General features: G+C 38.5%; 1 protein-coding gene and 1 pseudogene across 1 annotated transcript; both read right to left on the bottom strand.

Annotated features, from left to right (window-relative positions):
- Positions 1-9932: 9932 nt before the first annotated feature.
- Positions 9933-40021, bottom strand: LOC137834263 (uncharacterized). Its single transcript, XM_090302918.1, is given in 6 exon segments — positions 9933-10789; positions 11686-12371; positions 12530-13411; positions 31917-33075; positions 39148-39544; positions 39880-40021. Coding segments are annotated over 5 exon segments (3213 nt in total). The 3' UTR covers positions 9933-10789; positions 11686-11738.
- A 21052-nt stretch (positions 40022-61073) lies between these two features.
- On the bottom strand, positions 61074-61849 carry LOC137834265 (toll/interleukin-1 receptor-like protein pseudogene; annotated as a pseudogene).
- Positions 61850-72089: the final 10240 nt, after the last annotated feature.

A 72089-nucleotide genomic window follows, 5' to 3' on the forward strand; every position in this document is an offset into this window, starting at 1 on the left:
AAATACAAGATGTTGTAGAATTATATGAGTATACTTCTTTGTAAAAATTGGTTCACCTAGCCATCAAGGTTGAATCACAAGTTTTGAAGAAAAAATCTTTTTTTATATATAAAAGTTTTCATGTTAGGCATCACTATGCAACTTGACATCTCAGCTAGGATGACACCTCAAGTAACAACAATCATCTGCCATCACATAATCATAATGTTGGCTTTTACAAATCATCTTGGAAGGACAAAACCAAATTTGAAAACCAAGATTCTCCTTCCAATTTCTCAAAAGAAACCTCCCCACATCATAAAGAGTCTAGAGATAAACCTTCTACTCCTAAATCATCCACCAACACCTCAATAAAAAATGCTTTAAATGTCTAGGTTTTGGGCACATTGCTGCTAATTGCTCAAGTAAAAGAACAATGATGGTTAAAGGGGGGATAGTCGTGAGTGACCACAGTTCCCAATCATCTAGAGCTAGCTCCCCTTCCTCTTCAAAAACCCCAAGTGAGGACGAGTGTGAAATACCATCTGAAGGTGATTTGTTAGTAGTAAGGTGCATGTTGGGGCAACTTCAAAAACCTTTTGATGAAAGTCAAAGGGAAAATATTTTCCGCACCCGATGCCTTATTAATGACAAATTATGTTCCTTGATAATTGATGGGGGTAGTTGTACAAATGTGGCAAGTACAAGAGTGGTGGAGAAACTTGGATTATCCACCATTTCTCATACACATCCCTACAAGTTGCAATGGCTAAGTGAAGAGGGTCAAATACTTGTTAATAAACAAGTCCTCATATCTTTCTCGATTGGCAATTATAAAGATGAGGTGTTATGTGATGTTGTATCCATGGAAGCAACCCATATTCACTTTCAATTCCATAAGATCATATTGAAACATCTATCTTCAACAAAGGTAAATAAAGACCAAATAAAAATGAAACAAAAAAGAAAATCTGAAAAGGATGATGAAAATAACAAAACGGAGCTCATCACCTTACCAAACGTGGTGAAAGTTGTAATGTTGATTCGTCCAAAATAAATATTGTTGGCTCACTTCGGTACTCTCCTTCCTTCTCTTGTTTATCTATTCATAGATCTAATTACATGCAACATTTGTTAGATAAATGTAGGAACTTTTTCAAAATCCTTAAGATTTACACCTTATAAGAAGCTTTTTCACACCAAATTCTCTTTGATCCTACACGTTCTCTACAAACATTACATGTAACTAGAACCATTCCACCCAAACTCCTAAAATTCAATGAACATAGATTTGCTTCACAAATTACATATATAAATCAAGTGAACAAACTAATTATGTTATTTGCAGGAGTTCTAAATTCGATATCGAATTCTTTCCAACTTGGGGGCATGATACAAACCATCTCGACAAATGGATGACTAAGGACACAACAAACACTTCACTATTAAGTCAGTCATCTCAACATCCAAGACAAGGTCCCACAAAACTTCAGAAGGACCTCACCAGAAGAAGAATTGGACATAGGTCAGGGCATCAAATGTTCTTTCTTCTAATCTTTTTAAAAGACAAGTTTATGTAAATAAATTAGGTCCACTTTGAGGGTCTAAATAGAACAATAAGCTAGAGTAGGGTGTGCTTAGTAATTTGATAGGGTATGCTTAGTAATTTGGGTTTGTGCCAAGCCCACCTTTCATGACATGTGCACCTAGGTTTAGGGTTTCTTCGACCTACCTTCTAGAATGTTTCTCACAAATGACACCCCTACCCCTCTATCTTGCTCTCCAAGACACTCTCTCATATAAATAGAGTGTCTTGCCTCATGTATTACACAATTGAAATTGAATAAAAAAGAAACTTTGTTTGAGTGATTAATGAGTTTTGTCTTCTAAAGTTCTTGGGTTATCTTGAGTGTAATCTGTTAAAATTTCAGGGCTAAAACAATAGGGGGTGAATTGTTTATGCAAGATTTTCGAAAACGTTGAAGGTTTAATGAAAGTCACAAGCAGAATCAAAGATACAGAACAAGATCAGTCAAAATCAAATTTGTTTTTAACTTGATTCCAGAAAATCAATCAGTTGTTTCTTTGATTCAACTATTGTTTTTATCAGCGGTATATAAAAACTATATTTAAACATATTTAAATGAGATAAGGGGAAGAGAAATCAACACAGTTGGTTTATACTGGTTCACTCTTAACTAAGAGTTACATCCAATCCCCAGAAACCATTGGTATTCCACTAAGTAATCAACCATAGATTACAAACCATACACACCAAAGAAGTGATCTTGAACCTCTCAAGAACACACACTTCCTTTGGCAATTACAACACACCACATATCAGAACACCCTCTGAGTCTGTGCAACACAGTTCTTTACAAAAATACAAAGATTAAAAGAAGAGGAAAGAGTCCACCTGGATCAATTCACATAATTGAAAAAATGACTTATCACACAACAGTCTTATTCCTCTTGATGAAAAGTCCAAAGCCTTAAGCAATCTTGGAAAACTGATTTCAAAAATGCAATCAAACTCTCTTGTCAATTTTTTTTACAGCTAGGCATAGAAAACCCTTTTTATAGACTCCAAATAACTGTTAGAATCATTAAAAACAAAAGCCAAAGTAGTTTGAAAACCAGCCAAAACAGATTTAACAGACTTAACAAAACTCTATTAAGAAATTTCAAAAACAATCGGTTGATTTACGAAACAACCGATTGAATTGGTTAGACAGCAAAGTCAACCAAAGCCAAATTGTTGCAAACTCTTTCAAAAGCTTCTAAGTGTAAAACAACCGATTGAAACGATAAAACAACTTGTTTTTTTTCCATGTTTCTTTGAAAACATATCTTTCTAAAATGTTTCAAGATTAAATGGCCTTGGATCATTTCTTAAAGTGGATGACAAATTCAAACACTACAAAATACTCAACTAAACAAGCAGTAGTAGGACTTCACACAATTCTTCAAGATTTGGAATCATCAAAGCCTTTGTTCAACATAGTCCACCTCAAGCGGTGTCTCCTCACCATCTATCTTGGAACCGTCCACCATTCCAAGTGGTGTGATAATTTGCTCTATTTTCCATAAGCTTTCTTCATCTCTTCATATTTTTCCTTTCTTATTTGCACCATTTCCATTCCTTTTTATGTCCTTAGGTTCTTCCATCTTTTTTCTTTCCATTATATGTTTTTACTTTCGCACCTCATCATCATCAACACCATATAATTTTGTTTTTCTCTTTGCACTCTAGAAGTGAACCTTCACACTTACTTAACCACTTGTTAAGTTCGTGTCCTATGGGAATCTTCTTTGGGTTTCTCACCCTATTCTGCTTCAAAATCAAAAACCATAAACAAAGTGCAACCCATAAAATGTGCAATCTTAAAATCAACTCTCATAAAAAAACAAAAAGGATGGAAAATAAAGAGAGAAGTGAGATGACTTTTTACAGCAAGTGCACCGCATTGTCAGAAGTAATAATTTGTCCCTAAGGACACATATCAATCCCACAAGGAACAATTGAATTATCAAATACAATACTCACTAATTATAAAACAGAACAATTAAAAGTGTGTTGAAAGTGGTTGTGTTGGCGATGATTAATAAGAAAACAAACAAAGAATTAGTTCCTTCAAGTTGGAAAAATAGGGATTAGGTTTCATCTTTCTCACTCTCATGTATTTTGATTAACATGTTAACATTAACTTCTTTGATTGAATATTGATGCCCGTATAAAATTCATTTATATCGATTTCTTTCATATAAAATTATTAAGAATGTTTCCTAAATATCGATTTCTCGCATATTTATAAAAACAACTTAAAGTCGCGCTCAGACGTTGATAACAATTAACATTTCAAGTCTATTTCTAGCACTCAAATATGTTAAGTATTGTTGTTTAGGTCAAAACCCTAAAAATAATTTTCAGTCAGATTTAAGATTCTAGATCAAGAGTTAGAAACAAAATAACTATACCAATAATCAATCAAGAACATAATATTATATCATATTTAAATATCACCTTAATACATAAGAGTTCAAATAGATTACTCTCAATCCCAAATGGTAGAATTAGCCACGCATCTTCTAGTACCTTTTATTCTCCTATTTGGGTTACAAGTCACTCAATGATGTTTCCTTTAAATCTAGCACCTAGGGTTGAGCCTCTAGCCCCCTATTTAACCTAATTTACTAGGTTTGGGTGACTTCCAGCGTCGCGCTGATGGGCTTAATGATAAAAACATAAAATGGCCCAATTTGTCTGACGCATTCTCGCTCAAGCGAGATGTAGCTTGCTCAAGCGAGAATGAGTTTGCTTGAGCGAGAAACTTCGTTGTTGAGTTGGACTTTTTTGCTCTTTTTGTGTGCTTCGGGCCTTCCAGCTTTCTCCTTTTAGCTTATCTTATTTTCTTTAGCCCAGTTATCTCCATTCTTCCTTAAAAACCTGAAATTAACACCAAATTTGAGAATAAAATGCTCTTATTCAAATAAAGATCATAAAACAAGTAAAAAAAAGTATAAATTCATAAATTAGGGATTATTTTATATGTAATTTAGCAATTAATGCTCATAAGTGCTTACATTTTAATGTGAAATATTACTTAAATTAGGCACTTATCAAAGTGCTCCCATAGTGAATATGCCTTATCCTCATGCCCCTTCAAGAAAAGATAAGGAAAGACAATTTGCTAGATTTCAATATATTTTTAAAAGGCTGCAAATTACTATTCCATTTGTAGAGGCTTTAGAGCAAATGTCGACATATGAAAAATTCATGAAGGAGTTTCTGACAAAGAATAGGAGATTCATAGAGGAAAAGAGTATAGAGCTAAAGGCCAATTGTAGTGCTATTATTTAGAAATCCTTGCTCTTAAAATCCAAGAATCCAAGAAGTTTTACTATCCCAGTAACCATAAGTGTTTTAACAATGGACAAGGCATTACTGGATTTGGGGGCTAGCATCAACTTCATGCCTTTGGCGTTTTTGAAAAGAGTAGGAGATTTGGAGTTTAAACCCACCAGAATGACACTACAATTAGCTGATAAATCAATTAAATATTCATATGGTGTGGTTGAAGATGTTTGTTGTGATGGACATATAAGAAGACAAGAAAACTGCTAGAGTTAATATTGATGTAGATGAGGGAAAACTTAAAGTGAGAGCTCAAGATGATGAGGTGACTTTTAATGTTATTGAGGTATTGCAACATTCTAATACATGGAAAAATTGTTTAAGAATAGATGCATCAAATGAAGCCTTTCCTATAACCAAAAAGTAGCTGCACACTTCGAATATATTAGAGAAATCTCTAAATTGTTTTATTCCACAAAGAGTTAAAAAAGAGAAAGAGTATGTGCTTGAATATTTGGAAAAGAAACTCACTGCCACTAAGTTATCTACATCATGCTTGAAGGAGGAAGATAAGGTTTACCAGGACACAAGTATAATGAAATATGAGTTTAAACTTGGTCAACCAATTATGTTTCATAACTCTAAGATAAAACTCTTTCATAGAAGGTTAAAGACAAAATGGTCAAGTTTGTGGGTTGTCCAGGAAATCAGGACTAATGGAAATATTGAAATTGAAAATCCATACTCCAAAAGAGTTAAAGTTGTAACCATGAAAATGTTGCAATAAAGATCTCATCCGCCATGATTGAAACAGGTATCAAGCTATATGACGTTAATAAGCATTTTTTGGAAGGTTGCCTAGTGTTTTTTTATATTTAGTTATGTTTAATTTTTTTTTATTTTTGTTTTGCTTTTGTTTTATTATGTTTACATTAAGTGTTCTTGCCTTAATCTTTTGGTTTAATTCTTATTTTGAGTTGGTTCATCTCATTCCCACGTGGATGAAACCAGAATAGTTTTGATCGTAAGTTGCATGACTTGGCAATGGGTATTCTTTTCCTAGGCGACAGGTCCAACAGATGATGCTGATACAAATATAAATGAAGAATTTGACACAAAGACAGATGAACTTAGAGGAGATTCACAAGCGCTAAAATGAAAATGGTTTTATCATTCTGATTTTTATTTTTATTTGTCCTATTTTTATTGTTATTTTTATTTTTATTATTATTCTAGTTCACTTATTTTGCTACTTTTTCTAGTTACTTAATTTTTTTCTAATTTCTAGGTGTTTAACTTTTCTAGTATTTAAAATTTTTTTTTATGTATTTTGTTTGGTTAATTATAAATTAGACATTGGGTTTTAAGATTAGAACAGTTAGGGATTTGGACAAGGGTGAAAAAAACATTGTGTTGGATGTATATACAAATTTAGTTTAGATTTTGTTGTATGAAAATTGAACAAGATGATTAGTTGGAACAGTGAATGGCGAGTAAGTAAGGAATTAAACTAATTAAACCAAGTTAGTGTATAAACCTTAAACAAATTAAGAGTTTCATGAATGAATTGACAGTTATTGCCTGATATTTAGTATTTGTGTTGAATCATAAAAGAATATGGAAACTATTAAGGCATTTGAATTAATTAGAATTAGAAAAATCAGAGTCATACTAAACTTTATTCATATTGATAACATTTTATTATGATACCCCTTAAGCCAAAAAAAAAATATTTGCATCCTAAACCCTAAATGTTATATTTTTCTACATGTTGGCATACTTAGGGAAAGAGAACATAGATGCAATTTATATAAGGGAATGGTTGGTTCTTATAAATGAAAAGAAAAAAGATTAAGAGTTTGTTTCTATTAGTAATTATTTTAGGAATAATCTGTTTTTATTTTCATATTAGTTAAAAAAAAAAGGCAAAGGGGTGAAGATGAGAGAATTATTAATTGGGGATTAGATAACATAAATTGTATTTGAAATGTAGGTATGTTCTTCATCTTTTAAGTATGAATTTTGTTATATGGAAAACCAATATTTTTTGGAAACTCAGCCTCATTATAACCTTGCAACTATGATTTGTTAAAATTTAGTAAAAATTGAAAGATATCAAAATGAAAACATAAAATTGTCAAAAACAAACATATCATCATGTGCGGTAAAAAACTAATTCATGTATTGAATAAAACCTTGCGCTCCATAACCAAATCATGAACTTCACTTGCATGTCCCTTCATTATATCCTGCAAAAAAAAAAAAGAAAAACATGAATTTAAAAAGAATACGTGAAAACAAATATAACCAACTTCATATATGAAAGATCATCAAAACCAATAAACCAACTACAAATATGAAAGATCACAATGTTTGAGGAAAAACCCAAAAAACAAATTAATATATGTTATGTGTACTTTATTTTGTTTCTCACAATGAAGAAAACTGAGATCAACTCATACTACTACCACACTACTATCATGTTGATATTAGACCACATTCAAATTAACAACTACTATAATTGGGACCTACAGTAATAACCATAGGCTAAACAAGACCTAATACCAAGGTCAGTGCAACAACCACTAACAAGGGCAACACCCACATAAATTAGGATCACCAGTGCTAATATTAAACACTGTTGTCAGTAAAGAATAGGGTGCTTTTACATGGAATTATGTGTTATGTTAAGTGAAACGTGCGTGTAAACTCACCCTTTCTTATCTTGAATTTATTTTAGTTGTACTTATAATAGTAATATTGGTACCAATTATTTTTTTGAGACAATGATGAATTCATTAATAGTAATGCCCCTATGTTGTTACAGATGCTTTCAATCTCTATGAACTGTCAACAACACCCTTGTTTGATGACCACTTCTACAACCTGTGAGGAATAGCCTATGGAGTTTCAATAGAAAGTACTTTTAAAAAAAGAGTCAAATTATTTAAGTTTCCATCAATATGTGTGTACAATTTGCAATACAAAAATATAGCATTGTTAGAAATAATTTATTTACTTGTCTTACTTACAAGTCAGAATAAAATTCAAAAGTTGTTAATGACATAAAAGCATGTTTGAGATGCCTTTCTAAAATAATACTTTGTCAACAAGTTCAGTAATATTTTATTTCCTTTTAAATGTCAGTAAACATAGGTGGTAAGGCAAATGACACAACAAAACATAATTATGTTATTCATCACAATGTCCTGTAATTATTGTGCTAATTGTCTATCATATATGGTAGTTTATATGGCCTCATCATATGGATGGTGATTCAGACAATACTACAACAACAAAAATACCCTAAGTTTTGAAGAAATAAAATAAGAGATATTGTATTCGGGGTGAAGTGATCTTGTGAACTAGAGAAACAAGAGAAATTTATAAATCTATGTGGATGTTAATTATGTTAATTTTATAAACGTAATTTTATATTATTGAAAGAACCAAATAAATTCAACTATCACTTTGTTTATTTGGGTGTGTAAAATGAGAATTATTAACACAAATGAGTGGAAACTACTCACTACCCCCAACAAAAACCACCAACTTAGGCAACAAAAAACATTTACTTTTTAAGTCTTCAATAATAGGTATTGCAACTCCAAAACTTTTTTCCTACAAATTTAAGATGTATACATCACAATGTATTACAATTTACAAACATGACACTACACAATTTCACAATACAAAAACTTAATTCAATTCAAAATGAGTACTATTGCAAACTTAGTTGAATGAAGGAACAACACATATCATTCTACAAATTTTACCATACAAAACAATTTCACCCAATAACTAAAAATAATCAATCTTCCCTCACTACAATCCCTCACACTAGCCCCCACACTCCACCTACATGCTCCGCCAACAATTCCTCCTCCCACAAAATGCTCAACCAAAAAAAATTAACTTCCAAAAACAAACCAATAGGAGAAAGTGGCATTTCCTTTGTTGGAAGCAAATACATTAATGATCACCAACAATGAACAACGAACCACGTCCAACATGATCAACAATCTATCAAATCACATATGCAACAATATATTATATAACTTAAATTGTAGAATAAAATTAGTTCTCTTCTTAATTTTCCTTGTGATAAGCAAACAATAATGAAATAAAGAGAGGAAGCGAAAATATTCAAGTAACTTCTATATCATTTTACGTTAAACCTAATCATCAACTTCCATAAAAAGAGTTCAAAACCATAAAACTATCAAGTATCATCAAACCCTAACCCCTCCATAATTTCTTTTAAGTGAAGAGTAAAAGGAGGGAACTTACTCACAAACAAAAACTTTTTTAGTGCTCTAAAGTATGTCTTAGCTATATAGTAGGTTGAGATCAAGAAGGAAGTTTAGGTGTCTTTGAAAATGGAGATGGGGAAGAAATGAGGGAGAAAAACATTGATGCTTTCTTTAGATTAAGGAGTGAATTTGAGGGGAAAGTGTGAAGAAAGTAAAGTTGTTTGAATTAAGGTATATAAAATAAAAATTTAAGGAAAGTTTGTGAGTGATATAATAGGTGTGATAGAAATTATACTTGATTTTAATGGACAAAAATATAACATTACAAATTTGCCTTTGTATTTAAAAATAATTAAAAAAGAAATATGATTTATATATTTGTAGATTTTTTGTTTGTAATTAAAATATTATTCTCGCTTTTTAGTAAGAATTGATTTTGAAAAAAAAAAATGAATTATGCAATATTGTAGGAACATGAAAACTTAGCAGAAAAAATATTTATTTAAATTAAAAATACAATTTTAATTGCATAATTGTAAAAGATGTCCACGAAAATTTGGAAATGCAGTAAAAAATTATTCATTAGTGCATTTATTATCAAATTTGAATTAATAAAATAAATGATTTATTTATTTAAAAATAAAAATTAAAAAAATAATGACAATTTAAAAAAAAAAATAATAATTTTAGTTCAGTTTTATTCATGATTTGTAAATTTTATTTTTAAATAAGTGGTGATAAAAAATGTGGAATATTATTTATAAAATTAAAAAGGCAATAATGTAAAATTTATATTATCCAGATTGTTTTTCACCCTTTCATCGTGTATACGAGGAAGAATAAAATAACTTTCCAATCATTTTCATGCTCGTATTTCGATTTAATTTGCTGGATACAAATATGAATGATCCGCACCTTTCTTTATTCCTATACAAACTAGGTCAAAACAAACAAAGTGTGAAAAAGGATAAGAGGATGACAAATTTGTCTCTTACACATGTAAATATAACTTAACTTTCTATCGGCACCCTCCTTTTGACTGAGTCATCCCCTTTTCCTTAATTAAATATCTTTTTTATAGACAAGCCCAAATTTAAAGGCCCAAACTCTTCTCTCAATCTAAACTTGGGCAGTTTCTTCCTGCACCCCTACGTTTTTCTTCCTGCATCCCTACAATGTTATGCAAAGACTAAACTGTCCTTATTTTTTTTAAAAACCCTTAAATGCCCCTAATTCCTAAAAACCCTAAAACTCTCACTTTCATTTTCTTCCTCCCAGCGCAGCCGCAACTCCCAATCCAGATCTTCATTCCGTGCGACGCCATTCCAGAACTCCACATCTCTTTATGCTTTAGGGTGATATTGTCAACTTGAAAGTAAATAAAATTTATGGTTTTTGGATCTCTACTTCTATCTTTTTTTTTGGATTTTTGTTTCTACACTTCATCTTTAATATTTCAGATAATGCACTTCGGTAATTTTACGGAATAAAGAATCCTTATATGTTTGTTCACATTCTGAATTATGGAATCCGTAGAAATTTTGGATTAATGTTTCTGGTAAAATTTCGGATTTCTATTTCCGATAATATTCTGGATTGATAAATCCGTAGCACATTATTCAATTCTGGATTCATCAATCCGTAGCACATTACTCAATCCTGATCCTACTTCTCTACCTTGCTCCGCACAACTACAAAGACCCTGCATGCACCAACACTTGAGATGAATAAAGAAGATGAACAGTAGCAAAGAAAATCCAGGGCCCCTTTTCAAATAATAGATCAAGGTCAGTTTTGGAATTTTAAAAATTGTGGGGTGCAGGAAGAAAAACGTAGGGGTGCAGGAAGAAGAAGCCCTAAACTTGTTATTCTCACTCTTTTTTCTAACTACAACAAATTGTTACAACTTATGTTCTTATTTATAAATGTGTGAATTAGTCTAAAAAAATGTAATTAAATATAGTTTATGTTTATTTTTTAATTTAATTGTTATGGGATTGTTTTAGTTTTTACATAAAGGAAAATGAACTTATTATTTTTTATTTAGATGGTATAGAATTGGTTTAAGAGACTTACACTATATTTGTTGGTAGCTAATGGTTTTTTTTTTTTTTTTTTTTATAGTGAGTGTACTATTAATTTTAGATTTAATTACTTATTTAGTCTCTATATTAAAGACCGAAATTCAATTAGTCCCAAGATTCTTAAAAAGAAACTCTATCATTTTAATTTTTTAAAAATAATTTAATGTGATTTATTTTGTTAGATTGTGCTTATTAAAACATATTGTGAACATTGAATTGAACGTGTTGCTATCAATTAAATCGTTCTAAAAAAAGTTGAAACCACTATTTTGAATTGTTTTTAAAAAGTTGGGATATTGAAGTCTTTAAATAACATTGGGACTAAATTAAACTTCTTAAGAAAATTGGGATGATATTGAACTTTTAAAATGTTGAGATGAAATTGATTTTTGTTGCTTAATGTAAAGATTAAAAGGGTAATTAAGTCTCAATAACCATTAATGAATAAAAAAATACTGAATCAAATAAAAAAATACTGAATCAATAATTAATTTGGAGAAAAGATTATTGTTACCTGGGTCCCAAAAGATGTATGTTTGTGAGCCTGTGATATCTTTGGTAGTGCATTTAAAACCCCGCATAAGACAAATTGTTTTCCTTGACTTCTGCATCATTTTTCTCTACTTCATCTTCCTTTGTGCGTAACCAATTGTAAGGAAGCTGGAATATAGGACCGAAGTTAATGTTGCTTTTTTGTACAAAAACAAAGTTCACAGGGTGTACTTCATCACGAGGGAATGGAAGATGTTGTCCCTGTTGCATCCTTTTAAAGTCATGTACATCTTTTTTGAATATACTCCTCATCCCCCATCTATGGATCTTAACACTTGGCTTGGCTTTAAATGAGATATGTGCTCCTGTTTTCACAAAATGACAGTGCTCTCTCGAGATATAAATGATCCAAAGATGATTTGATACAACAGAATACTGCACTTCCAAATCATGTTGCATATCAAAGTATTCTTCTGTATGCTTACTTACGAAAGAAAGATAAAATGAGTGCCATGAAGAATGACCAACCGCGGAACCATTGTTTCGCCCATATATAACACAAAAGGCAAAGCCCATCCAGTCTTCATCCACATTAAATTCCACTATACTTATAACCGAATCCCCTTCAAATCTTTTGGAAAACCACCGTGGAATTTCCAAACCCCAAGGAACAACAATGTCAAAGCCACATCGAAAATGATAAGATTCCTGACGTAACCACAAGGAAAAATCACACAAGTTTTATTATAATCAGTTCTACGAAAATAACCTATGTCCCTTTGACAAATAATCTCTAAAGACACTCATAATAATAAATTAAGCAAATATGTCATCCAAAGACAAAGAGAAGGTAGTAAAATGTGAACCTTAATTAGTCTGAAAATCCATGCAAGTTCCAAACTCCAACAATCCCAAGGTTTGGACAATATATTAGCCATCTCGGGACAATTGAAAAGATATAAGCTTGACCTACGATCACGAGAACCGGATACTGTTTTAAAATACCTCCCCCCTGATGTAGCTCCACCAATTGGAAGGTCAAGCAAAACTCCGAGTTGATAACAATCAGACAAGTTTAAATATGCTAGACACTGAAGCCTTCTAATGGAATCAGGTACTGAAACAAATTTGTTTCCGCGTAGATTCAATCTTTCCAGACACCTTAACTCTCCAATAGCATCAGGTACTTCTTCTAGATAGCAAAAACTTAGATCCAGAAGAATCAAACATTCCAAACGGGGGTTAGAAGCTTGTCTTGGGAGAAACTTCGTAAGTTTAGAACAGCCGCATAAATCTAGAGTTTGAAGAGATACCAAGGAATATATACGATCTGATACACTGACAAGGTTTCTGCAGTATCTCAAACTCAAGAATGTAAGATTTGAAAGGACTTCAATAGATTCATGAATAGTGGATAAATTTGAACAGTTATCCATGTCAAGGTACTCAATATGTGTTGCCCTTGTAAAATCTGGAGTGCTTTTAAGTTCTCTACAACCCGAGAGATGTATAACTCTCAGAGAACTCATGTTACCTACACGACCAAAGTCAATCATAACAAGATTGCAACAATTTCGTAAATTCAAGAAAGCAAGCTTCTTAAGAAGTCCAATTGATGAATGGACATATGATAAACTCCTACATCCAGAAAGATCTAGTCTTTCAAGTTTTATGATTCTGGAAAAATCCGGAGTCTCAACCAGGTCCTTGGAGTTGCTTAAATCAATCCTTTTCAAGTTAGGACAGGTCTGTGAAAAGAGAATAAACAATCATCTATTAGCATCTAATCTTAAAACTTCAATTTCATTATTTCTCTTGTAATTCATACTAAAGAGCTGAAGAAAATAATTTCATTTTGATCCGTTTGGTGAAAAAAAAATATTGTAATAATGTCATCCAAAAGGATGGACTATGATGACAATTACTTAAAATTAATAATACTTTTATAACAACCAACAATTAAATAATTAAATGGTAGACAAAAATACACTGAAAAAGATACTAAAAATAATATTTAAAATATTTTCACTAAGTAAATGTTTAGATAATCAAAATAATACTTAAAATGATTCCACTATTAAGTAACTTACTGATGTGAATGTAACTACAAGAATACATGATTCTTTGACATTCTTAGGAGCAACTTGAGCTGGTCATAAATGACACCTTACTTTAGAATTGGATCAATGTTCTAATTCAAGAACTCACAAAGACTTAGCACCAACCAAGACTCATATGGAAGTTCATATATTGTCAAATGGAATCAAAACACAAGGAATGAAGAACAAGAATTGAAAACTGGACAGAATTGAGAAACTAAGCTACTGAACCGAACCAAAATAAAGAAACAAAGCTGGAAAAAACAGAATTAAACGGTGCAAATGAAAGGAAAGACTAGGAAATTAAAAACTGCCGAATGAAATTGAAAGAACATGAAGGAAGAAGAACACTTATAGAAGAAGCTTGCTGGATTTTAAGAATTGGAAGACACTTCACGCCACTTGGTTCCTTGACCCAAGATAAGTGATGGAATGCCGCCACTTGAAGCTCACCATAGCTCACAAGATAAGGCAAAGGAAGAAGAAGACTCAAGACTCACAATTTCTCTCCAAATTTGAGTATAGTCTCTCTACTATAAAATTCCAATCTCAATTGTGAACGACCTAAGCCCTCCTTTTATAGGAGTAAGGGCTGGTCATTTACATAGCTTATTCCCTAAGCTACCCAAAAAGCTCCTAAGATCACACCCCCCTTACTAAGCTCACTCCCCAAGCTTCTAGAATTTGCTAAACTAAAGCCTAAAGATGCTTTTACAAAAGAGGTGTCTCATGTTTCCCTCTAAGCACCTTTCTAAACATTATTCTATATTATTTACAATTTAAAAGAAACTATAAAGAGAGATATTTAATATGAAGCCTATTATTTGAGAGTTTGTAGACTTCTTTATCTTTAGGCTTGATCTTCTCTTTGACTTCTTTTAATTTGTGAGAAGACTAGAAGGAAGAACTTCAAATGTGTAGGTGAAAATCCTCTTCATTAATAAAATCCTCTCCTAGTGGATATCCATCATACTCCCCGAGTTGGAGAGAATTCGTCCACGAATTCAGTACTCCTGCATAAAACAAAGTCAGTTTGCTATTATATAAGAGAAGACAAGAAGAAATGGGCAAACATGACTTATCACTTTGAAATTTTGGGAGTTCAGAAAAAGATGGTCTATACACAGACCATGTTGGAAAAGATTGTTTAGGAATGATATTATTTGGTAAAATAGGAGATATGAAAAAATCATCCTTAACATTCTTTATCCAATATGGTTTTGCCCCCAAGATCTTCTCCGCCGTTTTCTCAGGCACTTTGAGCCTGGCAGCTATGTTTGGGATGGCGATCAAATCAGCCAAACCCATCACAAACTCATACCTTGGGGGGCGATTACTCTCCCTGGGGCGCCCTGGTCCCTTGCTTTTATTTTTCTTAGGGTCTTAAGGATGACGGGTCCTTTGATCCCTCTTTCCCGCCGCCGCCTCCATTACCCTCTGAGGATGTACCCTTGCTTGGGTGCGCGGTTTAGCTGGGGCCACATTTCCTCTCTTCTCGGTGACCTCGCTCTCGGCGGCGATATGAGCCACAGCACGTCGCCGGATTTCGGCGAACGTGGCGGGGTGGCTCCTGATGAGCGACTCACTAACATCTCTTCGTCCTTTCCTGGCAAACGGACTATCCGAGCTCCGAATCTGTTCAGGAAATCCTTCAAGGACTCCCCTTGGTACTGCCTTATATCAAACAAGTCGTAAGACACCAACGGTGGCGCCTTGTTCACTATGTACTGCTCAACAAACATCTTGGAAAGCTGCTGGAACGTGGTAATGTGGCCAGTGGGTATACTGACGAACCAGTCCAACGCCGTTCCGCTCAAGGTGCTCATGAACACCTTACAATACACCGCGTCTGAGCCCCCTGAGAGCATCATCTGAGTATGAAACGCCGTGAGATCGGCTTCAAGGTCCTCCACCCCAGTGAAAGACGCTTTCACTGCCACAGTGCTAGCCGGGACCACCGAGTCCATGATCTCTTGGGAAAATGGCATAGGAAAGCTGCGTGGTGGGGATGGGGGTGCAGACCTGTCCCCTGTCGCACGCTCCTCCCGCTCCTGAAGGGCTTTGCGCAGCTCTTCGTTGATCCTGTTGAGCTCCTCGTTCCTTGCTTGCGAGGCCACCAGCGCCTCGTGCATCCTTTCCTGCTCAGAACGTGATGCAACCACGTTCTCCTGCAGCGTCCTCATCATGTCCATCACTTGCGTCATGGACATAGCATCTTCGTCGGTTGATGGCGCAACTGAACTGGAGCGCGTTGTCCTCCTCCTTCCTCAGCAAACTCAGCAGCTCAAAGAACTCCAAACAAAACTCCAGGAGTCAACTGCGATAGCAAGCAGCTGAACGGAAAACACTCGAAGCACCACAAACACAAACTATGGTTGGGAATCACGTTTTATACGTGCCCCACGGTGGGCGCCAAATGATCCTGCCGACAACTCGAGCGCGGAGGAATCGCTTCGTAGCTCTCTCCCTACCCCGTCTACGCGATTGTGTTATCTGCAAAATCACCCTCAGAACCTTCTCTAGGATCTCCAAACGCGACCTGCAAAACACACAGACGGCGCCTCTAGCGGCCGTTTGCACTCCGACGATCAAGTTAGATCACAGAACCACCAATAAGAAAAACTGTGTAGTAACGTGTGTAGAAAAAACCTCCGTTGAATCTCACTCTGATTCTCTTTTATGCCTCCTTCTGTATCTGCGCCTAACAGAATTCTGTTATGCCTCTCTAGCATGTGTCAGAACCCTGTTGCGCTTTTCTGTGGCAACGTACCTCCAGAATCAGTAAAACGTGAGTGTCCGCGCGTGTCTGCGCTTGTCTGTACCTTTAACGGCACGGAGTGCACCTTTGTCTGGACCGCGCCCCTCTCAGATGATGACACGTGGAGGCATGCAACTAACCACACACGTGTCACTACTTGAAGGGCTCTAGCGCTTCTCTCTGTGTGTCTAAGTTATTCCCTTGCGGAGTAACTTAGCGCATTCCTTTTATCTGGGTAAATCGCATACTCTCAGGAGAACGCCAGGTGTGGCTGGTCTAGGCACACTCACCAAGCATTGCTCTCTGCGCAAACGATTTCCCCTTCACGATGTCATGCACGTAATGGGTTGAGGGAGTCGCCAATCACTGATCGGTTTGCTAGCTCCCTCAGGCCACTCTCATGCACGATTCTCTGAGACATGTTCATGCGAGGTCCGTGCGTAACGCTCTCGCTGGGAACCTCAGTCCCAGCTTAACTGCGTGTAACATGAGACCCCGATGACCATGCACTCGATGACTGATCGGTGCTCTATTGCTTCTCGCGTTCTGCCCCCAGGTGTTCATCTGGGAACTGATCTGTCGGTGACCGCTTGGTTACTGACCACCGATCACCGTTCTGGGTGATCTGTCCCCTGACTTCTCTGCCGACTGATCTGTCGGTGGCCACTTGGCTACTGACCGCCGATCACCTCTTTGGATGACCTCCGATCACCGTTCTAGGTGATCTGCTCCCTGATCTCTCTGTCAACCGGTCCACGTGTCACCCTACGAGTGGCCCACGTGATTATCTTCTGTTGACGTCATCAACTACCGATGACCGACCGGATCACAAGCCCCTCAGTCTCGAGCTGTGAACTCGTTCTCAGCGAAGAGACTAAGTGGTCGCGCCCTCGGTTCACGTGGCAAGTGGGGCCACATCACGTGCTACCTCACGTGCTGCCCTTTAACGTTACGACTACCTCCCTTAATCTCGCGAAACGTGGGCGCATCAACGGTCAGCGTGGAGTGTCGCTAGCGCTTCCCTTCTTTTCAAATAGGCGCGCGCCTTTACTGTTTCTTCATCTTCTTCAATCAACTCCCAAACTCTCTGCGAATCCCCTCTCTGCGCTTCCACCTTTCTTCCAGCTTTCTACCTTCAGAACTTTCGCGATCATTCATAGGTATGGTTTTTCTTCTTTCTTGGTCCATTCAGGTTCTTTTCATCGATTGCATTCGTCCCTTTCACCATCATGCATCCATCTTCTCCATTTTTCCTCTTCTCGACCCACGCTAGGGTTTTCGCATTCTTCACTCCGCTCTCTGCTTCTCCCTCTTCCTCTTCCCACCTGGACCTTTCTTTCTCCTTCCCCTCCTCTGTTTTTCACCGAACTATTCATCATTCCCTCTCCTTCCATTCATTCTGACTTTTCACTTTTCCTCCACTGCAGCTATCTATCAATGGCTCGCTTGAAACAAACCGCTCGAATCATCGCCTCGTCTTCTGGTGAACAGCCTTCCGCAAGTGCTCCAGCTCCACCACCACCCGTTGCAACCTCCTACCACGACAACGCCAGGGTCTATGACTGGGCTCCCCTGGCGTTGCTCGCCGAAACCTCTACCTTATTGCCATAGGGGCACCTAAAATCCTTCCTGAGCAGCGACCCGGATGAGCCCTCTTGCGCCATCGATCGGGAAAATGACTTCAACATCCGCGTCTGCATTCCTCCTCGAGGGATGCCCATCTGCGCGGACGATAGGGCCACCAATGGGGTGCCCTTCACCTTCGTCTACTCCGCCATCTTCAAGAGGTTGAAGTTGCGCCTGCCCTTCACCTTTTTCGAGAAGGAGGTGATGATGGAGCTGAACGTCGCACCCTGCCAACTCCATCCAAATGCCTGGGCTTTCATCCGGGCATTTGAAATTCTCTGGAATTACTTCGGGCATAACGCCTCCGTGGATGTGTTCCTCTACTTCTTCGAGGCGAAGAACCCTGGGGACAGGTCCTGGGTTAGTCTGAATGGGGTTGCTGGACGGGTACTCTTGGGCCTGTATCAGTAATCCTTCAAAGATTGGAAAGGCAGGTTCTACATGATATCTGCCACCCCACAAAGTCCAACCTTGCTCGAGGGGTACCCCCTCTACTGGGTTCCTGGGGTTGAGTTCAAGAAACCCCGGGACCTCGAAGCCATGGCCCTCTACGAGCGCGAGTTATGTGGGATGTTCCTTGGGGCCAAGTACAACTCTGCTCTTCTCATCAAACATGAGTTTGATGTGTTGGCTTTGAAAAAATACATAGGTAGGCTCTTCTTCTTTCACCTCCTAGGATACCTGCACATCCTCATGCATGCTTGCATACATTTTGACTCACTTGCATAACTATGCCATCTAACTCTTCTTTTTCCCTTCGATGTAGATACGATGTCAGGGAAGGAAAGGAGGAAAGCTTTGCTGGAGCTTGCCAGACTCCAGGGGGCCAAAGGGACTGGCTCCTCTTCTTCCACCACCGATCCTATCGCAGCTCCTCCTCTCTCGGTCGCGCCAGCTGAAGGCCCCGAGCCAGGAAGGAAAAGAAGGAAGCTGGTGAAGGCCTTTCCTTCATCTGCTGCTCCTGCTCCTTCAACCGAAGAGGAGAGCTCTGGCTCTCCTCTCGTACACCGCAAGAGGAAGCTTCCAGCGGTTGGGGGGGCTTCATCTCTTCAGCCTGGGGAGATTGAGGTAGTGGAGATAGAGGAAGATTCGCCCTCGCCCCCCTCTATTCAACCTGCCCCAGTGCCAACATTCTTTCCCTCTCCCCAACAACTGCCATCCCCAATTCCTCGATCGCCATCTCCTCCCCCAGCAGGCCAACCACTTGGTCAATCCACTCCACCTGCTGGGGGCGATTCTACTCGCTCGGGGGATCTCGCGGGACCTCTCGTGTCGCCACCACCACTGCCAACCTCCGCCGCTACCGCTAAAGATGGCGGGGCTAGCTCTCGACCAAGCGGCTCTGGAGCAACCAATGAGAACTTCAGCCGAGTCATTGCTCTGGTTCGACAGCTCATTCGCAGCCGGGAGCTCATTGAGTGGAACAGGGAGGAGGTGGACATGCACCTGGCGAAGCAGATAGTGCTTTCCCTGGAGTTTTCCACCCAGCACCGCAAGCAGCTAATCATGGAGAAAAGGATCAAGGAGCTCGAGCATGACAAGGAGTCACTGCAAAGTGACTTTGAGGCTGCCCAAGGATCCGTAGAGCTGATGAGGGGTATGGTGGAGAAAACCAGGGGAGAGTACCTAGCGCAGGTCCAAGAGACCATCAAGACTGAGATCTTGATGGGGGCAAGCCATCAATGTCTTGGACTGCGAGGTGGTGGAGTTGCGGGGCAAGGTGACCCACCTGGAGGCCGAGACTTCCTCCCTACGCAAACTGAACTCACAACTGGCGGGGGATCTCGAGTCTGCCAGGGAAACGGCCACTACTGGGGAGAAGAAGCTTGAGGAGGCGGTGAGCAAGCTGTCTGAGGCAAAGGGCCAATTGGAAGAAGCTGCTTCTTCCATTGCTTCCCTTACCACCGAGAAGAATGCTGCGGAGGCCTCCAAGCAAAAGCTCGAAGTGGAGAACGCTGACCTTATGGGCGTGGGCGCTGAAGCCCTTGCTGATGGGTTCGAGCTGGCACTCGAGCAGATCAAATGCGTTCTTCCGGATCTGGACCTCTCCCAGTTCAGCATCTATCACGAAGTGGTAGATGGAAAACTCATCCCTCCTCCTTGAGCTCTTTCTCTTTTTTGTAATTTTACACTTCTGCACAATTTGTTGCACTTGGAACTTGTATAAACTTTGTTGCGTAATATACACTAGTTTCAGCCGCATATCTTTCTCTTCGCATTTTCTTAAGCTTTGTCTTTCTCTTTGCACACGACTAACTGTTAGCTAACTTAGGTTTAGCGCGATCTTGTACTCTTTGATCTTGGCCTCTACTTGATCACGACTAGCTACTCCCTTAGCTTTGTATTTAACGGTTCTTGTGCATAGCTTTGTACTGGACGACTGACTAGGCGTAGTCTGTCTGCCTCAGCTTGTTGTGTAAGAATTTGTTTGGAAAAGTTTCCTCCGACAAGGCAAGACTGATCGGTCGTCGTTCTTCAAGCAGCGTACCCACCAACGACTCATCAGTCATCGTTCTTCGGGCAGCGTACCCACCGACAACTCATCAATCATCGTTCTTCATACTTCACTTTGCTTCTTTGTCGCTCTAGCGCTAAGTGCATAGAGGACATCGATCGTCAGAGGTGATACCTTGTTTGGCGAAATTTGCTCAACTGCGTGAACTCAACAATACTGGAACTTGACCCTCCATGTACCGCTTTTAACTCGAGCAAACTGTTTAACCTTATAACAAACTTGGCAAACTGTTAACTCAAAGTAAACTTGAGCAACTATCAACTCTTCGGCGATGACGTTCAATAAAACTTGTGAACTTAAGGCAACAAATCTTAACATAAAATCACTTACTAGGCAGCAGGTTCTGACTCAAACTAGTATTAAAATACAGTTTACCTGATCTGCCAAGTGAAATCCTCCCTACTTCTGTCATCGCCCGGGACTCTTCGGATCTGGTACCCACCGCACAACCCCTTCACTGTTTCAACTTTCACGCCATAAGGTTCTGGCGATGTTACCTTTCTTCTTTTCATGACCTGATCATTGTTCCCTCATCTGGGGGTAGAGGCGCCTTTCGGATCCTCCTCTACCTCCCTGAGTTTCGGACCAATGATCTGGTCTTACTGGGTCAATATTGATGTTTCACTTAAAGGGGGAAAGGCATTTTCTTTCCCTTCCCACCGCTTAAGGTCACAAACACCCCTGACTTTTCAGCTCATCTTGCCTGAACTCACTCGGTGAGAAGGACTTTTTCTTGCCTGAACTCACTCTAAGGTGAGAAGGACTTTATCTTGCTTGAACTCACTCTAAAGTGAGAAGAAATTTTTCTTGCCTGAACTCACTCTAAGGTGAGAAGGACTTTATCTGGTGCCTCAACTTGCCCAGGGTGTACATCTCCACCCCCCTGGATGCACTGAGGACTTTTAATCTTGCCTCTATCTGCTGGTGCAGAGAGGTCCTTTAATCTGTTCTCGCCTGCACTCGCACAAAGTCGAGGAGGACATTATCTCTTTCTCGCCTCAAGACGTGCGAGGGCGTTGAGGTCTTTAATCATTGTTGGTGCCTCCGATCGCCGAAAAACGATGGGGACTTTAAAACTTTTAACTGAGAGCATGCAATACGATTTTACTGTTGCCCTAGATCACATACGAGTAATAAGGCCTTTTTTCTAAAACTCTCGAAGCCATAAGCATGCAAACATAGAAGCTTTAAACTTTGAAAAACTCTTCTTTATTGGGTGGCCTCATTAAAAACCCTCCTTAGGGAAAAAAGAGTGCCCCCTTGAAATTGTTTTAACAGAAACTATTCAGATCTCTTCATATTCGTCTTTACTTACAAGGCTTTAACTGTAATACGACTTGAGATGTGTGGCGTTCCAAGTGCGAGGAATCGCCCCTCCTTCTAACGTCTCCAAGCGGTAGGCGCCATTCCCGAGCGCCTCGGTTATTCTGAACGGTCCCGTCCACTTGGGCGATAACTTGTTATGCATCTCATACTGATGGGCCTTCCTCATCACCAGATCGCTGCTTCTAAACTGTCTTGACATTACCTTAGAGTTGTACCTTCGCTCAACTCTTCTCTTTAATGCTTCGGCTTTCACTCTCGCCTCCTCCCTGACCTCATCCAGCAAATCCAGATTCATTCTTCTTTCTTCGTTCGAGTCTTCCGCCACGAAGTTCTGGAATCTCAGCGAGCTTTCCTGGATTTCGACTGGAATCATCGCATCACATCCATAAACCAAGCTAAAGGGGGTCTCGTGGGTTCCTGACTGCTCAGTGGTATGGTATGCCCAAACTATGCGGGGTACCTCTTCAGCCCACGATCCTTTAGCTTTCTCTAATCTTCTCTTTAAACCTCTCAGCAACACCCGATTGGCAGACTCCACTTGGCCATTCGTCTGTGGGTGCTCGACGGATGCAAACACCTGTTGTATCCCCACCTCTTCGCACAGCTTTTTCAAGAGGTGACTTGCAAACTGAGTCCCATTGTCTGACACCAGGCGTTTAGGCACACCAAACCGGCACACTATGTTCTTCCATACAAAGCTCTCGATCTTGTGTGCGGTGATCTGGGCCACTGGCTCCGCTTCGATCCACTTGGTGAAGTACTCAATCGCCACCACCAAGTACTTCATCTGCCTGATCGCCAATGGGAAGGGTCCCAGAATGTCAATTCCCCAAGTATGGAACGACCAGGGGCTGTAAATCGACTTCAGCTCTTCTAGGGGTGCCTTGTGCCAATCGGCGTGCTGCTGGCATTGCTTGCAACGCTGGGCGTATCTCTTGCAATCTTCTCTCATCGTGGGCCAGTAATAGCCTGCACGGATAGTCCTTGTCGCCAGCGATCGACCTCCAATGTGGCTCCCGCAAATTCCCTCATGGAGCTCAGCCATAATCCTCGTGCACTTCTCTCCGTGTATACATACAAGAAGGGGGTGTGTGAATCCAAACCTGTACAGCTCGCCGTCAATAAGGGTAAACTTGCTGGAGCTCTTCTTTACTTTTCTGGCCTCAGTTGAGTCAACTGGAAGCACACCATCCGCTAAATAACGTTGGTAAGGCGTTATCCACGTGTCTGGCTCGTGGACAGCGCAAATCTGCATCGGTCTTGCCCCTTCCGCTGGGCGCGCTCTGACCCTCGGCGCCCTCAGATTTTCCTGCGTTAGGGATCTATGACTTCTCGCCGGTCTTCCCATTGATCTACCAACATGGAGAACTTGGTGGTCTGCCACGAATGCTCGAGGCGCTTTCAAAGTTTCTTGAATGACAGTCCTCTGCCTACCCCCCTTGCCCGAACTGGCGAGCTTGGCTAGCAAGTCAGCTCGGGCATTTTGTTCTCTTGGCATGTGCACCACTTCAAGTGAAGCGAAAGATCTTCTTAGCTCTTGCACGTACTCCAAGTAGGCTGCCATCTGCGGGTCCTTGGCTTGGAACTCGCCAGTCACTTGTCCCGTGACCAACAGCACTCTCGCCCCCATTTCCTTAGCCAGCAAGATTCCAGCGATCAAAGCCTCATACTCTGCTTGGTTGTTGCTTGCTTTGAAACCGAACCTCAATGACCGCTCTATCAACACTCCGTTGGGCCCTTCCAAGATGACCCCAGCCCCACTGCCCAGCTGGTTGGACGACCCATCAACAGAGAGTACCCAACGAAAGTCACCCTCGGCGTTTTGTGTCACCTCGGAGGACAACTCGACCACGAAATCGGCGAAGACTTGCCCTTTGATCGATCCCCGGGGTTCATACTTGATGTCGAGCTCCGAAAGCTTGACCGCCCACTTCACCATCCTTCCAGCCACATCGGGCTTCTTCAAAACCTTCTGGATCGGCAGATCAGTCATCACCAGTACCGTGAAGCTCTGGAAGTAATGGCGCAATCTCCTTGCCGAGAATACAACCGCTAATGCTGCCTTTTCTAGGGCCTGGTACCTTACCTCCGGGCCTTGCAGCACCTTGCTAACGAAATATATAGGCCTTTGGGTCTGGTCCTGATCCTGCACTAGCACTGCGCTGATCGCCCTCTCAGTTATGGCAAAGTACAGCTCGAGGGGTGTTATGTCTTGGGGCTTGCACAGAATTGGGGGGCTCGCCAAATATTCCTCGAGCTTTACGAAGGCCTCCTCACACTCCTTTGTCCAAACAAATCTGTTGTTTCTCTTCAAACATTGGAAGTATGGGTGGCCCTTCTCTCCGCTTGCCGATACGAATCGAGACAGGGCGGTCATCCGCCCCATGAGTTGCTGCACCTCCTTCACATTGGCGGGGCTCCTCATTGCCAAAATGGTGGCGCACTTCTCGGGGTTAGCCTCAATTCCCCTCTCTGACAGAAGAAACCCCAGAAATTTCCCTGCTTCTACACCAAAAACGCACTTTTCAGGATTCAGTTTTAGCTTGTACCTGGCTATTGTGGTGAACAACTCTTCCAAGTCTGCGACGTGCTTGTCTTTCTCTAGGGACGTCACGACCATGTCGTCGACGTATGCCTGCACATTCCTTTCGAGCATGGGCGCGAGCACCTTGTCCATCAGCCTTTGGTACGTGGCCCCTGCATTCTTCAACCCGAAGGGCATCACCGTGTAGCAATAACATGACCTTTCCGTCATGAAGGCGGTCTTCTCTTCGTCCATGGGGTGAATTTTGATTTGGTTGTACCCCGAGAAGGCTTCCAGGAAACTGAGCAGCTTGCACCCTGATGCACTGTCTACTAGGGCGTCAATGCTTGGCAAAGGGTAAGAGTCCTTCGGGAAGGCCATGTTCAAGTCTGTAAAGTCAACGCACATCCGCCATTTTCCGGTGCTCTTCTTGACCAGGAGGACGTTAGCGAGCCATTCTGGATATTGGATTTCCCTGATGTGGCCCGTTGCAAGTAGTTTCCGTGTCTCTTCTTTGATCGCCTGTCTCTTCTCCTCATTGAATTTTCTTCTTCTTTGGCGGATGGGCCTGACTTGGGGGTCCATTGCCAAACGATGGCACAAGAAATCGGGGTCGATCCCCGGCATATCTGAAGCAGCCCACGCAAACGCATCCAAGTGTCTACTAATTACTTCGGCGATCTGGTCTTGCGTCTTGCTATCTAGGGTTCTTCCCAACTTAAACACCTTACCACTGATCTCCTTCTCGAGCCATTCCTCTACTGGCTGAGGTTTCCTCTCGCTGGCGATCAGCGCCCTCGCGATACCGGTTTCTCTGGCGGTCTCCGAGCAGTTTCTCTCCGATCTTGCCTCTACATTCCCCATTGGCACATCGCCCTCGGCGACCACCTCTAACGCCGCATCCGAAACTCGCCGGGGTTCACGCTCCGGCTCCACGCCAGGGGGAGGCGTTGTGGTTACATGACACACCGACCTCTTGTTCTTGAGGCTGTTTTCGTAACACTTCTTCGCCTCCTTCTGGTCGGAGCAAATAGTGATGATCATACCCTCAATAGACGGCAGCTTGACCTTCATGTGCCTTGTCAAAGGCACAACTCCTGTTCTGTTGAGCGTTGGCCTCCCCAGCAGTATGTTGTACGTTGACGGGGCGTTTACAACAAGGTACCTGACCTTCTCCGTTCGTGAGGCCAAGCCGTTAGTGAAGGTCGTCCTCAGCTCGATATACCCCCTCACCTCCACTTGGTCGCCGGCAAAACCGTACAAGCAGCCCCCGTATGGTCTTAGCTGATCGGAGGACAGCTGCAACTTCTCAAAGGTTGGCCAAAACATCATGTATGCTGAGATTCCTTGGTCGACCAGCACCCGGTAGACGGTCCTTCCTGCCGTGACAAGCGAGATCACAATAGGGTCGTTGTCGTGAGGCACCACGTCCCTGCGGTCCTCCTTGGTGAACGTGATGTCCACGTCGGGCGAGTGGTCTTCAAAGACTTCTACTGACATTATCGACCTCGCATACCTCTTTCGTTGCGACGTTGTGCACCCCCTGCCGAAGAATCCGCCAGCTATGGTGTGGATCTCGCCATGAATAGGCACCTCGTGCTGTTGCCCTCCGCTGCTCGCCGGTTGAGACCCCGATGCTTGGTCCGCTTGCTTCTCTAGCAAGTAATCCTTCAGGAAACTACATTTGACCAGCTCGGCGAGCTGGTGCCCCAGGGCCAAACACGAATTGATAGAGTGGCCAAAACTCTTGTGGAACTCGCACCATGCGTCTGATTTTGCCCCCAAGATCTTCTCCGCCGTTTTCTCAGGCACTTTGAGCCTGGCAGCTATGTTTGGGATGGCGATCAAATCAGCCAAACCCATCACAAACTCATACCTGGGGGGGCGATAACTCTCCCTGGGGCGCCCTGGTCCCTTGCTTTTATTTTTCTTAGGGTCGTAAGGATGACGCGTCCTTTGATCCCTCTTTCCCGCCGCCGCCTCCATTACCCTCTAAGGATGTACCCTTGCTTGGGTGCGCGGTTTAGCTGGGGCCACATATCCTCTCTTCTCGGTGACCTCGCTCTCGGCGGCGATATGAGCCACAGCACGTCGCCGGATTTCGGCGAAACGTGGCGAGGTGGCTCCTGATGAGCGACTCACTAAAAGGCCCAGGCAACACGCCCTTTTTGAAGGCGTGCTCGAACATCTCTTCGTCCTTTCCTGGCAAACAGACTATCCGAGCTCCGAATCTGTTCAGGAAATCCTTCAAGGAATCCCCTTGGTACTGCCTTATATAAAATAAGTCGTAAGACACCAACGGTGGCGCCTTGTTCACTATGTACTGCTCAACAAACATCTTGGAAAACTGCTGGAACGTGGTAATGTGGCCAGTGGGTATACTGACGAACCAGTCCAACGCCGTTCCGCTCAAGGTGCTCATGAACACCTTACAATACACCGCGTCTGAGCCCCCTGAGAGCATCATCTGAGTATGAAACGCCGTGAGATGGGCTTCAGGGTCCTCCACCCTAGTGAAAGACGCTTTCACTGCCACAGTGCTAGCCGGGACCACCGAGTCCATGATCTCTTGGGAAAATGGCATAGGAAAGCTGCGTGGTGGGGATGGGGGTGCAGACCTGTCCCCTGCCGCACGCTCCTCCTGCTCCTGAAGGGCTTTGCGCAGCTCTTCGTTGATCCTGTTGAGCTCCTCGTTCCTTGCTTGCGAGGCCACCAGCGCCTCGTGCATCCTTTCCTACTCAAAACGTGATGCAGCCACGTTCTCCTGCAGCGTCCTCATCATGTCCATCACTTGCGTCATGGACACAACATCTTCGTCGGTTGATGGCGCAACTGAACTGGAGCGCGTTGTCCTCCTCCTTCCTCAGCAAACTCAGCAGCTCAAAGAACTCCAAACAAAACTCCAGGAGTCACCTGCGATAGCGAGCAGCTGAACGGAAAACACTCGAAGCACCACAAACACAAACTATGGTTGGGAATCACGTTTTATACGTGCCCCACGGTGGGCGCCAAATGATCCTGCCGACAACTCGAGCGCGGAGGAATCGCTTCGTAGCTCTCTCCCTACCCCGTCTACGCGACTGTGTTATCTGCAAAATCACCCTCAGAACCTTTTCTAAGATCTCGAAACACGACCTGCAAAACACTCAGACGGCGCCTCTAGCGGCCGTTTGCACTCCGACGATCAAGTTAGATCACAGAACCACCAATAAGAAAAACTGTGTAGTAACGTGTGTAGAAAAAACCTCCGTTGAATCTCACTCTAATTCTCTTTTATGCCTCCTCCTGTATCTACGCCTAACAGAATTCTGTTATGCCTCTCTAGCATGTGTCAGAACCCTGTTGCGCTTTTCTGTGGCAACGTACCTCCAGAATCAGTAAAACGTGAGTGTCCGCGCGTGTCTGTACCTTTAACGGCACGGAGTGCACCTTTGTCTGGACCGCGCCCCTCTCAGATGATGACACGTGGAGGCATGCAACTAACCACACACGTGTCACTACTTGAAGGGCTCTAGCCTTCTCTCTGTGTGTCTAAGTTATTCCCTTGCGGAGTAACTTAGCGCATTCCTTTTATCTGGGTAAATCGCATACTCTCAGGAGAACGCCAGGTGTGGCTGGTCTAGGCACACTCACCAAGCATTGCTCTCTGCGCAAACGATTTCCCCTTCACGATGTCATGCACGTAATGGGTTGAGGGAGTCGCCAATCACTGACCGGTTTGCTAGCTCCCTCAGGCCACTCTCATGCACGATTCTCTGAGACATGTTCATGCGAGGTCCGTGCGTAACGCTCTCGCTGGGAACCTCAGCCCCAGCTTAACTGCGTGTAACATGAGACCCCGATGACCATGCACTCGATGACTGATCGGTGCTCTATTGCTTCTCGCGTTCTGCCCCCAGGTGTTCATCTGGGAACTGATCTGTCGGTGACCGCTTGGTTACTGACCACCGATCACCGTTCTGGGTGATCTGTCCCCTGACTTCTCTGCCGACTGATCTGTCGGTGGCCACTTGGCTACTGACCGCCGATCACCTCTTTGGATGACCTCCGATCACCGTTCTAGGTGATCTGCTCCCTGATCTCTCTGTCAACCGATCCACGTGTCAACCTACGAGTGGCCCACGTGATTATCTTCTGCTGACGTCATCAACTACCTATGACCGACCGAATCACGCATTATATTCAGATTGCATTGCTTTAAACCAGTTTGAATCAGATAAAGCTTGTTTATAACCAAGGGGTTCAGCAGATGATAGAGTAGAGATGAGTTGCAGTGGTGGAATCCCTAGAAAAACAAAAATATAGAGAAACTTTCTCACTAGACGTGCCTAAAGTGGGATCTATCGCATACTTTTTTCATTAGGTACAGTAGGAAATTTATCATGATGCCATGGCTATTAAAGTAATTTTTTTATATCTTTAAAAAACAAAATTCTTTAACTAGTTTAATTATATGAATGTTTAGCCATCCAAATTCTCAAAGCAATTACGAAATTTTGGTTAGATTTTTCTGGAGGAAATCACCTCTCCCCGACTTTATTTATGTGCTGGTTTCCCTAATGTTTTATTCTCTTTTATATTAAATGAATATAAATAAAAATTAGTTTATTTACTCAATAAAAAATATATGTAAAATGTAGGTATATAAAATAAATATAAGTATTTAAAATATTTAAGGTTATTACTAATCATTATTAAAACTTAATTTAAATTTTTAGTATTGTTAAAAATGTTATGATTTATGATTAGTAATAGTAATAGATAGTAATTATTTTAACATTTTCCTAAAATAAAAATAATTAAATTTTTAATATTCATAAGTAATGTGAATATAAAATATGAATATTAAATTAACATTAAAAACTTAAATTATTGATAAGGAATTAATAATTTTATTATTAAAGTATATAAAAATAATAATTTAATAAAACAATTATTATTAATGGAAAAATGTAATTGACTATTGTTATTAATTTGAATTTATTATTGTTAATAAATTTATAAATGTATAGATTTAGTGTTAATTAGAAATGTACTATTTAAAAAATATTATTTGTGATAAAAAAAAATTATATTATAGTATTTAAAATGATTATTTATGAAAAATAAAATATTTAAAATAATATTTGATGATGAAACATATAAAGGCAAAGGTTTTTAAAATATTTTAAAAAAATATTAAAGAAATTTATAAATAATAAATTTAACTAAAAATATTTGAAAAAAGAAAACTTATTTAAGAAATTAATAAAACAATATTTAATTATGAAACATTTAAATAATTACATAATGGTAATTAAAGCTATGGAAGGAAAGTAGATGGAATTTGATAGCATTGAGCTCTTCTCTTTTGTGATTTTTGGGGGTTTGCGGAAGCTTAGTGGTTTGTTGATGGATCAAGGCCCTCCTAGGAGGTGTGGTTGCCTTGGAGGTGAATGAGAGTAGGGAAATTGAGGGAGGTTCGGCCAACCCCCTTTGGAAGGTGAAGGTATTGAAGATTAAGACCGAAATCTTAGGCAAGGGAGTAAAGTATGGCTCAAGTTTGGCAGCATAACAATACTCAATTTAATCTTGAAATTACATGAGGTAGGCTCCTCCTTTTATAGCCTAAGGAGGACCGTAAGTGGTAAGCTAAATGAGGAGCAAATGTAAGATAAATGAGATGCAAATGAGAAGCACATGGAGCACATGGCACATGGGAGCACATGGCCTCCTAACCTTCACATGGCCGGTCCTAGATTAGTGGTAGGTTCTAGAAAACCGTAACTAATCTAGGTTAACCCTTTCTTAATCCTAATTTGCAGAATTTAAACAAAGGTTCACAAGGTTATGCTATTTGCACCACAATTAAAACTAAGCTATACTTGTTGGGCCTTCTTGGACATCAACTCTCTTGGTCCTAGACGCTTCTTGTGGGTCCTAGATGCTTCTTGTGGGTGCCCTCTATGCAAGGTTGGTCCTAGACGCTCTCTTGGTTGCCTTTCATGCAAGGTTGGTCCTAGACGCTCTTTTGGGTGTTGGGGCCTCTTCCATCATCCCCTCCCTCTTGAAAAGGATTTGTCCACAAATCCAATGCTTTTTCTTCAACAAGGGGGATGAATGTGGCTGGATGGTGTCCATCATTTCCTCCTTCTTGAGAAGATCTATTCTCAGATCTACAGATTTGATCTCGAATAGCAGCCTCTTGCTTCGTCAAGGTTTGTCCTCCCGGATCAAATGTCCATCTATGGGAATCTTGAAACAAAGCAAAGGAGTTAATGTGAGCAATTGGAGAAAACTTAATTGTATGAAGTTGCCATTTTTGTTTTTCTTTTGTCTCTGGCAACTTTTCACAATATTTCTCTTTTGATGGTTGTATGTGTTCTCTAATCCTCTTATGCTTTGTAAAATTTTCAATAGTGGTTACTTTTTCCTTAGGCATAATTCCTTTAGGAAGTGGTAACAACTCAAAAAGAGAAAGAGGACTATGTTCACATACAACTTCAAATGTAGAAATATTAGTAGTCTTGTGGACTACTCTATTGTATGCATGCTCAATAGAAAAAGGATACTCATCCCAAGAATTGTGGTTGTCTCTCATGATTTCTCTAGGCATAGTAGCAAGAGCTATGTTTTCAATTTTATTTTGACCATTCTTTTGAGGATGATAAGAATTTGAAAAGGACAACTTATTTGCAAGTTTTTCCAAGAGAATCCTCAAATGATGGTTTTCAAATTTTGGAGCTCTATCCAACACTAAGTTTGAAGATAAATCATGAAGACTTGTCACTTCTCTAAGAAAGAGTTTATCCATATCCATGAAAATGGAATCAAAAACTTTTGTTGTCCTAGGAAGCTCTAATATGAAATTTAGGCTTATGTCTTCCCAAGGATCATTTGCAAAAGGTGAATGAGTATAGAGTTCATGAGACATTGCCTTAGGTGTAGTTTTAAAACAAGAAATGTATCTAGGGTAATGTCTTTGAACATCCTTTCTCATGGGTGACAAAAGTTTTCCTTTTAAAAGCTCTAGAGTTTTATCAACTCTAATTTGGCCCATGAGTTCTCCTTCATGAAGAATTTCTCTCTTATGTGTAAAGGTAGTCTCGTTGTTACAACCATTATTTATGAGAATTTGAACACTTTGCAATGGTTGTCTCAATAAGACATGACAAGTTTCTTTAGGCACTATCTCACATAAAAATTTGCCTTTGGAGATGCCTATAGATAACTTGTCCTTCACTTGGTGATATCTTAACACATATGAGAAATATTCTACTACATCTTTATCTATGCAAGCCTCTTTTAAGGACTCTTCTTTTTTTATTATGCTTGCAAGTGTTCCTTTACAAGAGGTAAGGCTAGGTTGTTCAACAAGAAGCATATTTTCAAAGGTATTTTTAATTCGCTTGTCTTGTTGAATGACCTTGTGGGAAGGAACACTCTTCTCCCACGCCTTTTGTTTCCCAAGGGTTTTCTCTTTTTCTATTTTTCTTTTCTCTTCATCCCTCTTATGTTTCATTTGTATTTGGTCTTTTACCACTTGGGAATGTGGTAAAGGACTAAGTACAAACTTTTTGTGCTTGTGGATGAAGGAAATCTCGTTAGTTAGACCATCATGCAAGGTTTTCTTATCAAATTGCCATGGTCTACCTAATAAGATATGGCAAGCTTCCATAGGTACTACATCACATAAAACTTTGTCTTTGTAGTTACCTATAGAGAACTTGACTTCTACTTGTTTGTTTACACGTAGTTCCCCATTCTCATTGATTCATTGTAAATTGTAAGGTTTAGGATGAGGAACTACTGGTAGATTTAGTTTCTCAACCAACCTAGTGCTACAGCAATTGCAGCATGATCCACCATCCACAATGAGAGAGCATATATTTTCTAAAACATTGCATCTTGTATGAAAGATGTTCTCTCGTTGTGTTTCGATGGATGCACTAGGTTGATTGTGGAGGGTTGTTTGAATCATCAATAAGTCCCCCTCTAAAGGATTTAACCTCTCATCATCTCCCCCTTCTTCTTCTTTTTCGCTAGGCTCATCCTCACCACTAGTGTATTCATTTTTACCTTTTAAGAACAAAGATCTTTGGTTTGGACATTGTGCTTGCACATGTCCTCTTCCAAAACATTTAAAGCATTTGGTGTCCCTAGCTCGGATGGGTGGGGTGGAGGTATCCTTCACTAAAGGTTTGGTAGTTTCTTTTGGTTCCTCTTTAGATTAACTACCCTTCCTTTTATAATCTTTCTTGGGATAAGAGTTAGGATATGAACCTACTCTTTGACTTGAAGCTTTTCTTAAATTTTGTTGTTCAACTTTAATGCAAAGTTGAACCAAATCATTCAAGTCTTGATAGGGGAGAAGTTCAACCCTATCTCTTATCTCAAGAGAGAGCCCACTTAGGAATCTCGCTATGGTGGTGTCCTCTTCCTCTCTAATAGAGGCCCTCATCATGTAAAGCTCCATTTTTTGCCTATACTCTTCCACACTCATATTTCTTTGTTGGAGTTTTTGGAGCTTGTCCATCAACTCCCTATTGTAGTAGGAAGGTATGTGGCGACGTCTTAGGGCTCCCCTAAGGTCATTCCAATATTCAATCAGAGGTTCCCTATGAAGACGTCTATCTCTCTCTTAAGAGGTCCACCAATACATGGCATTTCCTTGAAAGCTAAGGGTGGCTAAGGGCACTTTTCTCTCTTCATTTACCTTATGGCAAGCAAAAAGTTGCTCTACCTTCATTTCCCAAAATAGGTATACTTCTACATCTTCCTTACCATAGAAATGGGGTAGGTCTACCCTAACCTCCCTTGGGCTTTCTTGCTCGTTTCTTCTATTTCTCCTAGGGGGTTGTTGATAGTAAACATTGATTCTAAGACTTTCTTCCCCTAGAGACTCATTATCTTTGGAGTGAGATGCATGAGTATGTGACTTTTTTGAATTTTGAGACTTCTCTTCCTTCGCTCTAGTCAATTCATTGATTTTTGACTCATTCTCCAATTGTCTATATGAAATTAATTGAACGTCCTTTGCAAGTTGTTTCAAAAGAGATTTTATGGACTTCACATCACTTTCAATAGACTTAGAGGAGTGAGAAGACATGACTAAAACTTTGTGTATAGAAATGTTTCACTTTAAGAAAGATGAGGAAAGCTAATGAAGGTAGTTTTCCAGGTAAGAGAGGTGAGTCACAATGGACTACTTAAATACCAAGTCTTTGCCTTAGCCAAAAACTATCCCTCATGATCTTCACACAAATCTTTCTTTAGGTAAATCACTTAAAACACAATGAGGATGTAGAAATCAAATTTTATGCAAAAAAAACAATGCAAGCTATCTAGCAACTAAAGCAAATTATCAAAGCTTTAAACAAGGCTAAACAAAAGCAATTAAGCGAAACTAAACAAAAGCAATTGGCGTAATTAAAGCAATTAACAAATGCTAAGCTTAGTGGTTTGTTGATGGATCAAGGCCCTCCTAAGAGGTGTGGCTGCCTTGGAGGTGAATGAGAGTAGGGAAATTGAGGGAGGTTCGGCCAGCCCCCTTTGGAAGGTGAAGGTATTGAAGATTAAGACCTAAATCTTAGGCAAGGGAGTAAAGTATGGCTCAAGTTTGCCAGCATAACAATACTCAATTTAATCTTGAAATTACATGAGGTAGGCTCCTCCTTTTATAGCCTAAGGAGGACCATAAATGGTAAGCTAAATGAGGAGCAAATGTAAGATAAATGAGATGCAAATGAGAAGCACATGGAGCACATGACACATGGGAGCACATGGCCTCCTAACCTTCACATGGCCAGTCCTAGATTAGTGGTAGGTTCTAGAAAACCGTAACTAATCTAGGTTAACCCTTTCTTAATCCTAATTTGCAGAATTTAAACAAAGGTTCACAAGGCTATGCTATTTGCACCCCAATTAAAACTAAGTTACACTTGTTGGGCCTTCTTGGACATCAACTCTCTTGGTCCTAGACGCTTCTTGTGGGTCCTAGACACTTCTTGTGGGTGCCCTCTATGCAAGGTTGGTCCTAGACGCTCTCTTGGTTGCCTTTCATGCAAGGTTGGTCCTAGACGCTCTTTTGGGTGTTGGGGCCTCTTCCATCAGAATTGAAGAGAGAAAATATAATTCAAATGAAATATATACACATTCAATCAAATGTTAGAATTTTCTTTGCCGCAAGCTACTAAACTCCTTACAAGATTTAAATGATACAACTATTTTATATGATTAAACAAATTCTGTTGTCGATGTCGTTCTTAGTATCATACACGTACAACTACGCAAATCTTTTCTTCTAGTTATGAAAATGCCAAAAAAAAACTTCTAATTGAGATAATTTTGACCATGAAAATGAAATATTGGAAGAACTTTTAATTATTTTTCTGGTGATCAATCTTTTCAGATATATAAGTAATAGAAAGCATTGAATTGAAAAGTTATATTATTTAAAGAGTATTTATTGACTCTTGTCATAATTTTTCCTATGGAGTAAATATTAGGGGAGACCAAACGATAACATGTTGAAAAAAATGAACCTATAAAGGGAAATGAAATTTTTATGTACATAACAGGATAACCCTTACTTTATAATTCTCCATATATTTGAAAGTAATTTCTATAAAGAAAATCTTACAAGTCAGAAGAATTATTATCTTTAACTTGTAACTATAACATAAAGTCTTATTTACTTTTTCAATGGAATGATATAATTGTTTCCCTTCCTTATTCTTAAAATCATCTACTTGTAAAATAAAACCAATAATAATTGTTTAAGATATATTATTTAATAGAATGATTATAAAATTATAAAATCAATCATATATATATATATTATAAAGTTGAATATAATACCGTATAACTTTATACAATTTTATATAATATTACATATTACATAATTCACATTTTTGTTGTTTTAAGTGTTCATAAAAAACGGGAAGAACGAGAAGGAGAGCTGCTGAAATACAAATCTGTTTGTTGTCACTTGGACCACTTAGGTGCTTTAAAGCTGCAACAAAGCTAAGGTGATAATTGAATTTGTGACCCTAACTGTTATAAACAAACAAACAACTGATCCAGTGAAGTTCTTTTTGGTATAGTTTTGTATATTCCAATTTTGTTATTTTGATTTTAAAATTTTGTAGTTACTTTATTAAATAATATATTTTGAAATAATTTTATAAAAGAAGATTTTTAAGATAGAAGATCAGTCATAAGAGTACGTTGTAATATAATTGATTATATTACGTGATATAGGTTAGGTTAGACCGAAGGGTCGAGTTGAAAGGTTAAATATAAAAATATAAATAAATAAAATTATAATTGGTTAGTGTAACAAAGTCCATAATAATAGAGTTCAAATTAATAGGTGTGTGTTTAAAAAATATTAAGTACACAAAGAAAAGCCAAAATAGTTTTTGGATCCAATAAGAGAACATTATAAATATGTCATCAATTTAAGAGGTATTGATACAAACTAAGTAGCTATGAAGATGACCAATGAAGCAAAAAACAAAGCATATGGTGAATAGTCATCTCAACGAACAATTCATAACCCCACCAAGGATCACATGGACCTCACCAGAGGATCTGAGCATAAACCAGCACACCAATTATTCTTCCTTTTGGTCTTCTTATACGATACAAATATGTTGTAAATAATTTGGGCTATCTTTAAGGGTCCAAATAGCAAATATATGGTAGAATAAGGTACCTTTAACATAATAGGGGGTGTAGTTAGCATCTTAGCTTGTTCCTAGCCCTTTAGGAAGGGATTTTGACCTAGTTTCTAGAAGGACAAGCCTAGGATGCGGATTTGACTTAGTCAAACCCTAAGGTTGCCCTTTTTTTAGTGTTTTCCATCCTACCCTTCATACTTGTTCTCCAAGGCTCTTTCACATATAAATTGGAGGCCCACCTCATTGTATTTTACAAGTTGAATTTGAATGAAGTAAAGAAACTTTGCACAAATTGTGTGAGCTCTTAGTGAGGCATATGTCCTCTTAGGTTTGAGGTCTTATCTTGAGTGATTGGGAAGCTCTCAAGTGGCGGCCAACACACTCATCTTGGAGCACATCACCCTCCAAGTGGCGTGACATTTCTCACCCATCATCATAAGTTTTCTCATTCCATTTCTCCATTCCATTCTATATGTTTGTCTCTTAGTTTCTTTTCTTTGTTGCTCTTGGGTTTCGCTCATAATCATGAGTATGGTGCATCATTTGGGAGGTCGTGACCACCATTGATGTTAACCTTGTGCCCATTTTCAATTCCGCAATTGCATCTCATTCTCACCATATCTTGTTTTTCGTCTTTACCTTTGTGAAGTGAACATTCACACTTACTTAACCATTTATTTTAAGTTCGTGTGCAGTGAGAATCTTCCTTAGGTCCTCACCTTTAATTGTTAAAATCTCAATCTTAAGTAAAAGTGTCACCATAAATGAAAATATCTAAAAATCAACTCACATCACGTGGTATCAGAGCTTTGGTTTTTGGGTTTATCTTGTTTAGAGTTTATTGACACTTTACTTTCTTGCATCCTTAATTCCTTGTCTTTACATTCAAGTACCTTTAAATTCTTGTCTTTACTTTCAAGCACTTTTAATTTCAGCCTTTACTTTCTAGCTTTTAAATTCGGCATTTACCTTAATCAATAACATGGTTTCACTTTTTGAATGATCCTTTATGTCTTCTTTTGTTATTGCCTCTTTGTCTTGAGTCATATGTTCTTTAGTGTTCTAGGAGTTCTTATGTTTTTGCCTCTACTTACTTGCTTTTAATTGTGAAAGTTTATAAGTAATTATTAGAAACTTGTTTTAGAAGTAGATTAAGTTCCAAACAAAAGATTTCAAGTGATCAATTATTTTGAATCTCAAACTTTTTGTGAAAATTGGAGTTATATGAAAATATGAATGGTAAAAAACTATGGACATTTCATTCCCACAATCCAAGAACAAGTATAAAAAAAAAAGAGAAAAGGGAATTTGCACAAGCTATTTTGTGTTCCAATCTTTCAAAGAGCAATATTTTCAAAATTTTAGGTTCATCTTGATTGGCAAATTGATTTCAACCTTTGTGGAATTTTTATCCTTTTGCTTTGAAAAATTTCAAAAGAAAGTTTCATTGTTAAAAGTTTAGTAAGTATCTTAGAGTCTTTTTGTGTGCCTTTTTCTTGCTTGTCTTCCTTTTCAAGTTTTGTCATAATCTCTTTTCATAAATTTGGTTTAGCTTTCTTGTTTTGAGATTTTCTTGATTGTCTTTTCAAATTTCTTAAGTTTTGTTTTGGTTCTTTGAGATCAAGTCTGTTTCCCTTTGTCATCTTTCACTTGAGATATTTTCAACACTAAGATAGACTTTTTGTTGAGAGGATAAAATTCTTTTTGAATGTGTATTGACCAGTGCTCGGTTCTCGGTAGTATTTTCGTATGCTCGGTTCTTTTGTACCACGAGAGGCCTGCTCGGTTCTTTTACACCATGAGGGACCTGCTCGGTGCTTGGGCCTAAGCAAACCTGGGCCAACGACCTTGGTCAGGTTCGGCCTAGATCGCATGATGAGTACACAAAGTAATTTCAATGATGCACCCCTTAAAAGATATATTTGGGTGGTAGATATAATTTTGTTATTATTGTTAATATGTGGCAATATTTTCCTTGTTATGTATCTTTTGCATGTTTCTGTTACATATCTGTTACACATGGCTAGTTGCTATTAGCCCTAGTAATATAGGGAAACGCTTGGGTAACAGAAAGTGGGCCTGCGGATAGCACCTGAAGATCATTGGTGCCCGTGGCTGGTGGTTTTCTGTTACCAATAAAAGTTTAATGTAATTATTTTCAGTTAAGATTCGCTGAGCTCAAGGGAGAGTGCTTTGCATGTTGCATGAGCAGTGATAAAAAGGAGAATAAGTCTCTAGGAAAAGGTACGTTGTTTTTTGCACATCTTACTAAACTGTTACTTTTCGGTGAGCCCTAGCTGACTTGATCGTCGGAGTGTCATCAACAGGTAGGGCGCCCTCTGTCCCAACGGAGTCATACTAGAAGCAACTAAGAGAGATGTTGAAGAATGTGCTTTCATCCTAGGTCAAGTGGCAATGCAGTCAACCGACAAGAACATTTGGCGCCCACCGTATCCCATCCACACTTTGTTCAAACTCGTAGACGGAGATGAGGAACGCAAGGCAAGTACCATTGGTGAAAGAAGGTACAGGCGAGGCCCCCACTTTGCAGCAACTTATGGAGACCATCAGGGCCCTCCAAGAAGCCAATGAATAATCTAGACAGGAGCAAGAGAAATTACGAGAAGAGCTGCACAAAACCAACGAGGATCTGCGACATGATTGACGTATCCCGGGACAACGTGAGACGAACCCGCCTGAGAGAGACTGCCCCGAGCCTTTCTCGCGGGCCATCATGGACGATGCATTATGTAGCGCCCAAGATTGCTTTCACACGGGTGGAAGATCCCGAGAGTCACCTCACTGCGTTCAATGCCCCTCATTAAACTTTCGCCTTCTCTAGCGAACAGGTCGGACTGAGGGATCCATGGTGAGACGGTGACACAGGAAGACAGGGTCTATCCCGAGCATGTCAGAGGCAGACCACGCGAAAGCGTCAAGGTGCCTTGGCACAAGGATCTTCCAAGTTTGAACGTCTTACCACCGATCTCTCTTTCCACTATGTCTCCGGCGGGCTCGGGTCGTTCCTCCCGGGCGATCTCTACACGGGTGATCCCTTCTTCCCTTGGAGGCTGGGTTGTAACAGCGAACACCCCTATCTTCGTCTTGAGGTTGTTTTCGTAGCACTTCTTAACCTGTTTCTGGTCAGACTTAATGGTGATCACTACACCCTCAAGGGACGACAACTTCATCTTCATGTGCCTTGTAGAGGCAACTGCTCCAATCATGTTTAAAGTTGGCTTACCTAATAGTATATTGTAAGTCGATGGAGCATTAACAATGAGATACTTGATGTTGGTAGTGCGCGAGGTCGTGTCGTCCGTGAATGTCGTCCTCAACTCTATATGCCCACGAACCTCCACCTGGTCCCCTGCAAAACCATACAAACATACGGTGTAGGGCCTTAGCTAGTCCGTGGACAGTTGTAACTTGTTGAAGGTCGTCCAGAACATCACATTGGCTGAACTCCCTTGGTCCACGAGGACGCGATGTACCTTCCTTCCTACAGTGACTAGCGAGATCACTACCGGGTCATTTTCATGAGGTATGACATCCTGGAGGTCGGCTTTGGTGAAGACGAGGTCGACATCAGGGGTCTGGTCTACCTGTTGTACCTCCACAGCCATCACATCTCGTGCGTACTTTTTTGCTAGGAGGCGGTGCATCCTCCCCCTGAGAATCTTCCTGAGATTGTGTTTACCTCACCGTGAATAGGCACCTCGTGCCCCTGATCTGCCCCTACGGTTACCAACGCCTGATCGTCCTGTGGCTCTTGAAGATAATCCTTCAAGAAGTCGTTCTGTACTAGCTCATCTAGCTGGTGTGCCAGGGCATATGTAATGGCCATTTGCTTGGTGAAACTCACACCAGCCGTTCTTGTTGGGCCCCATCTTCCTGTCGGTCTTTGCGGGCACCTTGAGTCTCGCTGTTATGTTCGGGATAGCAATCAACTCCTTGAGTTCTACTCGAAAATTGTGCTTCAGGGTGGGTCCCTTCGTGTGTGTACCCCCGCCCTTGGCTGTTCGTAGGGTTTTCCCGCTCCTTTCTTTTCTGTTGCCGCCTTGTGCAGCCTCATGGGCTGTGGTCGTGTTGCTGCTCGAGGTCGGATGGGACCGACCAGACCACGTTTCTCCATTACTCGATCATCTGCGGCGATGTGCGCCAACGCCCGACGTCTGATCTTGGTGAACGTCTTCGGCTAGAACCTTAACAGTGACTTGCTGAAGGGTCCCGGTAACATTCCCTTGACGAAGGCATGCACCGTCGTGGCCTCATTTGTGGGTTTCAATCTTACCACCTGGACCCCAAACCTGTTCAGATACTCCTTTAGAGACTCTCTCTGGTACTGCTTAATGTCAAAGAGATCGTACGAAAATCGAATGGGGCCCTATTGACGAGGTATTGTTCTCTGAACAGCGTCGCAAATTGGTCGAAAGTGGTGATATGTCCGTCTGTGAGGCTGACAAACCAATCTAGTGTCGTGTTCGGCAGTGTACTCATAAGCAGTTTGCAGTACGCAACATCGGACCCTCTAGTGAGCATCATCTGCGTGTGGAACGTTGTGAGATGGGCCTCTAATTCCTTGATGCCTGTAAAGGTGACTTTTGGGCCCAGAGATTTGGTGGGTAATGGCGTATCCATGATTTCCTGGAGAATAGCATGGGACGCGCCCTAGGTGGCATAGAGGGGGGCACGTTCATCCGTCGCACAACTTGTTGCAAGCCCTTGCGCAGTTCTTCATTGGCTCTGCGCAACTTTTTGTTGTCCGCTCGTGACACGGAAATTTCAACCCTAGACACTGCTACTTCTGCTTGGAGGGCACGCATTGTCTCCAAGATCTGTTGTGTGGTTACGTTGTCCCCTTCGGGGGCACAACTCCTGCGGGTCCAGCAGTTCCTTGCCTCGTACTCCTCATGGTAAAGAACTCTTAACCACGATTGTGAGTGGAACCTTATTTTAACGGGCCCCACGGTGGGCGCCAAATGTTCCTATCGGTTGACGCGCTCTGCCGGTTGACTCGAACGACAGCCTTTGGCCCTTCTATCTCCGTCTGAGAATGGTGCTTCCTTGATAAAGAAATCTCTCACCTGCAAAGACAAAGGGGCGCCTTGATGGCCGTTTGCACTCCGACGCTCAAGTCAGTATTAGGGCAAAGAAACACCAAGTGTATAAAGTAGTTTCAGTCTAAAAAACTGTGTACCTTGCTAGGGTTCTTAGCATCCTTTATATAGGCTGAAACAAGGGTTTACCTTTGTGATGTTACCCTTATCTAGGGTTCCTTGGAAAGTGTCCCTACACCGCTATTTAGGTAATCTTAGCGTATTTGGCGCATAGAACCTTCCTCAACTGGAGTGCAATGAATAACAGAGTGGTCGCTTCTTGTGCACCTAATCTCTAGCGCCATCTGCTTTGTGGGTGCCCTAAGTATCCACGTGCCATGCATGCAACTTTCTCTGGTAACCCTAACCCCGAATGGGCCTTAACGCTTCCCATGATTATTCATACGTGTTGCGCCTTCATGCGCTATACACACCACGTGCATGGATCCCTCGTGACTTAGGCTTCTTGCACATCTTATGTCTTAACTGTTAACTTGACATAACTCTATGGCCCACTGTACGTGGCCCTCTATAACCTTCAGACCACCGATGTCCGATATCGATCTCCAACACTTGGGCTTAGCATACCAATATCCAAAGACTAACCAACCCCCTGATAGGTGTGTTTGGGGCCCACCTCATGTGGCCCCCTTCCATTACCAAGCATCGGTGTGCGATGCCTGAGGTTAGTCTTTGGGTCAATGACCGAGGACTGGTCGGGACAGGGGGTGATTTTTTTTTGAATGATTTTCGCAAGTATTGAAGGTAGAGTGAAAGGCTAGGAAGAATTAATCAATGGAGAAACTATTCAGCCAAATAAAAAACTGATTTTAAGCTTGATGCAGAATTTCAACCTGTTGTTTTTACGAAATAACCGGTTGTTTTTATCAGTAGTTTTATCAAAACAAATTTAAAGCAATTTAAAGAGTGTAAGGATAGAGAGAATCACAGAGAATGTTTATATTGGTTCACTCAACACCTGAGCTACATCCAATCCTCATAAACCACTGAATCACTGTGTAATCAATCACATATTACAAACTTACACAACCACAAAGAGTTGACTTTGAATCCCACAAAGCCCACTCACCCTCTTTGCAACACCACACACCTCAAGCCAGAATCCCACTAACTTTACAGGATTTCACACTCCAAGAATGTTGATCTTGATCCCCTCAAGAACACACAATACTTCTTGGAACATTAGTACAGAAATACAATTATTAAGGAGGAAGGGAATAGAAAACACCTTGGTAAATCACAAGATCAAAGATCAGAATACAAGACCCAATCCTATTCCACACACTTGAGATGATCCAAAGCTCTTTCAAAACTGTTTTTGACTGATCTCTTTTTCTTTGTTAATGCATAGGAGCGTAAAAACCACCTTTTTTATCTTACAATCAAATGGTTAAAATAGTTTACAACAAAAGCCTGTAGTTGGAATCATTCAAAACAGAAAAACCACCTAACAACATTTTGTTAAGGTTTTCAGCAAAATAGTCGGTTGATTTTTCGAAATAACCGATTGAATGTTTTTTTACAACATTCAAAATCACTAAGTGTCAAATAACCCGTTGTTTCGAAATTTTAACCTGTTAAAATTTGTTTTACAGAAAAGGCAAAGACAAAGCTTTTCCAAATCAGTTTGAAATCTACTAAGTGTCAAACAACCTCTTAAAACGAAATTTCAACCTGTTCAAATTTGTTTGATAGCAAAGGCAAAGACAAAGCTTAAAATCCACTGTGTCAAACAACCTGTTAAATCAAAATTTCAACTTGTTGAAATTTTACTTCCTTTTAGAAAATCCATCTTTTCAAAATGTTAAAGATTCAATAGAGCTTGGATCAACTTAAGGAGTGAATTAACAAGTTTCAAACAACTAGAGACACACACACACAACTACAACAAGTTCTTCAAGCTTTCTACTAGGATTTGGAGACATCAAAGCATCTTGTTAAACAATTACAACGTCGCAACTATCTCCCAGGGGGGAAAGGTAGCCGAAGTCTTGGAAACCGAGCTCAGTCACCAACCTCGACCAGGACCAGCCGGCGACGTCGAAGAAAGGTAGATCGAAGGAAAGTTGTTCAAGCTCGATGCCTTTATGGGGAAGGAGCTGCAGCACCAGATAGTCGGGGTGATAGCTAGACACCTGAATGCGTTTGCATGGACTTCAGCCGACATGCACGAGATAGATCCCGATTTCTTGTGCCATAGGCTTACTATGGACAACAGGGTTCGGCCAGTGGTCCAAAGAAGGAGAAAGTTCAACAAGAAAGGCGCCTGGTTATCAAGACCGAGTCGCAAAACTTGTTGAACGTCGGTCATATCAGGGAGATTCTATACCCCGAATGGATGGCAAATGTGGTGTTTGTCCGAAAGATCAACGACAAATGGAGAATGTGCGTGGATTTCACAGACCTTGTTGAAGATGGATGCTGCTCCTTCAAGTCATTGTGTTTGATGAAGAATTGTGTGTTCTGCTTTGAAGATTGTATTTGTATTTGGATAGTCTTATGTATAGGTTACAGTCTATTTAAAGTGAGATTTTTGCCCTGTGACCCACCTCTTAACCCTTATCAAGATGATAAGATCAAGCACAACGTTTTCTAAAATGTTTTTCTCATGATTTTCCAAAATATGCTTTACTGCATAGAAAATGAATTTGTTTTGTCTCAAATGAATAGATTTTTTTTTTAACTTGATGCCCTGTTCTTTTAAAAGTTTTGATAACTTTGTTGTGTGCATAAAGTATCTTGGCTCATCTTGTTATGCTATTAAAACAACTGAGTTGCATCTGTTTTAAATCTCTCTTTGTGTTTATGAAAATAAATCTATTCATTATAACTTCAATCTGTTCTTTTTATAATTGATTTTTAAATTGTTTTTTAAAAAATCTGTTATAAATCATTTCTTATATAAAGAGAGTTATTTTCTCACTAAAGGGTGTGTTGAGAAAATGTGTAAAAACTGAGATTGAGAGTTTTCAGAGAATGAGCATGTGTTCTTGAAAGAGTTTTTTGAAAAGAAAAAGTGTGCTCGTTCTTGTTTTTTGTTCAAAGCTTGGTTGGAGGTGTTGTCACTATTTTGGGCAATATGTTCTACTGGTCTAGTCAGAATGTTGCACTATCTTTCCAAGTGTATTTCTTTCATCATTCGTTTCTTTGTAAAGTGTGATTGTAAAATTCTTCTTGATAGGGTTTCTTGAAGAGTTGTGTGTGCTGAAATAGAGTTTTTCTTGAAGAGTTGTGTGCTGGAATAGAGTTTTCTAGCTAGGTATGCCTAGTTCTTGTAGGGTTCAAGAACATTAGGTGTTGTAATTGGTGCGTACTATTTTTAGTGGATTTCACCTTGGTAAAGGTGAGACTAGATGTAGCTCATTTGATTGAACCAGTATAATCTTATGGTGTTCAATCTTTCTTAATCTTTGCACTCATCTACTACTTTATTTGCTAATCTATCAGAAAATAAACTTGTTCAATTAAAATTGAATCTGTTCATTCTGGGTCTGTTCATACTGTTCTTGTTTTCTGATTAGTCAATCTGAATAAAATCTGGGAAACTTATTTGAATTCAATTGAAGCACATTGTTTTGCAAAAACCCAGTATGATCTTGTAACTAAGAACATCATAACTTCTGCATTGATAATGGATGAATTCTTCATAATATCTTAGTGCAATTCGGCTAAAGAGATGTGAGAGGTTTTGGAAGTTACTCATGAAGGCACGAATGATGTGAAGAGATCAAGAAAACACTCACTCATTCAAAAATATGAACTTTTCAGGATGCAACCTGAAGAAAACATTGTTGATGTACAGAAGAGGTTTACCCACATTGTAAATCATCTTACTGGACTAGGAAAGGTGTTTGACAAAGAAGAGCTCAATATAAAGGTGCTGAAGTGTCTTGATAGGAGTTGGCAACCCAAAGTGACTGCTATATAAGAAAACAAAGATCTGTCAAAGCTGTCCACTGCTGCATTGTTTGGAAAATTAATGGAGCATGAGCTAGAGCTTAAAAGGCTTAAAGAGCAAGAAATAGTGGAAAGAAAAACTAAAGGACTTGGATTAAAAACAAGTGTACAGAATGATAGTAGTGAGGAAGCAGAGAATTTTGAACATGATGAAACACTAAGCCTGCTTACAAAAAGGTTTAGCAGATTCCTAAAAAAGAAAGGTAGAGATAGGACTCAACAAAAAAGGAGGTATCATAAACTGAATGAATTAAATTCTTCTAACTATACTTGTTTTGGTTGTGGTAAAACAGGTCACATAAAGAGTGATTGTCCAAACAATCAAATGAAAGAAAAACAAACCAACAAGAAGGTTGAAAGAAGTAAGGGGACAAGAGCCTATATCTCTTGGGAAGAAAATGAAGTATCCTCAACAAGCAGCTCCTCAACATAAAGTGAAGAAACAAATATGTGTTTCATGATGAAATATGAAGGATCAATATCTGATCCGTTTAGTTATTTCTCTATGGAATCTGAAAATTATGATCAATTGTTTGTTGCCTTTAAAGAAACTCATAATGAGGCAAATAGGCTGGCTGTTATTTGCTCTAAATTGCAAAATGTAAATAATGTTCTTGCACCTAAGGTAAAATCTCTTGAGGAGGAACTGCAGAAAGCTAAACCTGATCTTGTATGCCTTGAATTGACATGTTTGCATGCTTCTATAAAGACTTGTGAAAACTGTAAAATGCTGGAAAAACAAGTTGAGTATTTGCTGAAAACTTTATCTAACTTCACTAAGGGAAGAGATAATCTTGAAACTCTTTTAGGGTCATAAAATGTTGTTTTCAACAAAAATGGAATTGGATATAATCCAGGAAAGAGAAACAATGTTAACAAGCTATCAAGTTTCTTTGTTCCTTATAAAACCAGTTTTTCCTCTTTCAACAGTGGTAAAAAGGTATATCCTGTTACTTGTTTTTATTGTATGAAATCTAGACATACTTCTAGAACATGTATTGCTAGAAAATACCTTGTTTCTAAAAGCTTAGCCAAATGGCTTCCAAAGGAAAGGTATTAATCACTGCTGGACCCTAGACTAAAAGGGGTACCATATGTATTATTCTGTGTTTTGTTTTGCAGAAAAACAGCAAGAGGAATCAGTGGTATTTGGACAATGGATGTTCAAAGCATATGATTGGTGACCTAATTAAGTTCACTAGCTTAAAACTCAAGGCAAAGGGACATGTCACTTATGGGGACAATAACCTTGGAAGGATCCTAGGAAGAGGAACTATTGGAACTGGAAGTTCAACCACCATTGAAAATGTTTTATATGTGGAAGGACTAAGACATAGTCTTCTAAGTATCATTCAATTGTGTGACAAAGGGTACAAGTTAAACTTCAAATCAAATGGGTGCACAATCTCACATGAGTCTTCTGGTAAGGTTCTGTTTACAGGTAAAAGAGTAAACAACATATATTTCTTGGGTATCTTGGAAACTGATTCTGAAAATGAATGTCTTTTGTCAAAAAGTGATGAGTCTTGGTTGTGGCACATAAGGTTAGCTCACATTCATACAAATCACTTGAATAAATTGAAATCCAAGGATCTTGTTTCTGGTTTGCCTAATATAAAATTTCAGGATAAATGACTATGTGATGCATGTGTGAAAGGTAAGCAAATCATAACTTCTCTTAAATCAAAAAACATGGTATCTACTAAGAAACCTTTGGATGTGCTACATATGGACTTGTTTGGACATTCTAGAATTGCTAGCCTTGCTGGAAATCTCTATGCATTGGTGATTGTTTATGATTATTCTAGAATTGCTAGTCTTACTGGAAATCTCTTTCTTGATTATAAAAATGATGCTTATAAGGCTTTTAAGAAATTGGCAAAAGTTCTGCAAAATGAAAATGGTTTTGTGTAAAATTTATTTGTAGTGATCATGGGGGTGAATTTCAAAATGCTAAGTATGAAAGGTTTTGTGAGAAACATGGGATATCACATAGTTTTTCAGCCCCTAGGACTCCCCAACATAATGGTGTTTCTGAGAGGAAAAATATATCACTAGAAGAACTTGCTAGAACTATGTTGAATGAATCTAAGCTACCTAAATACTTCTGGGTAGATGGAGTTGATGAAGCTGGACCAAAAGTTAATCAAACCATGTACAAGGTTTTAATAGGTTCTCTTATTTATCTAATTGCAAGCAGACCAGACATTATGTTCGCTGTTTATCTTTGTGCTAGATTTCAGTCCTACCCCAAGGAATCACATCTCTAAGCTGCAAAGAGGAACCTAAAATATCTAAAAGGCACAATATCCATGGGCTTATGGTATCCCTCACACTCTCTTATTCATTTAGTAGGTTATTCTGACTCTGATTTTGCAGGTTGCAAATTAGATAGGAAGAGTACAAGTGGAACATGTTGTTGAACAAGATGCTTTGATGTCTCCAAATCCTAGTGGAAAGCGTGAAGACCTTGCTGCTGCTGTGTGTGTGTGTCTAGTTGTTTGAAACTTGTTAATTCACTCCTTAAGTTGATCCAAACTCAATTGAATCTTCAACTTTTTGAAAAGATGGATTTTCTAAAAGGAAGTGAGATTTCAACAGGTTGAAATTTTGATTTAATAGGTTGTTTGACACTTAGTAGATTTCAAACTAATTTGGAAAAGCTTTGTCTTTGCCTTTGCTGTCAAACAAATTTTAACAGGTTAAAATTTTGGAACAACAGGTTATTTGACACTTGGTGATTTTGAATGTTGTCAAATAACATTCAATCGGTTATTTCGAAATCAACCAGCTGTTTTGCTGAAATCCTTAACAGAATGTAGTTAGGTGGTTTTTCTGTTTTAAATGATTCCAACAGCTTTTTGGCTTTTGTTGTAAACTGTTTTAACCATTTGATTGAAAGATAAAAAAGGTGGTTTTTACGCTCCTATGCATTAACAAAGAAAAAGAGATCAGTCAAAAACAGTTTTGAAAGAGCTTTGGATCATCTCAAGTGTGTGGAATAGGATTGGGTCTTGTATTCTGATCTTTGATCTTGTGATTTACCAAGGTGTTTTCTATTCCCTTCCTTCTTAATAATTGTATTTTTGTACTGCTGTTTCCGAGAAGTGTTGTGTGTTCTTGAGGGGATCAAGATCAACATTCTTGGAGTGTGAAATCCTGTAAAGTCAGTGGGATTCTGGCTTGAGGTGTGCGGTGTTGCAAAGAGGGTGAGTGGGATTTGTGGGATTCAAAGTCACCTCTTTGTGGTTCTGTAAATTGTAATATGTGATTGATTACATAGTGAATTCTCAGTGGTTTCTGAGGACTGGATGTAGCTCAGGTGTTGAGTGAACCAGTATAAACATTCTGTGTGAATCTTTCTATACTTACACTCTTTAAATTGCTTTAAATCTGTTTTGATAAAACTGCTGATAAAAACAACCGATTATTTCGTAAAACAACAGGTTGAATTTCTGCATCAAGCATAAAATCAGTTTTGTATTTGGCTGAACAGATTTTCCTTTGATTAATTCTTCATAGCCTTTCACTCTACCTTCAATACTTGCGAAAATCTTTCCAAAACAATTTACCCCCCTCTTGTTTTAGCCCTATAATTCTAACACATGTCACTTACTTGGATCAAACCTCATTTCATGGCATAGTAAAAAGCAAGCATGTGTAGCTTTATCCACTGCTGAAGCTGAATATATAGTTGTTGGTAGGTGTTGTGCACAAATTCTATGGATCAAACAACAGCTTGAAGATTTTGGATTAAGGATTAGCAAAGTTCCTCTTCTGTGTGACAACACAAGTTCCATTAACTTGACAAAGAATCAAGTCCGACACTCAAGGACAAAGCATATTGAAATAAGACACCACTTCATTCGTGATCATATAACCAATGAAGACTATGAAATCAAGTTTGTTTCCACAGAGAGACAACTTGCTGATATCTTCACCAAACCTTTATCAAAGGACAGGTTCTATTCTCTAAGAAATGAATTGGGAATTCTTGATATGCATGCTTTATCTTAATTGTGTCTTCTTTTTTATTTGTCTATTTGATGAGACAAATAGGGGGAGAAGTGTTATTGGGAGCTGTAATGTTCTTAATTGTGTTAAACTGCTTTAAATTTTGAAGTTTTAAAACTGTTGTTTTTTGGTTTACAAAATTTTAACCGATTATCTAGCGAAATAACCGGTTGTTCTTATACAACTCTGCTTATTTGAAATCTGATGTATGGCGCATATCTGTTTTTGGACTAGATTATTCTGTGTTTGTTCAGTGAATGCAAGATTCAACAGATTCTAAATGTTCCTGCCGGTTGACTCGATTGCCTTCGTACGTCTCGCGATACTTCCACGCCCGATTCTCTGTGCCTTCATTCGTGCCTTTCTCTCGATCTAACACCTGAAATCACAAAGACAAAGGGTGCCCTAGAGGCCATTTGCACTCCGACGCTCAAGTCAATCTTAGGGCTAGGAAACACCAAAACTGTTAAGCGTAAAAGCTCTATGTAAACACTGTGTGTGAAGTTGCGCAAGTGAATAGCGTACCTTGTTAGGTTTATTACTACCCTTTATATAGTTTAGGGTCTCCATTGTTTCCACTACCCAAATTAGGGTTTCTGAGGGTGTGCACTAGCGTCGCTAATACCCATTCTTTGAGCTACCTAGCGCGTAAGGCTCCCTAATTGGAGTGCAACCTCTGACGGGATGACCACCTGGGTGCCAACTCGTGCACCTGATCTCTGGGGTCTCCCGTCCTGGGAGTGTCCTAGCTACTCACATGCCATGCGTGCAGCTTCACCCCTAGAACGTGACCCTTATAGGTCGTATCTTTTCCAGTGGCTTTTTACTTGTGTTACGCCTGAACGCGTTATCAACACCACACGCATAGACTCTCATGACCAAGGCTTCTCCCTAACTGATAAATGGTGTGTGGTCTGGGATCCACCTCTCGTGGCCTAGCGTACCTTTTGATGGTTTGGGTGCTCAATAAGAGTTTGAGTGTATGCATCGTGACCCTAAATATTTGGTGCATATTTTCAAAGATTCTCTGCACAAATTCAGAGCATAAAATCTTCATGCATATCCACTCATAACTGCCATATCAATCCATTTATTCTGCTATAAATCTGTGTAAATACTTGCTACCCACATTGGCCATTCTCTTTCTATTCTCACCATTTGAAATCAAGAAAAGAATTCAGGTTCAAACATGGCTTCGTCTTCAAGACAAAAATAGAAAAGCAAGGGAAAGCAAACCACTTCTCAAGGAGTACTAGAAGGTTGGTTTGCTGGAAATGAAGAAGGCATCAATGCCTACATTCATGAGACAAGCAGGAAGCAGATCAACACACCCAAGGTGCTGGATTTCAACTGGCTGAAATCTGAAAAATTGGTAGAAACAAGGGCTGTGTTGAAGCACCAGAAATTGAAAAAGATGCTGGAATTAACGGGTAATGTCTATCCTGACTTGGTTAAGGTGTTTTATACTAACCTCACATTGGATGGGAAGAATGTTGTCTCTTATGTGAAAGGAATTAAGATGAAGATCACAAGTGAGGTGTGGAACTCTGTGGCTGGAATAAAATATGTCGGACTGAAAGTAGGGAAGGGAAATACCAGTGGAATTTCAGAATTCAACAAGCTGCAATATTATAAGAGTTGCATGAGGAATCCTACAGAGAGTATAAACAGGTTTCATGCAGAGCATTTGAACCTCACTCCACGTCTAGTTGCATACATCATAGCATGGCAACTAATTCCAAGAGGGACAAACCATGCTGTCTTACATGAAGAGGATCTCATTCTCCTATATTGCATCATGAACCAGATTAAGGTAAACTGGGTGTTCATTGTCAATGAACACATGCTCAAGTCAAAAAGGTTGGCTGATTACAGATTTCCCTATGCTATTCTTGTTTCCAAATTAATTGATTACTTTGGTATTGATGTTACAAATGAGAGAAATGACCCTATCAAAGCTGTAAGTGAGATTGATACTTCAACTCTCACCAAAATGGGGTTTCACAAAATTGAAAACAAGTGGGTGGTTCTCAAGGAGAAGGACTCTCAAGCAGAACATGAGGATGAGGATGAAGCTGTTCCTATGGATGATGACTCACCTGCTGCCCAATCTGAACATGAGGAAGTTGCTGCAAATGCCACAGTTGCCTATCAAGGTCCAGAATACCGTGGAGAACCAATGTCTATGTTTGAGAGGCAAGTGCTGTATCGTCTTGATGTCATGTCTGCAGAACAAAGAGCACACTTTGAGACTACTCAAGCAAGGTTTCAACACCTTGATGATCAGATTGAAGGGGTTCAGGCACAACTTGCAGAGCTTTACTACAAGGATCAGTAGTTTTCTGCTTTTAATGCTTTCTTTATCAGTTTTCAAGTTTCTGTAATGCTGAACAATTTGGTTTTCTGTTTCTGAACTATTATGATTATGGTTTCTGCTTTATATCCCTTTATTCGCTATGCTTATATGCTGTTTGATGAATCCAAAGGGGGAGAAAAATAGCTCACCATGCTAGGTGAAGCTAGCTGAAACAGGGAGTTAATTCTGCACCTTTAAACCAATTCTGCATGTTATGCAATGTTGCTGTTTTTTTTTCTGGTTTAAAATCTGGTGCAGTGCAGGTACTTAAAGCAACAAAGCTATGAGGTTAGCTATGGGGATTTGTCTCCATCAAACAGGGGGAGATTATTGAAGATGGTTGCTGCCCCTTCAAGATTGTGTTTGATGAAGACTTATATGTAGTGTTTGATGAAGACTTATATGTACATTTCATTTGTATTTTGCTTTGCTTTAAGTATGTCTTAGGTAGTGCTTAGAGGTTGTCTAAGAGTGAGCTTTTTGCTGAGTAACTCACCTCATAACCACTGGCCATGTGATAAGAACAAGCATAAGTTTTCTTAAACTGTTTTTCACATGTTTTACACAAAAACACGTTTACTGCATAAAAATAAATCTGTTCTTTTCTGAATAAACAGATTCATTTTTTTCACTGATGCCTTGGCTAAGTCTTGTAAAAATTAGATTTTGTGCATCAGGTATTTTGACTAAGTCTTCTTCTTTTCAAAACGATTGAGTTTTAAATAGTTAAACTTTCTCTGTTTTCGTTTTGAAAAATAAATCTGTTCATCTGTAAATGAATAGATTCTTTTTGCCTCTGGTGCCATGTCAAACTTAAACGTTTTTCAGTTTTATCTCAGCACCAGAATGGTTGACTAAGTCTCCTCACTTAACAAATTCTCTAACTGCTTTTGAAAATAAATCTGTTCATTTTATTTTCAATCTGTTCATTTTATAACAGCTTTAACTGTTTTTCAAAAATCTGTTATAAGTTGGCTTTCTATAAAATGCAAACTTGTTTCTGAGATTAATAACAATTCATACATTTGCAAAAAAAACAAGTTTTGACAGCAGAGAGTTAAGTGTTTACAAAGGATTAGCATTTGTTCTTCAAAGATTTCGAAAATCACAAAGTGCTTGTTCTTGGTTTGGTTCAAAAGCTTGGTGTGAGGTGCAGCTACTGTTCTAGCAATCTTGCCTACTGGTTTAAGGCAGACCTGTGTATCCTCAATCAGGTGTAGTCGTTTCACATCTCTTTCTTGTAATAGTTTGGTTGAACACTCTTCTTGATAGGTGTTCTTGAAGAGTGGGTGTGTGTATGCTGAAATAGGTTTTTACAGCAAGAGTACCTAAGTTCTTGTAGGTTTCAAGAACAGTGGGAATTGTACTTGGTTGTACTGTGTGTTAGTGATTTCCACCTGTTGTTGGTGAAGACTGGATGTAGCTCAGTTGAGTGAACCAGTATAATATCTTGTGTTCATTCTCTCTCACTCTCTGCAATTTCGTTTCTGCACAATTGATAAAACAGCAAAGAAATAAATCTGTTCAATTGAAAATAAATCTGTTCTTTCTGGGCACTGTGCATACTGTTCTTGATTTCTGAAAAAGGTGTTTGAATCTGATAAGAACATATATAATCTGCTAAAAACCATTGGAACAGATTGACTGTGATAGGCTGCTCAAGAAACTGTCAATGCTATTAATTGAACCTTAAACAAATTGCTTAAAGTTGAAGCTTGCTGTTCTGTGATTCATTGTTCTTAATTTCTAGAAAATTGCTTGACATCAAGAAGAACACTCATAGTCTGTTAAAAGCCACTGGAACAGCTTGTTTGCAAAGGTCACTCAATTAATTAGCATGCTATCAATTGAACCTTAATCACTTGCTTGAAATTGAAGCTTGCTGTTTTGTGTTTCACTGTTTTTCAAATCTGATATTTGTGTGTGTGCTGCTGGAAATTCTCACTGCATAATCTTGTGATTAACCTTGTTGAATTAAAAGCTTTTCAAACAAAAACAGTGCTGAAATAAATCTGTTCATTTTCACATAAATCGATTTATTTTCTGTAAAACTGTGTTAAACACTGTTTCTGCGAGAAAGTTTTAAAAGGTCAATTCACCCCCCCTCTTGAACTTTGACACTATTAAACCCAACATGCCCGACCACTCCTCGACCCTCCGGGCGTACTGTCTGCAAAGCGCTGGCCCATGCCGCTTGTGGGGCACGGCTTACGTGGCCCCACATCTACTAGCGGTCAATGACACCGAGGACTGGTCGATACACAAGCCCCCCAGTCTCGAGGTGTAACTTTGTTCAGCGAAGAGACTAAGTTCTTGCGTGTAATGACTGACCTCCCTATCCGCAAGGTTTTGCAAAAACCTGACATAGCAAGGCTTTTGGTGCGATGGTCGGTTGAGCTATCCAAGTTCGATACTCAGTACGAGCCCAGAGGCCCAATCAAGGGCCAGGTATACGCTGATTTCGTAGTTGAATTGTCGTCTAAGGGCCTAAACCCGGACCCTAAAGACTTTCAGTGGATATTGTCGATAGATGGTTCTTCCAATCAACAGGGCAGCGGAGCTGGGGTCATCTTAGAAGGACCCAGCAGCCTACTAATTGAATAATCTTTGAAATTTGCATTTAAAGCCAGTAACAATCAAGTCAAGTACGAAGCGTTGATAGCCGGAATGTTGTTGGCCCAAGAGTTGGGAGCTTAGAACTTGGTGGTGAAGAGCGACTCATTACTCAACACCGAGCAGGTTACGGGCCAATATCAGGCCAAGGACCCACAGTTAGCGGCGTACCTTAGATACGTCACGTTGTTGAAAGACGCCTTTGCCGAATTCGAACTGGTGCACGTTCTAAGAGAGCAGAACTTCCGAGCAGATCTCCTGGCTAAGCTAGGCAGCTTGGGAAAAGGGAACAGGCTAAGACCGGTGATCCAAGAAACGTTGAAAAACCCTAGGACGGTGGAAGAGGAGCCGATCAGAGAAGTCTTGCTAATAAACACCCAGGAAGGGAGGAGCTCAGGAAACGTTAAAGGTACCATGGGTAGGAGCATGCGAGGTGCTCGGGGAGGAGGTGGTGACTGTCTCCTCGGGGAGAACTTCTAACACTTGAATCACCCCTTACCAGCGCTATCTGGCTTACGACCTACTTCTTGATGAACCCACATAGGCAAAAGCGGTAAAAAGAAATTCAGAGAAATACACGATGATAGATGGTAATCTGTTTTGCCACGGGTACACTCACCCTGTTCTTATTTGAAATTGCGACGAACAATGCTCCCGTGTGATGAGCGAGCTGCATGAGGGCTTTTGTGGAAGCCATGTTGGGGGCCGAGCGCTGGTGTTAAAAATCATACGCGATGGGTATTATTGGCCAACGATGAAAGAAGACTGCCAGAAACACGCCGACTGGCACCACGCACCAGTAGAAGAGTTGTGGTCAGTTTACAGTCCATGGCCATTCCATACCTGGGAATAGACATTTTAGGACCTTTCCCTCTCATCATACGACAAATGAAGTACCTTGTGGTGGCCATCGAGTACTTCATCAAGTGGATTGAAGCCGAGCCTGTCGCCCAAATCACCGCACAGAAAGTACAACACTTTGTATGGAAGAACATAGTATGTCGCTTTGGGGTTCCCTAACATCTGGTGTCAGATAACGGAACACAATTCGCAAGTCAGCAGCTAGGCAAGTTATGCTCGGAACTTGGCATAAAACAAATATTTGCCTTGGTAGAGCATCCCCAAACAAATGGGCAGGTGGAATCAGCCAATAGGGTCTTGCTCAGAGGCTTGAAAAGAAGGTTAGAGAAATCTAAAGGAGCTTGGGCGGAGGAGGTTCTCCAGATTCTTTGGGCTTATCACACCACGCCTCAATCCAGCACCAAAGAAACATCGTTCAGTTTGGTGTATGGAACAGACGCTATGATTCCCGTTGAAATTCACGAGAGCTCTCCCCGGTTCCAGAACTTTGTCTTTGAAGAGTCTGATGAGGGGAGGAGAATGAACTTGGATTTGCTAGAGGAAGTCCGCGAACAGGTGCGTATAAAATCAGAAGCATTGAAAAGAAGAGTCGAGCTGAGACAAAGAACCAAGGTCAAACCTCGGCAGTTCTAGGTATCCGACTTGGTAATGCGGAAAGCTCATCCCTACTAATTGGAGGATAAGTTGTCTCCAAAATGGATAGGGTCGTTTCGTGTGGTAGAAGTGCTCGGGAATGGTGCATACAGGTTAGAAACCTTGGAGGGAGGACCCATCCTCCGAACGTGGAATGCTACTAATCTCAAATTTTATTTTAGTTAATTGTTGTTAAAAAATATGGTGCTACAGGGTGACACTTTTTTTTCCCTTAAAGAGGATTTTTTAACGAGGTCACCTAATAAATAAGTTGTTTATGATGCATTGTTGTTTTCTCTTAATCCTTATTGTTCGATTGTGATGCACGGTGTGACGACCCGCTTAGGAAAGACCTAATGTTGAAACTCCAACGGTTTCATCAAGGCACGCTAAGTGTGGATGATTACTTTAAACAACTAGACACGCTTTTAATTCGAGTTCATATGGATGAGAGTGACGAAGCTAAGATAGCTAGGTTTGTGAGTGGCCTTCGAAGGGACATTCAAGACGTGGTAGAGTTACAAGAATATTCTTCTTTGGAAAATGTGGTTCACCTTGCTAGTAAAATTGAAAATCAACTTGCAAGGAAAAATGCTTTCAAAAATTCTTCTAAGGATAACTACTACTACTCTTCTTGGAAAAATAAAAATAGCTCTTTCTCAAATATCCCTTCTAAGGACTCTACTTTCAAACCTAGAGACTCTAAGCCTTCCACTTCCACTTATAGGCCTAAATCACCACTTAAATCGTCTAGTGAGAAGTGTTTTAAATGCTTAAGCTATGGACATATTGCTTCTAATTGCCCTTCTAAGCGAACTATGTATATGCATGATGGGGTAGATGGTAGTGAGCATGAGTCTGAATCTTCTAGACATTCCTCACCTTCTAGATCCCCAAGTGAGAGTGAGAGTGAGAGCCCACATGAGGGTGATCTATTAGTAATAAGACGCATGCTTGGACAAGTTTTAAAACCTTTTGATGAAACTCAAAGAGAAAATATTTTTCATTCAAGGTGTCTTATTAATGATAGGGTATACTCTTTGATTGTGGATGGGGGGAGTTGTGCTAATGTTGCAAGCACAAGAGTGGTAGACAAACTTGGATTACCTACCATCTCTCATGCCAAGCCCTGCAAGTTACAATGGTTAAGTGAGGTAGGTGAGATAGTTGTTAACAAGCAAGTCCTCATTACATTTTCTATTGGTAAATATAAAGATGAGGTCTTGTGTGATGTTGTCCCAATGGAAGCCACACATATTCTTTTAGGTAGGCCATGGCAATTTGATAGAAAAGTTTTTCATGATGGCTTTACCAACAAAATGTCTTTTAACTTCCATGGGCACAAAGTCATTCTTAAGTCTCTCTCTCCAAAGGAAGTTCATGAGGACCAAGTTAAAATGAGAGAAAAGAGAGAGAAAGAAAATGATATAAAAAATTCCAAGAGAAGCCTTCTCATGTCCACACAACAAGTTAAAAAGGTAATAGTTACTCAAAAGCCTATTTTTTTAGCTATTCCTAGGACTATTGAATGTGAGTCGGCTAAGGATAGTCCCACATGTTTGGACAATTTGGTAAAAGAATATGAAGATATGTTTCAAGATCCTCCTAAAGGCTTACCACCTCTAAGAGGGATTGAACACCAAATCGACTTCATGCCCAGGGTTTCTTTACCAAATAGCCCTGCATATAGGACCAATCCCAAAGAAACTAAAAGAGAAAATGAAAAAAAAAATGAAGTACATGATAAACTGAGTCATAATACCTTCTCAACAAATTCAATTTTGTTGACTCGTGCTACGCCTACAAGGTATCCTTCTTCTTTGTCTTGTTCATTACCCAAGGTTCCTACTTATACACCATATTGGATGAAGAATGTTAAGGATGATTTTTTCATAGCTTCTAGTTTTCCAAATAATATCATTTCTAAACAATCTTTTCCAACATGGGCTATGTATAGGACATCTTTTTCTGAACTCCCAACATTTCAACGTACTAAGTCATGTTTGCCTATTTCTTCTTGTATTCTCTTATCTAATTGCAAACTGACTTTGTTTTATGCAGGAGTACTGAATTCGTGGACGAATTCTCTCCAACTTGGGGAGTATGATGAGAATCAAAAAGATGTTATCAATAGAAGAAATGGACAAGGGCCAAAGCATTTAAAGTTCTTCTTATTAGTCTTTGCAAAAGATGAGGCCCAAGCCCAAAGCCCAAGCCCAAAAAGGCCTAAGCCCAAAAAGCCCAAGTCCAAACCATGAGGGGCAAGGCCAAGCATTAAATAAAAGAGCATCATTTGAATGACTCTTGTAGGAGGTGTGGATATTAAATAAATAGGTGTGAATGCATTAGAGAGAGTCACATTGTCCATGTGACTTAGTAGAGGGGTGTAGGTGTAGTTTTTAGGAGGTGTCATAGTAGAAAAAGGTCACACCTCCGATGTGACTTGTTTTTTGTGGAAATTTCAAATGAGTTTCATTTTAATTTTCCCACCTATTTTTCAGCACCTCTTAGGCTATAAATAAGGTGCTTGCCTTTGTAAAATTCAGAATTGGAAATTAGAAGTAGAGAAACTATACTCAAGTTTAGAGAGAAATTGTGAGTCTTGTTGTCTTCTTCTTCCTTTGCCTTATCTTGTGTGCCAATGGTGAGCTTCAAGTGGCGGCAACCTTTCACTTATCTTGGAATAAGACTCCAAGTGGCGTGAATGCAGTTCCAAATTCTCAAATCCAGCAAGCTTCATTCAATAAGTGTTCGTTCTTTCATCTCTTGCAATTTCAATCGGTAGTTTCCAATGTTTTAGTGTTCTTCATCCTTTTCACCGTTTGAATTTGTGTTTCTTAGCTTATTCCTCAATTTTTGTTCGGTTCTTGGTGTTTCTGTTTCAATTACGTTTTGTATCTTGTTCTAAGGTTGTGTACAAGGAAACAGCACTCATAATGAGTTTGGATCATCATTTTGGAAGGCTTAGTCTCCATTGATGACTCCTTAAGCTTCTTTGCAACCATTCTATTTTTCAGCTTGTTGTTTTTGTGATTCTGATTTCGTTTTTCTTTATTCAAGCACTCTTTGATCTATAATGTTGTTTTTAAGAGTTCTAAAGTGTCTATGTTCAATGCAACTCATATCAGCTAGGTTGTCTAAGACCCTGGTAAGCTTCGAGTTAGGGTTCTCGGTCCAGTATAAAGGAAACCCGTCCAAGAGATCGGGGTGTTTTTTGTTAGCTCGGATGTTCTAAAAATGGCCTTTGAAATTCTTATAAGAGGATTGGAAAAGGGTAAGGATCCCCCTTCCAGGGATGTTGTTTACAGAGATCCAAAGTTGACGCTGTAGTTTCTTCACCTCGAAGAGGTAAAGAAACACATCAAAAGAAGGTAGGACGACGAGCTAATCGCAAAGAATGGCAAAGGCACGGACAAATGCCCAGCTGTTAGGATGCAGCTGGGCTGGGGTTACGTTCATCTCGGTCAAGAATTCTTTTTCAAAAACTGACAGGGGAAAACGAAGGTGGACTCTTTGAAAAACGGTGGCGTAAACATAGGAAAAAGGGTTACCCGGGGATATGGCTTCATCACAACATACGGGTTCATCGGGTGAGTAAAGGTCTAGGAAAATCCAATTGTCCTCCCTACCAAAGCGACATTTTTTCTTCCTAAGGGCCACTATTTTTTCATGAGAGGTGTAGGAGGAGGTTTCAAAAATGAGGTTCGGGGGAGCCCAAGGATACAAGGTTTTATAATCCATAAGGGCTCGCAGCTAAGCACAGTCACACGTAAAAGAAAAATAGTTCAAACCCAGCACAATGCAAAACAACTATGAATTCAAACAAAAGAACAGGAAAATAAAACCTAACTACGCATTTCGAGGATCATACGATAACACGCTAACAAGTGGTGTTGAGCATAAACCAGACATAAATGAAAATAGAGTTATCCCAAGCAGAACAAGCAAAGGATGGATAATCGGGACTGAAAAAAGGAGTACCTTTCGTAATTGATGAAGGGAAGCTCGAAGAATTGAGTAGAAGATTGTTGAACGATGCAAGGGAGTAAGAGAGAAAGCTCTGAATAACGAATGATGGAAGAAGAAGGGTTTTAGGGGTTTTAGAATTTCTGAAAAAGGAATTCGAAACGGTCGAGTTTCGTTACCACTAGAATTGGAATACGTGTACAGGTGGGGAATGCGAACAGTAAAACATTGCATAAAAAACGCTTCGAAAACTGCACTCACTTAGCTTTGACAAACCGTCACGTCAACGATCAACGATGCTCGGGAGACTCTTTGCTTAGCCAAACTCAGCTCGAGCCAGGGGGCTTGTGTATTGACCAGTGCTTAATTCTTGGTAGTATTTTCATATGCTTAGTTCTTTTATACCAAGAGAGGCCTGCTCGGTTCTTTTACACCATGAGGGACCTGCTCTGTGCTTGGGCCTAAGCAAACCTGGGCCAATGACCTAGGTCATGTTGGGCTTAGATCGCATGATGAGTACTCAAAGTAATTTCACTGATGCACCCCTTTAAAGATATATTTGGGTGGTAGATATAATTTTGTTATTATTGTTAATATCTGCCAATATTTTCCCTGTTACGTATCTGTTGCATGTTTCTGTTGCATATCTGTTACACGTGGCTAGTTCCTATTAACCCTAGCAATATATGGAGACACTTGGGTAACAGAAAGTGGGCCTGCGGATAACACCTGAAGATCATTAGTGCCCATGGCAGGTGGTTTTTTGTTACCAATAAAAGTTGAATGTAATTATTTTTAGTTAAGATTCATTGAGCTCAAGGGAGAGTGGTTGCATGTTGCATGAGCAGTGATAAAAAGGAGAATAGGTCTCCAGGTACGCTGCTTTTCGCACATCTTACTAAACTGTTACTTTTCGGTGAGCTCTAGTTGACTTGATCATCGGAGTGTCATCAACAGGTAGGGCGCCCTCTGTCCCAACGGAGCCATACTAGAAGCAACTAAGAGAGACGTTAAAGAAGGTGCGTTCATCCTAGGTCAACTGGCAGTGCAATTAACCGGCAAGAATAGAGTGCTTTGGGTGTTCTCATCTTTATTTCTTTTCACCAAAACTGACGCAAACTTGAGAGAGTGTATTCTAACTTCTTTTTCACTAATTGTTTGATTCCTTTGTGCAAACATTATGGGTCAGTTTTCTTTAGGTGAATCTTCAAAACCGCAATCACATCACAAAGCCCACCTTTTGGGAGAACTTGTGGAGGTCAAGAAGCGAATGGTCCACAAAGATGAGGAAATAAGCCAACTAGCGAAAAGATTGCAAAGACTAGAAGAAGCTCAAACAAGGAAAACTCAAGAAAGGAGATGGGAGCTGCCAAAAACAACTAGACATTCCATACATTATGGGAGTCAAGAACATGATTGAGGAGTGCACAATTTTGAGAAACGGTACCAATTACAATAATTTTTATAGAGATAAACCTTTTAATGTTTTTAAAAAAGTTAGTATAATGCATATATAAGATGTATAAATGCAGAAAACAGAGAGAAGAACCATAGCTAACACATACTTGTTTCTAACATCCCAACCAACTAATTTGCAAAACTCATTCATAGCTCTCTCCCATCGATAAACCTTATCTGGGTCTCCTTTGAATTTCTCTCCGAGTGACTCAAACGCCTTCTCGTATACCCCATTCTGCTGTCTTAAGTGAGACGGATCAACATGATAGAAAACAGGGAAAACAGTTTGGTTAGATTGTTGTTGTCAACAAGCTATAGTGGTCATTTCGTCCAAACACCATGAAGAGGAAGGATAATCTTGGGAGAAGACGATGATAGAAATCTGAGAACCTCTAATTACTTGTGGAAGCTGTGATGAAATGGATTCTCCTTTGTGAAGCTTGTGGTCATCTTTAAAGACAAAAATACCCTTTCGAAGAAGATGAGAGCATAGATGATCAACAAAAGAGTTGCGGGTGTCAGGACCTTTGAAACTGATAAACACATCGTATCTATAGTCTTGGTTTTGGATGGTGTCGAAGACATTGGAAGAAGAACCAGATTCTGATGAGATAACATTGGAAGAAAAAGCAGATTTTGATGAGGTAACACTGGAAGAGGATGATTGACCACAACACTGGCTCCAAAACCATCTCATCCCTGATTTCTTCAGGTTTTTCACCAAAATGGTGTATTTTTTTTCATATTTACGTAAATGGGCAAAAGTAGAAAAAATTATAGAAATGGACATTTTTTAGTAAAGTTGTCAATGGTGTAGGCAAGATCAATTAAATTTGTTAATCTCTTTACTTTTTATTTTTTAATTAAAGTTTCTAACTAGGTTGGCAACTTCAATGTAAATAAAATTGGATACTGAATTGGCAATTTCACTCCATTGAATTTGCCAATCTGGTTGGCAAGTTCAGTTGATTTTTTTTTTTAAAAAAGAAATGATAATTAATATTTTTTGAAATAAAAATATATAGTTAAAAAATTTAGTTTATTATAATATCAAATTTTATTTTATTTTATTTAAGAAAATGGTATATAAAGTTGAAGAATTAAAATTACTTTTTTTACAATAATTTTAAATAAATTGCGTTAAAAATGAGTTGTGTGATAAATTAAAATATTTACTATTTTTTAAATATTGTTAAAGTTAAAAATACACTTATAAAAATGTGATATGATTTATGTATAAATTTTTAGATTATATAATATATGAAAGTATAAATTATATAATATGTAAAAAGTAATAATATACATGTATTTATGTGAAATAAATGTATTAAAAAACAAATGAAAATATTGAATAGAAGTCATTAAAAGAAGATGATATTAAAATATTTGATAAGAACAACATTACAAAGGATGATTCTACTGACTAAATGGACAATTTCCTCTGTTATGACCTTCATTGCGATAGTAAGAACATTTTTTTGGCTTGTTTTGAATTGGTTGATCTATTTCATTATGCAAACGAGTTGTAATTGGTCGTCCCGAGTTTTTACGTCGCATGTGGGGGTCAGGTATGAAATTTGGTCTAGTATAAGTAGACCAATAATCCTCGTTTCGAACGGGATGAAATTCAACTTGATATGCCTTTCTAATCGTGTGGAGGTTGTAAACCGGATCAATGAATGTCGTCATTTGTAAATGACAAGAGGAACAAACGACAATAACGTGACGACAGGGAAGTCGAAGAGCTTGGAAGTGGCCACAATCACACCACCAATCATTTAATCTAAGTGTATATGACTGAGGTCGTCGACCATGTTGGGGGGTGGCCAATTCTTGGACATCAAATTCAGAATTTTCTACATTAAACCTTTCCACAAAACACATTGTAGGATTGTTCCCAATTGCCAAATGCCAAAGCAAGAGCTTTCTATTTTCCCAACCAAGCTTTTCTATATGTGATAGTATAGCCATACAAATTTTTTATTTTTGCAATCAAGCTTTTAATTCGGACCAAAGGGTTTGCTTTTATTGAAGTCAGCACTATGGACGCAATATGGGTTGAGTCCAAATTAACATGGTCTGCCAAAAGATTTGTTGATAAACAACTATGTTGTGCATCAATTTTCTTTATCTCCCATTGACTTCGAATTTTACTAAAAGATGCACGTAATCTCCATTGGCACCCTCCCTCATTATGTATGCACCGAGCGACATATTTGTCTAGCTTTGATTCCATGACAACAAATTTGTAACTGCTGTCTATGTGGTATTGTTTTATGGCATTCAATGTCGCCTCCTTTGACATGAAACACATGTGTTCATTGAGGGCGCGGTCAATGTTATGTTCGGATTGACTGCCAGACGGAATATACTCTGAAGAAGATCTGTTGAACTGATCTTCATTATCCAAATTAAAGTCGTAGTTCTCTCCATCTTCACTTATGTCGTCCACGATGTCTCTAATTATTGGTTCTTCATGTTCGCTTAGTGACGTTCCACCAACATTCCACGTGTGCATCTGCATTTTAAAAGAAATAAAATTACCTTATACATACATATACATATATATAATATATATATATATATATATATATATATATTATGCGTGTGTTGCCTAAATAGGAGGAATATAAGATGATAAACAAGAATGTATTACCTTGACATTTTTGTTTGAACTTTACACTAGAAGGAGAAAATAATGTGTCCCACAAACTTTCTCCTCAATTTTTTTTACTTGGATACAAGAATTAAGACAAGAACATGTGTTGATTAAAGGATAAATGCATTTGTGTAGAAGACTCCATTGTTGTTCCATTATATAGCAAATGTTGTGTCTGAATTAAATATAATTTTAACATTATTATTAAAATTTGTATTGAGAAGTCCAATCCTCAGCAATCAATCTCTGTGACATTTCTGTATAGAAAACCATCACGCGTGTATAGAAAACCGTCACGCCAAGCTACACTTTGTTTCATTTATTTATTTCCAATTTCATAACAAAGAAGTTGTCTTCACAATTGGCAACTTGGGCAAAAGTTGCATTCATCATTGGCAACTTCTATTCAAAGTTTCCTTCATGGTTGACAACTTTGCATAGGCACAAAATGAAAAAGTTACTCACACTATTGCAACTTTAATTACAAGGACGTGCAACACAACTTAATTTTCTCACAAGCATTGTTTTTCTTCCACAAAACACATGCCATGCTACACTTTACTCACATGGCTACATAGAGATTCTTTTGGGTACAATGTCAAAGAGATTCCCTTGGAAATTCACACTTATATTCATTGGTTGGGTGAATTTAAAGTTTCATGAACTCTATTTAATAGAGTCCTATCTCATATCCAATTCACACTGAACCACCCACGCTCATTTCCTATATTTTTTTTGTTTTAATTTTAAAAATTATTATTATATAGAAAAATTTATTTTTTTTAAAAAATTAATCATATAAAAAAAATCAACTGAACTTGCCAACCGAATTAGCAACTTCAATGGAGTGAAATTGTCAATCCAGTATCCAATTTTATTTACACTGAAGTTGTCAACCCAATTAGAAACTTTAATTAAAAAATAAAAAGTGGGGAGATTAACAAATTTAATTGATATTGCTTACACCATTGACAACTTTGACTAAGAATTGCCCATTTCTGTAATTTTTTTTACTTTTGCCATTTACGTAAATATGAAAAAAAATACTCCATTTTGGTGAAAAAGCCGTTTTTCTTCCACAAAACACATGTCAAACTACACTTTACTCACATGGCTACATAGAGATTCTTTTGGGTACAATGTCACAGAGATTTCCTTGAAAATTCACACTTATATTCATTGGTTGGGTGAATTTAAAGTTTGAGGAACTCTATTTAATAGAGTCCTATCTCATATCCAATTCACACTGAACCACCCACGCTCATTTCCTATATTTTTTTTAGTTTTAATTTTAAAAATTATTATTATATAAAAATTTTAATTTTTTTTTTAAATTAATTATTTTAAAAAAATCAACTGAACTTGTCAACCGAATTGACAACTTCAATGGACTGAAATTGTCAATCCAGTATCCAATTTTATTTACACTGAAGTTGGCAACCCAATTAGAAACTTTAATTAAAAAATAAAAAGTGGGGAGATTAACAAATTTAATTGATATTGCCTACACCATTGGCAACTTTGACTAAGAATTGCCTATTTCTGTTATTTTTTTTACTTTTGCCCATTTACGTAAATATGAAAAAAAAATACACCATTTTGGTGAAAAAGCCTATTTCTTCTTCAGCATGGGTGAACCATACAATACAACTGGTAGTGGTTGTTCCTTCAAGTCAACACCACAACCTGTGAGAGGAAGAACATGTGCTTCTTCCAAAAGATCGTCAAATATATGTGAGGCAAACGACACAACTCAATCCCTGGAAAAATAAAATATACAAAAACTTTCTTGCGTGCCTTAACATGTGTTTGGATTAGGGGGTGACATTGTAGCTCATACGGATTTGAGAATGTCACCCCATTTGGTTTTGTGAGACGGGGAGGGTGAGGGTGAGATTAAGTGGAAACATGGGTGGTTTTTAGTTGCTCTCAAATATGAAGAAAAAGGAGAGTGGCTAGAGAGGAAAGTCACGTAGTAGGATGTAATGAAATACCTTCGTGCTCTTACTTTTTTTTTTCACGTTACACAATTGCATAGACTGCCATTACACAGATTTGCAACAGCAACAAGAATCCTCGAATAGTAACGCTCGATCACTTGTCGTGAAGATTTCTTCACCGTCTCCGTCCTCACACGCCCCTTGCTTCTTCTTCTTCCTCTTCCTTTGTGGTTTCTCTTCTCTTTGTGTCTTCTCTCGCACTGCTCCTTCAAATTTAGGTTTTCATATTAACTTGGGCTTCCTTTTTTTCACTATGGGCTTCAACTTTTCAAAAAAAAATAAAATTACACTTCTTTGTTTCTTCCTGTACCCTTTATATTCTTATATTACCTTTATAATTTAAAAATAAATAGATTTTATATTATATATTTTGAAAACTACTTATGTTCTAAATATCCATTTACTTTTTAAAATATATTAATTTTGTTAATAATAATAATGAAAATCATTATTATTAATATATATATATAACATAATTTAAAGAATCATAAATAATATTAAAATTATCTAAATAAATTAATTTAAGTAATAAAATTAATTTAAATTAATAAAATGGAAAATAATAAAATTATACTTACATTTAAAATTATATTTAATTATTTTTTTGAATTTTACATTTTTTTCTTTTATTTATAAATGAAACTTTAAATTATTTTAATTAACTAAAATATGCACAAAATTAATAATTATTTATTCTTTTCTTATATACAAGGATAAATTTGTAATCTTATAATTTACACTATTCAAAATAATATAAAATACTCTTACAACCATCATATCACACACATATTTCAATAAATTTTCCTCATACATCGACTCTAATATATCCAATCCAAACAACCTCAACTTTCTCCCACTTTCTTCTCCAATCTTCACACTTTCACTCCTTCACACCCTCTAATGGCATATTTTTTTCACTGGCACAGTAAGAAATTAATAGGCCTTTTCTCTCATTAATTCCTAAAATAGATAAATCGTATGAATAAGTTGTGTAAATTATATTTCAACTAAAATAGTATCGTTTTTATACAATTTATTCAATGCAATATTATTTTAAGATTTTATCAAATTTAATAACTATATTGCAAAATTGCATCAAAACAGTAAAAATTACAAATTAATCATGATTGTAGGGCTACTCTACTAATTTTATTGTATCTTTAAAAAAAATATTATTGTAATTATTTTATATATATCTTTATCTTACAATAGCAATAGATGTATATGAAAAAAAATTCAAGAAGTGTTACCTTAGTTTTTTTTCCTTTCTTCTGTTGTCTTTTGTGGTCTGAAATTAAAATATCGAGGTTGAATTCATCCTCCCCATAATAAGAAAAGAATAACAGATATTGGAAAGCAAAGATAAATTGAATGAAAAATATATTGGTGAAGAAGATTAAATATTTAATCTCTAAAATAATATATATGGTCAATAAATCCAACAACGAATGCAACAACTTCAGAAGTATGAGAAATGTTATAAGATATGACATCATTGTTTCGTTTACTAATCAATCTCATTTTCAGTTGATAAATGTAATCTTGTTTAAATAAGGTCCTTTGCATAACAAATACTTACTCTTTGGTATGACATTGTATTTATCAAGTATTGTTTTGAATGAAGAAACTATAATTATATCAAAATCATTTCTTAGCATATTCTTGGCATACCTGCAACCGCAAGCTACTGAGCTCCTTACAAAATTTAAAATAACTAATTTTTTATCTGATTGCTTAAAATTCTGTTATCAATGTCATTCTGAGTATCATACACATCAACTACGCAAATCTTTGTTTCTAGTTATCAAAAGGCCAAAACAACTTTTAATTGAATGATAATTTTGACCATGAAAAAGAAAAATTGGAAGAGTCTTTAGATTATTTATCTGTTGACAAATTTTTCAGACATAGAAGTAACAGAAAGCATTGGATTGAAAAGTTGTATTATTTAAAAAGTATTGACTCTTTTCATAAGTTTTCCTATAGAGTAAAACATTAGAGGAGGCCAAGCAATAAATTGTTGGAATAAAATTAACCTATAAAGGAAAATGAAATTTTGATATATACATTACTGGATAACCCTTGCTTTAATTCTCCAAAACCAAGACCAACAACGTTAATATCCTTAATTAAATCATATTTAGAAATATTTTTAGCCTGCCAATCCTCTTTGTTGAATGCCAGATTTTATCATTTCCTTGAAAGTCTCTTGGAGCTTCCCTTAGCCTCCTATCCATAGAATACAAACCAAACACATTATTATAACTCAATACATCACTCAAAAGAGCTAGTCTTCTCAAGTGTTGCAATTTGAATGGCTGCATCCAATCTTCCAATTTTCTTATACATAAGAATAATAATAATAATATTAATTATTATTATTATTATTATCATGATAATATTAATAATAATAATCATAATAATAATAATATTGTGATTACTAAGTTTGTGAATAGATATTAAAATCATCTTTTTGAATGAGAATTTAGAAAATGATGTTTATATAGACTAACTAGTGGAGTTCATAGAAGAAGGAAAAGACTTAAACCTAGTATGGTAGTATTATTTCTTTTGGATTTAAGGAAAATATTGTTGATCGATGTATACATCTGAAGATCAATGGGAGTAAATTTACATTTTTGATTCTGTATATTGATGATATTTTGTTTGCATCTAATGATCTTGATATATTAAGTGAGACTAAGAAGTTTCTCTCTAACAACTTTGAAATGAAAAATATAGGTGAGACATATTATATGATAGAAATATAAATATTACGTGATAGATCATAAGGATTGTTAGGCTTGTCTTAAAAAAATATAATAAAATTTTAAAGAAATTTAGAATGGATAAATGTCCAGTATCTCCTATTCAATACTTTAGAGAGATTTAAAATGGATAAATGTTTAACATCTCCAGTTCTAATAAAAAAAAGACAAATTTAATATCATGTAATGTCTAAAGAATGATGGAATATGAAAATGAAAATTTTGAAGTATGGTAAAAAATTATAATAGTATACAATAAATAAATAAAAAAATATTTACATGTCATCTACTACTCCTAGAAATCTTATCTCTAATCTAACATTTGTGTACTACCTAGTACCTAAAATATAGGTATTGATTAGATATTTATAATTAAATATTAACCACTAAGTATATAATATTTAAACCACTCGTTAGTAGATAAAAACCAATTGCATTTATCATACAACTCGATTAAGTAATGGGTACCAACTATCTATAGTTACTCCATAACTCAGCACGATAGCATAAAGGTACCGTGTATATAGGTCACGTTATACAACATGGCCTAGCATTTAAGCGGATAACCACTTTACTGGACATGTCATTCAGTCTAACAACTCAGAGTGTTAACTGATCGCCCAAACACCTCGGAAGAACCAAAGCTCATCCTCGGTAAAATCATTTGACACCCATTGTGATCCCTAGTAAAACTTTTTCCAGGACCACATCGTCATATGGTCTTTACGAGAAGCCAGACAACAACATTTGCATCCCAATTAGACATAGATCCTTTTGTATTGGAAACACTCAAGGCCCATATTGATTTAGTTGTATTCAGAGTTCGGAATCAGTTGGACAAAGATATGGAATTATTAAGAGCACAACATCATGACGAAATCCAGTCCCTTCGGGAGCAATATTGCAATGATATGGAAGTTTCTTTCCAACAAGAGCAAAATGGTCAAGATTTTGAGCACCATACTGGTTGTAGATCTTAACACTAGCCACGACAACCTCAAGTGGAACATGAGGGTGAATCACATCCAAATAAGACACTAGTTCAGAAGGAGCAACTTAAAATACCCAATGATGATAATCGGACAAGGGAAGCAACAAATGGACAAATTTTGGCTCCAACATCTCGGACACCAACTCATGTGACCCAACCATGCCATCAACATATATCCTTCAAGGCCCTACCATCTCCCCCAAGAAAACAAGGCGTATGAGCACTATCATGTTTCCATCCATTCAAAATGGAGATTATGCAAACTCAGTTGCTTGAGAGTTTGATATGGTCGAGCTTTGATAAGTATGATGGTGTCTATGATCCCACAACTCATGTAAAAGCCTATCTCACCCAAGCTACTTTGGTGTCCGACGATCTCTGGATACATTGTCATTTGTTTCCAACAACTTTGAAGTCAATTGCCCTGGAGTGGTATTATGTGCTGCCACCACTGTCAATTGATTCATTTGATACTTTGTGTGAAAGGTTCACAACCCGGTTTGCCAATTGCAAGCCAATAACTACTAACTTATTATCTCTTCTACATGTCATACAATGACAAAATGAGTCGTTATATCAATACATGACTCGGTTTCTCAAGGCATCCATGACCTACCCGAATTGCATCCATTTGCTGCAATGCAATCAATGAAGTTGAGGGTTATATCCAGATCTTTTTCAGATTCTTTGTATGTTGATCCACCAATTGTTGAAGATGGGAGCTTTGATGTATCAAATCCATATGAAGCCTGAAGTTGTGCTGCTTTCTAGGTTTGGGTTTAAATTAGGGTGTTTAGAATCTTTGTAAGATTAATCTTTGAAGCCTACACAAAGCTTGATTAAATATGTTTTAAACAAGTGTTTTTCCAAGCAAAGGGAAAACAACCGATTGATTTATCGAAATAACCAGTTGTTTGTCACTTAGTTGGCTGGAAGTTTTAAAAAGAGCAAAATTGCTTTTAAGCTTTGCTATGGTGACAAGTGCTGATCATAGGATTTCTGGTTATGTAAATCCAAGTGCTTTCTATCGTGTTTAGTATCTTGTAATTGTACATATTTTACATACTGTGTTTAAAATTCTGTCTTGAGGTGTTGTATGTGCAAAGGGGGTGAGTAGGCTTTGTGGGATTCAAAGTCACGTCTTTGTGGTGTGTACTTGTAATCTGTAATTGATTGCTAGTGGAACTCAATGGTTTGATTGAGAACTGGATGTAGCTCATGGATTGAGTGAACCAGTATAATCTCTGTGTGTAAATCTCTCTTTCCCTTAAACTCTCTAACTGTTTGATATTTCACTACTATAAACAACCGATTAAATCATGACTTTAACCTGTTGAAATTCTTATAACTGTTTTGTTTGATTGTTTGATTGCCTTCCATAAGTGCTTATCTGAGTTGTTTCTTAAGGATTCATTCTGAAGCAAGTATTTGCGAAAATATTTGATAAAAAAATCTCCTTCCCTCTTATTTAAAGCCATCAATTCTTACAATTGGCATCAAGAGCTAGGTTCTTGAAAATTACTCAAGTCCTTATTTCTGTTTTGTGAAAAATATTTGTTATGGCTGATAAAATCCTTTTGGGGAAGGTGCTTCTATAAACAAGTCACCTCTGTTTTATGGGGTTAATTACCAGTTTTGGAAAGTAAGAATGAAAATCTTTATACACTCAATTGATAAGGGTATTTGGGAATCAATTGAAAACGATCCCTTTGTACCTCAAGTTAAAAAAGATGATGTTTTAGTTGATAAACCTTCATCCGAGTGGACTGAGGCAGAAAATAAGAAAGCTATGTTTGATTGGATAACTAAGAATACTATAACATTTGCTCTAAGTTGTGATGACTTTTTCAGGGTTTCACAATGCAGCTCGGCCAAAGAAATGTGGGATATCTTAGAGGTCTCACATGAAGGCACAACTGATGTTAAGAGATCTAGGAAGCATGCTCTGATTCAAGAGTATGAACTCTTCAAAATGCAAAAGGGAGAATTTATCTGTGATGTGAAAAATAGGTTTTCTCCTATTGTGAACCATCTTATGAGTCTTGGCAAGAAGTTTTATGAAGAGGAGCTTAACATCAAGATACTGAAGAGTCTTGATAGAACATGGCAGCCAAAGGTCACTGCCATCTCTAAATCAAAGGATCTCACCTCAATGACTTTTGCATCTCTATTTGGTAAGCTTAGAGAGCATGAGCTTGAAATTCATAGAATTAATGTTCAAGAGAGTGAAGACAAGCACAACAAGAGCATAGCTCTTAAGGCTTGCAAGCAGCAACCAGATTCCAGAGGAAGTGAAGAAGAGAACATAAGTCTGTTATCAAGAAAATTCAGCAAATTCTTGAGAAAGAGACAAGTTTCTAAAATGTATGGTTCAAAGAAACCTAGTAAATTCAATTCTAATAAATATACTTGCTATGGTTGTTGAGAACAGGGTCATATCAAGGTTGACTGTCCAAACAATGAAGTCAAAGAAAAGGGAGACTTCAATAAGGAGAAAAAGGGAAAGACTAAGAAAGCAT

Source organism: Phaseolus vulgaris, chromosome 5, assembly GCF_051622355.1.
Source record: "Phaseolus vulgaris cultivar YP4 chromosome 5, ASM5162235v1, whole genome shotgun sequence".
Classification (NCBI taxonomy): Eukaryota; Viridiplantae; Streptophyta; class Magnoliopsida; order Fabales; family Fabaceae; genus Phaseolus; species Phaseolus vulgaris.